Source organism: Pseudopipra pipra, chromosome W, assembly GCF_036250125.1.
Source record: "Pseudopipra pipra isolate bDixPip1 chromosome W, bDixPip1.hap1, whole genome shotgun sequence".
Classification (NCBI taxonomy): Eukaryota; Metazoa; Chordata; class Aves; order Passeriformes; family Pipridae; genus Pseudopipra; species Pseudopipra pipra.
This window is the reverse complement of record NC_087580.1, coordinates 7,470,854-7,540,711: the sequence shown is the minus strand read 5'-3', so window position 1 is coordinate 7,540,711 and position 69,858 is coordinate 7,470,854. Positions and strand designations below refer to the sequence as shown.

Sequence of the window (69,858 nt, the reverse complement as noted above, 5' to 3'; positions counted from 1 at the left end):
CCCCTCTCTCCAGGCTGACAGGGGTCCTGCGGTGCCGGGATCGCCCCTCTCCGCTCTCCCCACTCCGGGGGTCTCAGCAGCCCCCACCGCCTCTTCCTCCTCCTCTTCCTGCTCCTCTGGGCCTGGGGCCCCCCTGCCTGCCCAGTCCCAGTTTTCCAGACCCCACACCCCTCTTTCTTTGACTCCAGGACCCTCCTGCTCCCACTTTCCTCACCATCCCACCTCTCCCTGATGCCGAATTTGTGCCCCAAAAGGCACAAAGGAACTGCTCAGAGACAAGGTTTAGTCTTTAAGCAGCGAGGTAATTATTTTATGCAACACTGGGGAACTCCCTGCTCGCGCTGGACAAAGAGTTTCAAAGCACTCAGTGAAAAGCCAGACTATTTATACAATTTGTGCGAGAGATTACATCATCATTTTATGCATGTTCATATTATTGCAACATCTAGTTATAATATTCATAGCAGGAGGAGTTAAGGTGGAGGCAGGAGCGCGGTCATCATTTTGGGGAGAATTTCGGGGGTACATCCTGTTACTTCAGCTTCAGGGGTCGTCGCTTTACTCCTCTTTCTTGGGTAAACTTTTGAACTTTCCTTAATTTGGCTGACTCCAACATGTATTTGGCAGGAGTTTCTGATATTTGGCAGGAGATTCTGGACTCTGGCCCTTCTCTTTCCCCTTATCTCCCTGTGTTCCTTCCATACGTCTATTTATGTGTGTGCTAGCATCTCTGAAGCTCTTACTTTCTGTTCTTTTGTGTCAGTGTGTCAGATTTATGTATGTGTTATCTTCCACTAGTCCTTGAAACTTAGTTCTTTGTTTCTTGGCTCAGAGCATGCATTCTAAGTTAACTCTTCAGGCCTTGCTTTGTTTCATCCCAGTCCCTCGATCCCCCTGTTTCCTTCACCCTGGAGAGCCCTGGCCCCCCATTCCTGGCTATCCCACCTCATCTCATCCTCAGACCCTCTTTTCCTTGACCCTGGGACCCCCTGGAGCCCCTTCCCAGTTCTCACAGCTCTCCCCGTTTCTCCCTTTCCTTGACCCTGGGACCACTCTGACCCCCAAATCTCCCTGTCTCCTCAGTTCCCCACTCCTGGCATATCCTGTAGAGTGGTCCTGGAGTGTCCCAGGGACCCCCTGAACACCTCATTCCTGGACAACAGATCCCCCCTGCACCCCCTTATCCAGAACACCACCCCCTGCACCCCCTTTCCCGGCCATCCCACCTCTCCCAGACTCCCTTTTCCTTTACCCTGGCACTCCCTGGACCTCCATTCCTGCCCATCAGGATCCCCCTGCACCTCCTCTCCACCACTGGGACTTTCACCCCCTTCCTCAGCTCCAGGACCCCCCTGCACCCCCTTTCCCAGCCATCCCACCTCTCCAAGTCCCCACACCCTCCCTTTTCCCTCACCCTGCCACCCCCTCCACCCCCACTCCTGCCTTTCCCACTCCCCAACCCCTCCTTTCCTCAACACCCGGCACCCCCTGAACTGCCCTTCCTGCACATCCCGGCTCTCCCCACCCACTGAACCCCCTTTCCCTCACACTGGAGGCCCCTGCACCCTCCTTTCCTGGACACAAGGACCCGAGAGACCCCCTGGGCCTCCTCTCCCAATCCCTACATCCCCCCTTTTGCCTTCCCTCTGGGACACCCCAAACCCCCATTCCTGGCCACAGGAACCCCCTGGCACCCCCTTATTCTGCACTAAGACCCCCCTGCAACCCCCTTTCCCGCCCAGCCCGCCTCTCCCAGCCCCCAGGCCCTGCTTTCCCTTCACGCTGCTACCCCCTGCACCCCCAGGCCTGCCTTTTCCACAACCCACAGGACCCTTTTCTTTGGAACACGGGGGGACCCCCTGAACCCCGGTTTCTGCCCATTCTCCCGACCCCCAGGACCTCCCTTTCCCCCACACCGCCGACCCCTGGCCAGGGGATCTCCCTGGACCCCCCATCCCACCTCTCCAGAGCCCCGCACTCCCCTTTCCTCGGCCCTGGCATCCCCCAAAACCCCCTTCCCCAGCACTCTGCCCCCCGACAGCCCCAACACTCACCCCAAAAACACTCCCAGCCTTCCCCCTCTCCCATCTCCCCACTTTGGGGGGCGGGAATTGGGGAACTCCCGCCACTGTTGGGGACAATCAAAGAGTTCCCGACGCGTGGCCGGGGCCTTTGTTCGGCCTGCCGGGAATTCCCAACAAACATCCCGGCCCCCATCAGCCGCTGGGGCCCGGGGGTCCCTCCTCTCCAGGGATCGAGCTGTGGGGACACGAAGGGACCCCCACGGGAACCCCTTTGCCGCTCTCCCACCTCCCCTTCTTCCCCTCTCCCACCCTTTGCCCGTCGCCCCCCGCTGCTTTGGCAGTGACCCACCCCCTCTCTCGCTCACTTTGGGGCTCCCAGCCCCTCTTCTCCTTCCCCTCTGCCCCTTTGCCATCGGGGCCCCCAACTCACCTCGAGCTCCCGGCTCGGGGGATGGAGCGGGGGGAGGAGGAGCGGGCAGAGGCAAAGGAGGAGGAAGAGGAGGAGCATCGCCCCCCTGAGTGGGCGGGGAGGGGGAGGTCGGTGCGATGGGTTGGGGGTGTGCGGGGGGTTTTGGGGGAGATGTTTGGGGCTGAGCCGCAAATGGCCCTCGGGGGGACCTCGGGGGGTCCCCGGGAGGTGGTTTGGTTTTGTTGGGGGGATCCCGGGGTGGGTTCCCGGCAGAGACGGGAGGTGGGCGGGGGGATGCGGGGACCCCCCCGCGGTGGGGGTCGGTGTTGCGGGGTCAGGCCCCGCCGCCCCCATTGTCAGCCCGGTGCCGGCGGGGGGGGACGCGACGAGCCCCTTTTTTAGGGCCCCCGGAGTGGGGAGAGCAGAGAGGGGCGACAGCGGAGTTGGGGGACCCCCGGCAGCCTGGGGGGCGGGAGGGGAAGCGCGGAGAGGGGGAGCCCAGAGGGGTGGGGGGGCCGGGGACCCCCGGCCCCTGAAAGAGGGGGCTCCGAGAGGGGGGACCCCTGGGATTCCCGGCATCTGCAGCAGCCCGGAAAAGGCAGAACCCCGGAGAGGGGGCCCCCAAAACACGAGGGACCTGCAACAGCCTGAACGGGGGGACCCCCAGAACCCCAAAGTGCAGAGAGCAGAGGGAGTGAACTTCGGGGAGGGTTTTTTAGAGCCTTTTCCACGGGCCTGCCTCCCCTGGCTGTGGTCTCCCTGTTTGTCAGCACTGTCAGGTTTGCCCACCTGAAGCCCCCCTCCATCTCCTCCCCGCTGCTGGAACTGCTGAGGTCAGTTCTGGACTTGCTGGTGCCTCCAGCACTGAACCCCCCCAGGAGGAACTAGGACCTCAAGGGTGCCTGGAGGAAAATGACTGGATGCTTTTCAGAAGCAATGAAGTGCCTTTTTTCTTCTTCATAGCATCCAGGATGTCAGACTGCTTTGTGCCACGTGTCTATTTTGTTCTTGTATTGGTGTATTTTATATTTGCATTCCTTTTTTTTTAACTTGTGTTACTGTTTTCCATAAAGGACTGTCATTAGTCATTCTATTGCTACACCAGTACCTACCATTGCTGTGCACAGACACACTGAGGTGCCACGATCACTGTGAATTTCAAGAAAATCAAGTGCCCTGCACTGACTTGTGTGTCCAAGATGCTTCCTCAGCCCTTCTGTGGAGCTGCAGGGGCAGTGCCTTTGTGCAGAGGAGGAGGGAAGAGATTCCCAGCCCAGCAGCAGGGCCAGGGCCAAGGGCTCCTGCTCTTTCCACAGCTGCTCTTTGCAGCTCCACACTCCCCTTGCCAGCCCTGCTGTGGGTGCAAGGCCTGAGTGCTCCGGCAGCTTGGTCACAGTCCTGCTGCGTGTCCGTGCTGGGATCACAGGCAGGGACAGGCCCTGGCACTGCTGGCACAGTTTGGGGGCACAGCGGGAAACAGGGTCAGACTGGGGCTGTCCAAGCACCGTCCCCAAGGAGCACAGCTTGGTGTCGGGGCAGGGTTAGGGTTAGGGTCAGGGACAATCAGCCAAGGCCCCTCAGTCCTTCCCTGTGCTCTGGGAGGGATGGGAAAGGGGATCAAAGGAGCCAGCGGGTGTCAAATGCCCCCAGATCTCAAGGGCCAGGCTCGGGGCTGAAGGGATGGAGAGCAGCCCTGCATCCAAGGCCATGGGATAGTGGGGGATGAAAAGCAGGATGGGAGCCAGCTATGGGAGCTCACAGCCCACAACCCCCCCGTGTCCTGGGCTCATCCCACAGCGTGGGCAGCAGGGGAGGGGGGTTCTGCCCCCTCTGCTCCGCTCAGCTGAGACCCCTCCTGCAGTGCTGCCTCCAGCTCTGGGGCTGTCTCAGGGTGTGGTTTTCTCTTGAGGAGGAAAAGGCAGGACTGAGTCAGGTCAGACTCTATTGGCAAAATGTGTCTCTCTTTTTAGGAAGACCTCTCTGCATCCTCCTCCCCTGAGCTCTGGGTTTTGCTGGCTGATGGGGGCTTTGAGAGCAGGGATTCTGTGACGGGGTCCTGAGGAATCCTTCTTGCTGTGAGAGGCAACTCGGAACACGGGGTGATCCGAGATTAAATGTGACACATCAAAGCCTGTGACACATCAAAGCATCTCCAGCCCTGCTGTTCACAGTTTGCCCAACTGCAGAGCAGAGCTGAGGGGATTTGCTGTAGTTTTTTACAGTTTCACTTGGCACATTTAGGATTGAATTTGGATGGCTGAAATCCCTGACATTTCTAATGTTCTCCAAGTGAAATCTCGTGGGTCCTGGGAGGCAAAGGGATGGTCTCTCAGTGCAGAGAGAAGAACTACGCTGGCCATCACTCCTGTTCTCAGCCGCCCCTCGCTGGCAGCTTGGAGCTGAGGGAGGATCACGCTAAGGAGCTCCTTTAAAAAGAGACAGGGCCTTTCTGGGAGCAGAGGAATCTGGGCTCAAAGGGCAGATTGACAGACTGCTTGTCTTTTCTCAGGGTGCCTGATTAGGATCTCCTCTTTCTTCTCCCAGACTGCTACACAGAGGGATCATTGCAGCTGTCCAGAGCATTTCTATGGCTCTACCATCGAGGTGTCCTCTCCATGGGGATCCCAGGCAGCACAGAGATACTATGGCAGAGCTGTGCCCTTCTGGAGGACACCCTGCAGGACACCCGGGGAAGCAGCTGAATGTCCTGAAGTTGCCTGGAGGGCACTTGGGCATTTTGCTCCCACAGACACATCCCCACAGCAGCACCCAAAGGGTTTGTGTCTGGACAGGAACCTACCACCCCAAAGCCCCTGCACTGCCTGAGAAAAGCCAATGGTGAGAAGAAGAACAGCCCAGACAACAGGGGATGGCAGGGAAATGCCACAATGCGGCTGCCAAGGGAGGAGGGACACACAGAGAGAGATGGCAATGGGGGCCTTGTCCTTGCCTGGGCTCTGGCTGCTGCAGGGCAATGCACAGCCCAGGGGCCATGGCCTGAGGGCACAGGCTCTGCTTAGGCTGGGAAAGGAGCCCAGGCAGGAGCTGCTCAGGGAAGGGGTCTGTGCCACAGGGACAGCAGGGAGGGCCCACATCCCCCTGCCCAGCACTTCTGGCAGCAGCTCCCTCTTCCTGCCTGCCTGTCTCTGGGTGAGGAGCTGTTCCTGCCAGCAGCCCCTCCCTGTGCCCAGCTCAGCTCCCTGCCAGTGCTGCCAGAGCCATCCCCAGCCCAGTGCCCAGGGGCAGCTCTGCCTGGGCAGGGGCTGCAGAGCAGATCCCAGACCCCTGCGGTGGCTGGGAAGGGGGGGTGTTCTGGGGGGATGTGCTTCCTGAGAAGGGCCCCTGGAAATGGCAGGAGGTGGAGCTGAAGCTGTGAGGAGCCCTGAGCCTGCAGCTGAAGGGCCCTGCCCAGCCCTGCCCTGCCCTGAGGGGTCACTCCTTCCACCCACCCCTTCTCCCCCAGCCCCGTGGCAGCTCCTTGGCCGGGCTGAGAGCTGACCCTGGCAGGCAGCAGAGTCCCTGCCCCAGCACACAGAGCCCTGGGGGCAGGACCCTGCTCTGCACCACAGCCCTGGGCACCCCTGGCTGCACCCCCACCTTCCCACCCCACAGCCAGCCCTGCCACAGGGAACCTTATTGCCCTGGGCCTCTGAGGGGGCAGCAGCAAGTCCTGCTCTGCAGCAGCTTCTCCTGCTGCACCCCAGCAAATCCAGCAGAGCCATCCTGGCAGCTCCTGGCACTGCTGCCATTTGGCAGCTGGGAGAGGCACTTGCAGGAACTCACCTGCACTGCTCTGCAGCCAGAGCCTGACTGTGGCAAAGGGCTGGCAAGGTTCCTCCCCTGAGCAGCTCTGCCCTGTCCTCCCACCCCAGAATCCCTTGAACCTCCTGCTCATTTCTCCTCTCTGCCCTTGCTGCCTGCAGCTCCTGCCCTGCTCTGCCATATGGCCACTTCCCCTGCACTGCAGCAACTGAGAGAGTCCTGCTGAAAGATCCTAGAAGCTGATAGTAACATTTCCTGGGAAATCCCTTAGTGCAGCATTGGGATGTGCTTCTGTGCACAGAGCTCCCTGTGTCAATCCCTCAGGCCATGGGGCATCTCAGACAGGGCAGAGCAGGTGACACCCCGCAGGGCTGAGGTGACTCCAGCCCTTGGGAGCAGCAGGAGCCAGGGAGACCCTGCCCCTGCTGCAATGAACTGTCTGTGTGTGCAAGGGAAGGACTTGTGCCTTTAACCCCCCCGGCATGTGGGCAGGGCATGAGCCCAGCTCAGGTGTGGACACCTCACAGAGCCCTGATACACACACACACTGCTGCTCTTCCTCACCCCCCTCCCCAGTCCCAATGGGAGTTCTCTCATCTGCCTTGGAAGCAACCACTGCAAAGGCCTCTCTGCTGGATCCCCTTCCTTGGCTCTCTGGCTGGTGCCTGCCGATGCACAGCCTTTGGGGAGGCACACGTGGGGAGCTTCTCACCTGTGCACTCAGAAGAGTTCTGCGGGCACAAGTGACATTGGCCTTCAGAAAAATACTTGTCTTCCCTTTCCTCAAGACCCCACTGAACACGCTCATCTACAGCCCGTGGAACAGAGAATTCATGACTCTGAGAAAAACACTCAGAAAAGCTGAGCTGGAGTTGTGATCCTGTGGGAAGAAATCTCTTCTGATTGTCTTCTAATCAGGCCCAGAGGACCTGCACTCTTTGCCAGGCATTGCCCTGGAAGTGTGCCATGTGGGGAGGGACTGGTCAGCTCCACCTCAGTCCTCGGGAAGGTGACAGGACAAGCCCTCCCACAGTCATCCCCGGGCACTTGAAGGCAAAGAAAAACACAGCACAAAGTGTTTGGGAGGGCAAAGGAGGAAACGGGGTACACTTGGACTTTGGGAAGGCCTTGGCCATGGTCTCCCATCATCTCACAGCCAGACTGAAGCAGTGGATGATGAGGGGATGGAAGTTTGGCTGGATGACCAGGCCCAGAAGTCACCAGTGGTCTGGAGCTGTCCTGGCAGCCAGTCACTGTTGTCATTCCTCTGTGCCCAGCACTGGGACACTACTGTGATGCACATGAACAATTGTCTATGTCCATTGACCACAGACCTTCTCTTCTGGACGGGAGGAAAACCACTCAGGTTCCCAGTGACCTTTGAAGTCAACGAGAAAGTTTGCTCAGGTGACCTGTGAGTTTCTTGTCCCACTGCAGACATTGCTGCTCAGATCCAGGGCTGCCTGGCAGCTCCCCCCAAACAGCCCTGAGCATTTCCTTTGCTTCATATTGTCTTTTTCCTTTTTCTCTGCTCACAACTTGCTGCCATTGACCATCCCTGTATCTCCCCCTGCAAACAGCCCGTTTCTGTTTGCCCTTCCCTCCTGGCCCCACTTGGCATCACAGGAACATGCACCCTGGGGAGCAAGATCATCCAACAAGCGCTTCATTAATAGTCTGTAGCACCCTGCAGTGCCTCGGGCTGTTCCCTTGCCAGAGGCACCCCAGGCCACACACATTGACAGCATGTGGATTATTCCTGGCAATCCCAGTCTTTGGGCACTGCACTCCATGCACATCCCCCGTTCATTAGAGGCTCCACGGGAGGGCAGCTCTGCCAGAAAGAAGGACACATTGACAGAAGGCCTTGGGGTCAGAGGGATGGCTTGGTGTGGCTGTAGAAACCCAATACTCACAGGACAAACACCCAAAGCACAGAAGCTGCTGGACAGTAGCTGGGAATCACTTGGGAAGAGAGATGGGTGCCTCAGCCCTGCTGGAACGTGACCAAGTGAATCAGCTGCCTCAGGGAGTCCTTGAGCTCCTGGTTCCTCAGGCTGGAGATGAGGCCCCTCAAGCACCCCTGTCCCTGGGGCACCACCCCCGTCCCTGGGGCACCACCCCAGTGCCCTTCAAGAACCCTGAGCCCCCAAGTCCTCCAAGCACCTCTCCTGATCATGGGGTGCCCCCCAAATTCCCCCCAGTCATTCCCCCCACCCCCAGCATCGCTTATTTATTGCCAATAAAGAGAATTTTCCCTCCCCCACCCCAAACCTTTGGGTGGGGGGTGGGGACCCCGGGACAGCCAATCACAGCAAAGGGGGAGGGTCTTTGGGCGGGGCTGGGCACGCCCCCACAGGTAAGAACTCCCCTGACCCCCCTCCAGTTCCGCTCAGTTGCCCCCTAAGTCGTGACAGGTCAGTGAGGTGCCCATCCCCCACTTGGGCGCGGGGGGAGGGGGGGGGGGGGATGTGGCCAATCAGGGCCAGACTTTGGACCCCCCTGAGCTGGGGAGGAGGGGCAGGTGGGAGACCCACATCTGGGGGGGTTGGGGGGTGCGAGATTTGGGGGTGTTTCTGGGGGGGTTTGGACCCATATGTGGAGGGGGTGGATTTGGGGGTGGGAAGGTCATTTTTGGGGGGAAACTCACATTTAAAGGGGGTCCGGGTGGAGTGGGACCCACATTTGGGGGTTTCCTGTGGGGCAAGACCCACATTTGCCCTACCCCCAGGGCCCCAAATGCCCCCCAGGACCCTAATAACCCCCCAAAATCCCCTCCAGGACCCCAATATCCCCCCTCCCAACTTCCCTCAGGATCCCAAAATTCCCCCCTCGGACACAAAAAAACTCCCCAAAATCCCACCAGTAACCCCCAAAGCCCCCACATCCTTCCCTCTACCACTCTAAGGACCACAACCCCCCACCAAATCCCTCTCGGACCCCTGAAGACCCAAATAACCAACCGAAATCCCCCCGCGGACCCCTCAGGACTCCCCCTAAACCCCAATATCTCTCCCCAGGACCACAATAAACCCCCCAGGGCCCCCCAAAAATCCCTGTCAGAACCCCAATAAGCCCTCAAACCACCTCCAAAAGCCCCCAGACTCCTCCTCCCCACCCCCCCGAAGACCACAACTTCCCCCTGCCGGACCCAAATAACCCCCCGAAGTCCCTGCAGGACCCCAAAATCCCCTGCAAGACCCCTTCCAGAACCCCCAACCTCTCTCCCAGATGCCCCCTCAGATCCTCCCCAGAACCTTCTCGACTCCCCCAGGATGCCAAAATCACTCCAAGGACCCAATAACTCCCTAAGATCCCCCCAAGAACCCCTCAGGACCCCAATTACCTCCCAAAATCCCCCCTCCAGATCCCCCCAAAATCTGTCCAAGGACCCCAAAATCTCCTCCAGGAACTCCCTAGCACCCAATAAGCCCCCCCAAATCCCCCTCCCAAACCCCCAATATCCCCCCAAATCCCCCTTCAACGACTCCAGTAACCCTCCAAACCACCCCCCCCCCCGCGATTCCCGAGCCACCTCTCCCCGCCCTGAAGATCCCAAGATTCCTCCCTGGACCCAAATAACTCCCTCCAAATCCCCCGCGAGCACCCCAATAACGCCCTTCTCCCTCTCCCCAGGACCCCCCACCATGACCTGCGAGCCCCCCGCCCCCTCTCTGGGCCCCCCTGCCGCCCCCCCACCGCCTCGTGTCCCTCGCCCGCGCGTGGCTGGACGAGGACCTGCCCTGGCCCGACGCCACCGTGGGGGTCGCGGGGGACGCCCCGACCCGCGCCCACCTCCTCAGCAAGGGCGGGGGGCGGCCCGGGGGGCGTCCTGGCGGGGGCCCCCTTCGCCGAGGCCGTGTTCGGGGTGTCGGGGTGCCGCGTCACCTGGAGGGTCCCCGAGGGGGGGTCGCTGCCCCCCGGGCGGGCGCTGGTGGCCGAGGTGGAGGGTCCGGCCGGGGAGTCCTGACGGGGGAGAGGGTCGCCCTTAATATTTTGGGGCGCTGCAGCGGGGTCGCCTCGATGGCCGCGAGGGCCGTGGGGGTGGCTCGGGGGACAGGGGTGGGGGGGGGGTCGTGGCGGGCACCCGAAAAACCACCCCCGGCTTCCGACTGGCGGAGAAATACGCGCTGGGGTGGGGGGCGCCGACCCCCACCGGGGAGGATTGGGGGGGGGGGCTCCTCCTGCTCAAGGACAATCACCGAGCGCTGGCGGCGGCGGCGGGGGGGCTCGAGAAGGTGGGCACCCCGAATTTTTGGGGGAGTAATGGGTCGGAGGACCCTTGAATTGGGGGGGGTTCGGGGAGGGGGGCCAAAGTCTGGGAAAAGACGAGGGGGCAACTCCGATTTGGGGGAAGAGATGCATAAATTGGGGGTTTCTGGGTAGAGAGACCACGAAATTTGGTGGAGTGTCGATATTTTCGGGAGGGGAGGAGGGGGGACCCCGGTTTGGGGGGCTGGAGCAGGTGGGCACCCCGAAATTTTGTGGGGAGGGCACCCGTATTTGGGGCTTGATATGGGGTAAAAGGTAGGTGGGGGACCCCAGTTTCAGGGGGGAGAAGGAGGGGAAACATCGATTTGGGGGGGTGACCCCTAAATCGGGCATTCTGGGTGGAGGGACCCCCGAATTTGGGTAGGGACACACTGATTGGGAGACAATGGGTGGAGGGCAGACAGAAGGACCCCTGGATTAGGGGGAAATGGGTGGGGGAACCCCAATATTTGGGGGGAGGAGCCCAATTTGGGAAGGAAATGGGGGGGGGCCCTGAATTGATGGGTTCTGGGTGGGAGGAGAGATGACCCCAGTTTTGGTGGTGTTGGGTAGGGGGGACTCCTGAACTGGAGGGGTTGGAGGTGGGGGCCCGATTTTGGGGGGTTATAGCTTGGGTGACCCCAAACTTCGGGGATGGTGGGCGAACACTGATATTGGGGGGGAGGAGACCCCAATATTTGAGAGGGGCACTGAACTGGGGGGGAGATGAGTGGGAGGGACCCCCGGAGAGGGTTCTGTGTGAGGGGCGATGTGGGGGGACCCCTGAATTGGGGAGGGATGGGTGGGGGAACCTCACCCCTCCCAGTTTGGGAGGGAAATGGGGGGGGAGGTCACACCTGAATTGGGAGGTCCTGGGTTGGGAGATCCCAAATTCAGAGGACAATAGGTGGGGGAACCCTAATTTTGGGGGGAATTGGGAGACATCCTCGAATTGGGGGATTTGAGAAGCGAGGACCCCAATTTGGGGGGATCAGTGCGGGGGGGTGGGGAGAGACCCCAGTTGTGGGTCAACGAGTTGGGGGGGATGACCCCATTTGAGGGGCTCTGGGTGGGGGCACCCTCTCTTTTACCTCACCCCCAGCCCATATCGGGGCTTGGTGGGGTCCCTCTGGGATTCCTCCCCCTCATCCTCCTCTCACCCCCCCAGATGGTTTTGGGGGGTGCGCCGGGCCGGGGGATTCACCCGCCGGGTGGGGGTCGAGTGCTCCAACGCAGCCGAGGCGCTGGAGGCCGCGGGGGCGGGGGCCGACATCGTCCTCCTGGACAACCTCTCCCCCCAGGTGAGCCCCCAAAATCCGGGGAGGCAGCCCCAGGTGTGGACTGGACCCCGAAAATAGGGGAACCCCCTGTATAAAATGTGGGGAAGCCCCATAGATACGGGGGGGGTGAACCCCATTTTTAGGGTCAGTGGGTTGGAGAACGCCAGTTTTGGGGATCAGCGGGTGGGTAACTCGTGGGTTTGGTTGGGGGGACCCTAGTTTGAGAGGTTTCTGAGTGGAGGGGACCCCGATTTTGGGGGTCAGCGGGTGGGTAACTTGTAGATTTCTGCCTTGCACACCTCCAGTTTTGGGGGTGAGGGGCTCCTCGCTGACGTGGTGCCCCCCGTGTCCCCCAGGAGCTGCACTTGGCGGCAGCGCAGGTCAAGGCTGCGCACCCCAGGGTGACGGTGGAGGCCAGCGGGGGGGTCGTTTTGGGGACCCTCCCCCAGTTTTTGGGGCCCCACATCGACGTGGTGTCCATGGGGTGTCTGACTCACAGCGCCCCCGCCCTGGACTTCGCGTTGCGGGTGCTGGAACCCTAAAATCCATCCCTGGGCCCCGGAAAGCCACCCTGGGACCCCCTAAATCCCCCCCTGGGAGGGGGACCCCGAAATCCGGCAGTGGGTCTTCCCAGCCACCAGGGGGCGCCAACGGCTGAGGACCCCCCCCCGCCCCAATATCCAGGGGATCCCAAAATCCATCCTGGGGCCTCCCTAAACACATGCTTGGACCCCACATCTTCACCTTGGGGTCTCCCTTACCCAGAGAGGACCCCAATGCCCATCCTGGCGTCCCCAGGGTCCCCCCAAACTCTTCCCCCCTCCAGGGGTGACCCTGGATCTCAATCCTGGAGTCTCCTCACCCCCCTTTTCTCTCTGTACCCCCAAATAAACCCCTCCCACACCTCCCCCCCACGTCTCCCCAACATTTTTTGGGGGCATTGCTCCCCAAACCCCACCAGTGAGTGTGAAAACATCCGCTTTATACCGATCAAAAATAGAGGGGGGGGGGGGAGGGGGGGGAGGGAAGGGTGTCACGACCGCCAACCCATTTGAGTCCCCTACTCAAAATAGTGGAAATTCTGCTAATCAGGGAGTGGGATCCAGCCTTTTGTGGAAATTGGCGCTTGGGGAACAAGTCTGAGTTCAGGACAACAGTTTGAGGGGTCCAGAGCCCAGTTTGAGGGACCCAGATCTCAGTTTGAGGTGCACAGACTCCAGTTTGAGGTGCACAGACCCCAGCCTGGAGAGCCAAGATCCCAGTTTAAGGATCTTAAACCCCAGTTTCAGAGGCCCAGAGCCCAGTTTAAGGGGCTCGGACCCCAGGGGATGGGTTAGGGATGAGCAGGAAATCTGGCCATAAATTACTGCCACCAGCAAGGCACTGTCACCCCTGCACAGGACCCCATCCCATCCCAGGACCCACCCTGTGAGTGTGATCCTTTATCCTGGGATCAGCACCCATCCCATGAGTCTGGTCCCTTATCCCAGGAGCAGCACCCATGCTGTGTGATCCCTTATCCGAGGACCAGCACCCATCCCCTGAGTGTGATCCACTCTGGGACCAGTGCCCCCTGCTGCGGTCCAGCCCCAGCCCTTCCTGGTGATCCCCCTGAGTCACCACCTTCCAGGAAGGCTGCAGGCCAGGCTTCTCCTTATCTCACCACCTTGGGAAGCTTCACCCTGGCATTCCTGTTTCCAGCCACATTACCCCCCTCTGCATCTTGACCCTCTTGAACCCTCCCCATATCAGCTCATTCCTGGGTCACAGATCTCAGGAGCTTGTTCCTTACCAAAGGGTTATTGATTCTGATCTTGGAAGTCCCTGGAAATAATGTCTCAGTTCTGTCCATGCTGTCCCAAAATCCCTCCCCGCAGCAGGAACACCCTGCAGTTGCTCAGGCTCCTGAAGCAGCTGCACCTGTTTGTGACAGATGTTACCTGTGCCATTACCTTTCCATAGGGATACCAACCCCCCCTTCCTGCCTCTGGGATTGTGTGTATGGGGGGGGAAGATCCCAGTTAGTGAACTCCAGTAAAATCCACTCTGCTCATTGGAAACCCCACCTGTTAGAACCTTTCTCTTAAAAGGGATGGAGAAATGTTTCTGCATCCTGGAGCTGTGGTGATAATAAATCACCTGAGGAGCACTGAGGAATTAGGTGTGCAGGAACCATGCAAATAAGGGATGAATAATCCATGGACAGAAATTGGGCTACTCAGCAGTTAAACTCCCAGCTTCAGTCAGGAATGTGACCTGTGGAGCAGAACCTGTGGTGCACAGGACACAAGCTGGAGAGGGAGTGTTTCCCAGCCCTGAAATCACATGTCCCGTGGCCTTGAAACTGGATTTAAAACTGGAACGTGAAAATCTTCATTAAACATTGGAATAACATAAAGTTACAAATTAACTTTAACTCAGCTGCAGGGAGAAAAGTCACAGAATCATCAAATTACTAAGGTTGGAAAAGATCTCCAAGGTCATTGAGTCCAACCTGTGACCAATCCCCCCCTTGTCAACTAGGCAAGAGCACTGAGTGCCACGTCCAGTCGTTCCTTGGGCACCTCCAGGGATGGGGACTCCACCACCTCCCTGGACAGCCCCTCCCAATGCCTGACACCCTTTCCATGAAGAAACTCCTCTTGATGTCCAACTTGAACCTCCCCTAGCACAACTTGAGGTCGTTTCCCCTTGTCCTGTCCCTTGTTCCCTGGGAGCAGAGCCCGACCACCCCCCCCGGCTCCTCCCTCCTGTCAGAGGGAGTTGCAGAGCCAGAAGGTCCCCCCTGAGTCTCCTTTTCTCCAGGCTGAGCCCCCCCAGCTCCCTCAGCCGCTTCTCACAGGACTCACGTTCCAGCCCCTTCCCCAACTCCCGTCCCTATTCCACCCGTACCGGAGTGAAAAACCAGCCGCGGTCTGAACAAAGCCCGTGCGAGACCACGATCGGCTGCTTTTAACGAGGTGCCTTCACCCGATCCGCGTCTACCCAAGCCCACCTCCGCCCTGGGCAGGGGCCCGGGGCTCTCCCGGCCGCATCCACCCAACCCAGCTCCCGGGGAGCCCCGAGCCCAGCGCGGCTCCGAGGGCGTGGGGTAAATTTCCCGCCGAAAAAGGCTTTTCCCAGGGAAATCAAAGCAGCTCTTTCCCTAAAGTGTCATCCCGATGAAACGGGGCAGCGGCGGGGGAGGGGCGCGGAGGGGAACCCGGGCCGCTCTGTTCGGGGGGAGCACGGGGTTGTTCGGGGGGGGAACAGGGACGTTCGGGGGGCGAGGATGTTCGAGAGGGCAAGGGGATATTCGGGGGGGAAAGGATGTTCGGGGGGGGGGGCACGGGGCTGGTTCGGTGGGACACGGGGCTGTTCGGGGGAAGCACGGGGCTGTTCGGGGATGTGGGGGGGCACCGTCCTATTCCGTGGGCGGGAGGGGGCCGGGACCGTCCCACTCTGCTCCGCCCCCCCCCAAGCCGGACACTGCCGTAGCCGCCGCCGCGATGTCCGCGCTCAGCGTCAGCCGGGTGAGGGGGCTCGGGGGGCTCGGAGGGGACGGAGAGGGCCAGGCTCGTGCTGGGGCAGGGGCGCCGCTGCCAGCCCCGACCCCGGGGGTCTCGTCCCAGGGGCGGCCTCAGAGCTGCTGCCCCCGCTGCCCCCGGGATCAGTGCCCGCTGCCCCTCCCAGGGGTCGGTGCCCTCTGCTCCCCGAGGGCTGCCCGTGCCGTTGGTAACTGGGAACATTCCTTACGTTGGGATCCACCGGGCCCCCTCCCCAGGAACTGCGCCGGCGCTTCCAATTCTCCCCGTGATTCCTGAACTGGGGGAAAGGTGAAGGGCGCCGGCCCGGCCGTGTCCCTGCGCTGTCCCTCCGGTGCCGCTCCAGTGTCCCCATGGCCACCTGCCCCAAGCGTCACGGTGACCGGGGGGGGGGAGAGGGGGGGGGGTCCGTCCGGGAGCGGCGGGGGCTGCGGTTCTCACAGGGGATGCTCCAGGCACCGGGATTTGGGGTTCAGGCCCCGGCAGCGGGGCCAGAGAGGGCGGAAGGCACGAGGAGCTGGGGTTAGGCTCAGGGCACAGAGAGGTGACCGAGCGGGCAGGTGCTCGCCCAAATCCATACACGGAATCACAGACTGGTTTGGGTGGGAAGGGACCTTAGAGACCACTCAGTTCCACCAGTTCCTGCCACAGGCAGGGACACCTTCTGCTAGACCACATTGCTCCAAGCCCTGTCTGACCTGCCTGGGAACACTTGCAGGGATGGGGCACATAAACTGCTCCAGCATCTCATCCTCTGTGTGTGACCTTTGGTCCTTTGTCCCTCCTCTGTGTGCCTCCTGCTGTGACCCTCTGCCCAACCCTCACCTCCACCTGTCTGAGGGTGTTGGTGTTTCCAGAGTCACCTCAGCGATGTCCTTGATCTTGCACAGCCCTGGGACAGGAGAACCACGAGACCGAACGTCTCTAACACAAACTTGACAGCTCCTTTCCACAGGGTGTCACCTTCAGCCTTGTTAGGAATTCAGGGCTTTTCCTAGTTTCGTCTAAACTTTTTGGTGGACAAGCTGCATAGGACTGGATCATCCTTAAGGAAAAAAACCCAGCAAATCCCAAAGGAAAACAAAAACCAACCAAACAAAGCTCCCACAATTGCAATTCCCTGGTTTTTTTCTACCTCATCTTTCTGTCAGTTCTAGCTTAAACAACGTGTAAAATGTTTGGGAGGGTTGAGGTTTGTCTGGAGGTTTCCTGGTATTATTTGTTTTATTTTCCTGTGGCAGCAGTTTGGCAAGAAAGCTCAGGCAAGAAGGGAAAACCTGGATGAGAAGGGAAAATATCATTTTACAACATCTGTGGCTTGTGAAAACCCCACGGATAACACTTCACCTTCTGGAAGCTGCCCCCCCCATTCCCTGAGCTGTGCATCACTGACTCCACAGCTCTGCCTTCCAGGCTCTATCCCAGTTCTTCCCACAGTTCTTCACCTTTTGGTTTTACAGGTATTTTCAGTATTCTCTGAAAATACCTTTTTTGCCTGTGTGACACCTGTCACAGCCTGTGTCCCTCACCAGCACCTTTGGGATGTGCCCCTCGCTTCAGCCCGGGACATTCCCTCATTCTCACACTCCTTTTCCTGCAGCAGCTGCTTCGGACCGTGGTCTGGCATGGCTGGAGGTCGAGCTCCAGCAAACCTGCCCCAAATGTGCACCTGAGCAAACCTGGGGCCGGGTTCAGCTTCGGTGAGTGTGGCAGGGCTGGGGAGGGAGGGAACAGGGAGGGACAAATGGCAGCAAACGAGACAAAAAACCAGAGACCCTCTCCCAAAAAAACCCCAACCAACCCCAAAAAAGCCAAACAACGGCATTGGAGTTCAGGAGGAATTTCAAGGTAGGTGTTTATTTGGAATAGATTTCTATTCTTTTTATAAAAACTATTTGAAATCCGAAATCCCTTTTCCTTTCCAGCTCAGGACTGCTGGGGGGACGTGTGTGATATTTCTGAGACCTTCTTTTACCTGTCTTGAGCTCTTTTCATTGCCAAAGTTACCTCAGCATTGAACGATGATCCTGCATTGGCTTTTAAACTGTTAAAAGAACCCTGTGTAGCATCAGGGGAACGCAGTGGGTCCAGGGATGTGACACACAGATTCCTCCTCACTTGAGCTATTACAGCAAATTCTGTGGGGCAGCAGCAGATGTTTGACAGGTGTTTTTACTAAAACATTTTGTTACCTGGCACTTCCTGCTCTATTTTCAGTATTTTTTGAATAATTTGGTAAGTAATGCTGTTGTGGGCATTGCTCAAAGCTCAGGAGAGTTTCAAAGGGAAGGAGAAAATTGAAAATCTTTGTGATTTTTTTACCTCTTATTTTCCACTAGAACTGACAGATGAACAGAAGGAATTCCAAGCCACTGCCCGGAAATTTGCTCTGGAGGAGATTATTCCTGTTGCTGCTCAGTATGACAAGACTGGCGAGGTAAATCCACCACACAGCAGGGGAAAAACAGACTTTTCTCTTAATGTGAATTTTGAAATGTTACCTGTGATAATCAGTCGTGATTTTTCCTGTTCCAGTATCCTGTGCCACTCATCAAACGGGCCTGGGAGCTTGGGCTGATGAATTCCCACATCCCAGAGAGCTGTGGTGAGTGATGATCCATTTTAATCCCTAAAATAAACCAAAGAAAAGGCCTTGGAGGGGATTTATGTGTGAAATTGTGGCTTATGTGTAAAATTACCAGTTGCACCCTGGAGTAATCCCAAAAGGATCCATGGGCAGGTGGGCACACACAGGTGGGCCAGGTGGGTGTTAAACACTCGAAATTCAGGAATGGATTTGAAAAATCATGTTTCATGGTGAGAAAATCATCAGCACAGTCTGGCTGGGATACCCACAAATAACCTGGAAAAGGAGGTCACTGGTGAGACTGACTTAGTGGGTGTGGAAAAATAGAGACTGATGCCTCCCAAGATCTGTGGGAGAAGGTCATGGAACAGGGTGTTAAAATGAAATTAAAAATGGGAAAAGAGATTGACACAGGAAAGGGGAAAAGTGATCCAGACTTCCCAGGTAAAATGGTGTCTGCTGCACCAGTCCCTGCCTCTGAAAAAAGGGAGTTGGGGGTTCTAATAGGTAGTTTTGTGAGGTGTCAGAGCCCTCATGGCCCTGCCTCTGCTTCCCAAGAGCTTCTGGGGGAATGCTTGGATGTAAAGCAGTGACAGATCCTAGTGTCACCTCCTGGCCATTTTGTGCCACTTGTTCCACCTTGAGCGCAAAACTCCCCCAGAACCGTAAAATGGGATTTTTAAATCATCTGACTGAAATGAAAATAAAGAAATAAAATAACAAAAATATAAATCTGACAGCACATTCTTTCCCGAGCCTGTGGGGGGATGTCCAATGGAATGCAGTGCACATGGGGGATGTTTGGATAATAAAAGCTTGTAAATCACTAATATTTTCCGCTTGAGACTCCACTGAGCTCTGACCTGTCCCCTACAGGGGGATTGGGGCTGGGCTCCTTCGAGGCATGTTTGATCACGGAGGAGCTGGCCTACGGATGCACCGGGGTGCAGACAGCCATCGAGGCCAATTCCCTGGGGGTGAGTCCTGCTCAGCCCCAAACTGCACTCTGGGACCCTCAAACTCATCTTTGCGTCCTTTAAACTGGGGTTTCAGCCCTCAGAACTGGGATCTAGGCCCTCCAAACCGGGCTCGGTCCTCCAAACCGGGTTTGGGGCCCTTGAAGTGACGGATTAATGCTCTGAACGTTGCCTTGCAGCAAATGCCGGTGATCATCGCTGGGAATGAGCAGCAGCAGAAGAAATACTTGGGAAGGATGACAGAGGAGCCCCTCATGTGTGTGAGTGTGACCAGGCAGTGACAATAATTAGTTAATTAATTAGCTGATGACAGAGGAGTCCCTGACGTGTGTGAGCGTGACCGGGGATCCATCGGTGCCCACAATTCCACAGTAATTTCATGGCTGCCCAAACTCAGGCCGTTGATTCCTCGGGATGCTGGCGTTTGTTTCCTCCAGGCCTACTGTGTGACGGAGCCTGGCGCGGGCTCGGACGTGGCCGGAATCAAGACCCGGGCGGAGCGGAAGGGAGACGAGTACGTCATCAACGGGCAGAAGATGTGGATCACCAACGGCGGGAAGGCCAACTGGTGCGTTGGCTGGAACCGGTGTGGCTTCGCAGTCCCACTGGGCTCTGCTGGTGTTCCTGGAAGGGGCTGTCACCAACCTGAGTGCTCCGCTCTGTCACCAGCTCATCGGGACGAGGCACCAGCAGCCCCTGTGGGTGCCCAAACAGGGAATGGGGTGATGACGTCACAGCTCGGTGACGTCATGGCTCGATGATGTCAAAGCCCCAGTCAGGAATGCAGCTTGATTTGGGCTGAAACCAAACCAAATCCGCTCTGCTTTCCCCTTGGGACAGGGAGTTACTCAGCGTTCATTCACAGAGAGCTCAGGTTACCCAGCCCTGCCCTGGCTCTGGGACAGGGATCAGCTGCTTCTGACTCAGCCACGAACCTCTCCAGGGAAAACAGGAAAACTCTGGAACTGGGGAGTTACATTGAATTTCCTTAAGGGAAGGCATTTCCAAGGAGTCCCAGAGCCTGCCCAGCACAGCAGGGCAGCACAGACCCTTCCCCAGGGCTCAGCACGCCATCCCTCCCCACCCCAACACACCAAGGCTTTACAGTTCAAGAGGAAAAACTTTATACAAAAAGTATCTACAAAAATTGGAGTTTCTCACTGTTTAACTCCTTGCTTGAAGCAGAACCATCACAGAGACTCTCCCAGCACGTTCCTGACCCCCAGCAATGGGATTTCAGCAATTACTAACAGAAAAAAATGCATTTACAAGTGATACTGAGTAAAATTGAGATATTGGCAATTGAAAGGATAAGGCTTTGCACACAATACTGTATTCCCTGAGCAATAATCCTTACGGATGTTCTGAGAATTGGTTTATTTGGGGCTACTTGTGAGGCTGAGTGTGATATTGAGACACAACTCATGGAGAAGGCAGAGAAGCTTTGCAGGTAGATCTGAGGGAATTTCATTAAGTCTTGATGTTTGCAGGAAGAGAGGCCCTGAGAACACTGACATTTCTTACACTGCTCCCTCCTCGTTGGTTGGGGGTTTTTTTGGAAGGGCTCATTAAAAAGGTTTCCTGTATGGTACACAGATAAAAACTGGGGACACTTATGCCCAGCAGTGTCTGCTTGCTGAGGATGAGCCGAGCCCCCGTCTCTGTTCCCCCACAGGTATTTCCTGCTTGCCCGCACTGACCCCGACCCCCGAGCCCCGGCCAGCAAAGCCTTCACGGGGTTTATTGTGGAGGCCAACAGCCCCGGCATCCAGATCGGCAGGAAGGTGAATTGGCAAGAGCTGATTAATGTTCAGGGGGGTGAAGGTGTCAGCAGCCAGGTGGAGAACTTCCCCCAAAACTTCACGGTTCGCTGGAATTTCGCCTGCTCCTGCCCCAGGAAGGCGCTGTGGAGTTCTCTTTGGGGGGGGGGAAACAAAAACAAAACAAAGAAACTGCCATTTTTAGTAGCAGCAAAACTAGAGATTGAACATTTGGAACTTGAAAACCTCATTTATTTAGGAATTTGTCTGTTGGCAGCACAGCTGGGTCTCACAGCTGCCTTCACTGAGGTTCTTGGCTGTTTCCTATCCCATGTCAGAGGGTAGAATTGAATTACACATGTAACTGAATCCTCCAAAGGATAAACTGAACCAGAAAAAGCCAAAGGAGAGATTCTAGCCCCAGGATTGATATCCCACACAGTGGGACAGGTCAGGGCCTTGCTGGGCTGGGAAGGCAAAGTTGGTATTTCTTGTCTCTATGATTGGTTTTAGCTAAAATTGAAGTGGTTTGGGGGGAAAAGAAAGCTGCTTTGAGTAAACTAAATCTCAGAAGAATCTGATTTAGTGGCACCTCTGTAAATTCCCTTTTCCAGGAGCTGAACATGGGCCAGCGCTGCTCGGACACGCGCGGGATCGTCTTCGAGGACGTCCGAGTCCCCAAGGAGAACATGCTGATCGCGGAGGGTGCTGGCTTCAAGATCGCCATGGGCGCCTTTGACAAGACCAGGCCCCCCGTGAGTGCCAGAAATGGGCTGTTTCTAACCTAAGCTGGGGATTTCTGCCGCTCATCCTGCACTGTGCCTGCCCCAGGTGGCAGCGGGGGCCGTGGGGCTGGCGAAACGAGCGCTCGACGAGGCCACAAGGTACGCGCTGGAGAGGAAAACCTTCGGGAAACCCATCGTAGAGGTGGGTCCGAGGGATTGGGCGTCAAAAATGGCAGTCTAATTCAACATGGAGTTGAGGGATGGATCCCAGTTCTGTAGAACTCCTCAAGCACAACTTCCCAAGCGTATTGAATTTGCAAATTAGGAAATGAAGATATAAAATCAGATTATGGGGAAAAAATTTATTCCCAGAAAGATTTCTCCAGCCCTGGCACAGGGCTATGGGGGACTCCCCGTCCCTGGAGGGTTTCACCATGTGGATGTAGCACTTGGGGACACAGTTTAGTGGTGAGGACGAGGGTTGGGCTCGGTGATCTTGACACTCTTGTCCAGCCTCAACGATTCCATGACTCCTTGAGTCCCTGAAGAAGAGTCCCTGCCCTTTGAAGCTCACCCGGTGGGTCTCCCCGCTCCCAGCACCAGGCCGTGGCGTTCCTGCTGGCAGAGATGGCCATGAAGGTGGAGCTGGCCCGGCTGGCGTACCAGCGCGCGGCCTGGGAGGTGGATGCCGGCCGCCGCAACACCTTCTATGCCTCCGTCGCCAAGGCCTTTGCCGGGGACGTCGCCAACCAGGTGGCCACCGATGCCGTGCAGATCTTTGGGGGGAACGGGTTCAACACAGAATATCCCGTGGAGAAGCTCATGAGGGATGCCAAAATCTACCAGGTGAGTGGGACAGAGCGTGGGGCCTCCACAGCGACACAGGTGTTCTATAGAGAATAATTAACAGCTGAGTAATTGCAATCAGGATGGACACGGGATGAAAAGATTTGGAGGCTGAGAGCAACAATCCTTCCATTGGCAGAAAGGCCTTAAATTTGAGATCCTCAAATACACACCGGGCAGGTGCTTCAGCTGAGCTCTCACGAGCACTAAGGAACACAGATTAATTAATCAGCATTAATTACCCTGTGTGGGCTGCAGGAACAGCTGTGGGGCTCAGCCTGTGGTGATTCACTTCTTTAGGTATTTATTTATTGGGTTTTTTTCCAAAAGAACAAACACGGTCATATTTCCTCATTTTTGGCCCACAGACACCCCTAATCCCCAGCGGTTTTTCTGCAGTATTATTGCCAAGAAATTATTCCAGGCCAGAATTTCTCTCTTGACTCCAGTTCGTTATTCAGCAGGAAAGATTGAATTCCATTTAGCAAACCCAGGGATCTTCACCTTTCCCCTCTTTCTGGCATTACCCATGACTGGATGGAAGAGATCCAAACAGGTCTCAGAGAACACGCATCACAGCTGCTGTTGTTACTGTTGATTCTGGGTAGTTGACATTCCTTTTACAGCTGACTTTAAAATTCCAACTGTTCTCACCAGCTAGGAATTTTTCCCTCCCCAAGGACAGAAAGCAGCTGTTTGCAATCTAAAAATTATCAGTCCTGATTTCAGTCCTGCCAGGGAGGAACTGAATGAGACGCAGGCCTTTGTCAAGATCAGGCTCTTTTCCTCTTCTGGGATTTTTGTTCCCCGGGATCCCAGTTATCCAATTCTCCATCACACAGATCAATCCTCAATGCAGAGCCAGGGAAGCTGGGACCTTGAAATTGTTCCAATTACTCTGATTTAGTATGAATTTTGGGGTGTGTTTCCTGCTCCCTCCATCCCTGCAAGAACTCAGAAAAGGCACTGGGCCTTACAATTCAGGCAGCTTCACCTGGAAAAGGTTCGTGTGGTTTGGGGAAGATTATTTGATTTTGAGACTGCAGAGAAAGTGGATTTGCAGGAGTGGGAGCAATTTGCCAATCCTACTTCTGGTAGAACTGGGAGCGGAAACACTGAAACCCCCAAATTCTGCTGAACTGGAGCTGCCACAGGCTGTGCCTGGGGGATCCCTGGATCCCTCCTGCGCTGCACACACAGGTGTTTGTGTACCTGGGATCCCTGGATCCCTCCTGCACTGGGCAAACACACCTGTACGCGGTTATTGCCTGTTGTGGGTCATGGTCACACTCATTTTTCCTCCTTTTCTCTCTTCCTGCCCCCGGGCTCGGCGCTGGGAGGGTCCCGGGTGGGCAGAGCTCTGGTTGAGCCCCCTTCCCAGCACTCGGCTCCCCCAGCCATGGCTCTCCCTGCAGATCTACGAGGGCACGGCGCAGATCCAGCGGGTGATCATCGCCCGCGAGCACCTGGGCAGGTACAGGGCCTGAGGGACGTGGCAGCTCTGGGTCCTGCCTTCCGGGGAAGGAGATTTTGCTGCATTTCTCCGTTAGAAACATCTGGGAAAATCCCTTTTCCTCCAAACTCCTCTTCTTGTGCCTGATCCAGCACAGGCTCTAGGACCCTATCCGTCCCTTCACCATCCCCCCCAGCTGACCATCTCAAACATCCCTGAATCCCACAGGGATCGGTGTCTCCCTTGCCCACTCTCCTTTTGGCAGCAGAGGAAGAAAAAACCTTCTCTGGCAAACCTGCGTGATCAAAAAGTGAACAAAATTTGGATTTTTTTATTTATTTCTGACTTCTTGTTGATTTGTTCCCGTGAAGGCAAAAAATCCAGCACATCCCAGGGGGCGGATTTGGGGGGTTTCCACGTGTGTAACGGCACTGATCGGCTCCCAGTGTTTACTCCTGGAGCTTGAGCAAACAGATCAGTCTCAGGGAACCTAAAAAACTGGCTTTGCCTCCTGAGGAAGGGCCCAGCTGGCTCTGGCACAGGGAACGCAGGGCCCCAGTTCTCCAGATCCATAGGAAGCACTGTGGGTTTGGGGCCTTTCATCAGCCAATTTGAGAGGAAAACAAAAGTGAATCCGTTTCTTGTGCCTTGAGCTGGATTTCCTTGTTACAGGCAAGCGGCAATGATGGTGCCTGACAGGGGCCGCGTGTCCGGGGGCCAAAGGAGCGGGATGGGGCAATGGGAATGTGGATTAACTGATCCCATGGGAAAAGCCTGCAGGAAAGGGGCTCGGTTTGGGCATCGCAGCGTGGGCTGAGCTGGGGTGACCCCAACACAGGCTGGAGATGGGGCCTGCCCAGCACAGCGGGTTTCCCTGGAAAAGGGCTGTTTGGGAGTCGCTGCTGCATCCCAATAAAAGCTGTCGTGCAGGCGGGACAGGGGTGGCTGTTCCCACACTCGTTGCACGCTCCGGTGGGATCCGGTGCAGTGTGTGGGTCCCAGCATGGGATGGGCCCCAGGTGGGGCTGGCAGGTGGGAGTGGACAGGGGATGGATGGGCTGGGGATGGAGGCAGATGGGATGGGGATGGAGGCAGATGGGACTGGGGATGGAGGTAGATGGGATGGAGGTAGATGGGATGGGGATGGAGGTAGATGGGATGGGGATGGAGGTGGATGGAGGTGGGTGGGATGGGGATTGGGCGGATAGGATGGGGATGGATGCGGATGGAGGTGGATGAGATGGGGATGGATACGGATGGAGGTGGAAGGAGACGGATGGGGGCGGGCAGATGGGGATGGGATTTGGGACGGATGGGGATTAAGGCGGATGAAGGAAAATGGAGGCGTGTGGATGGGGATGGATGCGGATGGGGGAGGATGGGATGGGGGTTGGGCGAACTGGATGGGGATGGAGGCGGATGGGGGAGGATGGGATGGGGACTGGACGGACTGGAGAGCGGTGGGTGAGCACGCAGCCAGACGGGGGAGGATCCCGCCGGCAGCTCCTCCTGCCCCACCCGCGCTCGGGCGTCACTTCCAGCGGAACCGAGGGTAGGAGCGGCCGCGTGGTGCGGGACGGGGTGGGGGTGCAGAGGTGCCGGCGGGTTTGGGGGTCCCGGGGGGGGCTGCTGGGCGGCTCGTTCCCCGCAGGCGGCGGATGCCGCGGGCACGAAACCCCCCGGCCCTGGAGCTGCCCCACGGGCTGGGGGTGTCGAAGGTGCCGCCCCAAGGCCGCGGGGCCGGAGCCGCTGCCCCGAGCCCGGCGGGCCCAGGACGGAGCGTCCGGGCCGGGCGAGGCGGCCGCGGGAGGATCCTGAGCCCGATGCCGGCCCAGCCGAGCGGCTCCTGCGGGAACAGCCCTGCCGGCTCCGGGAAGCAGCTGCGGGCGGGTTTCTCTTGCCCGCAGCGGCGATGGCTCCAGCCCCGGGCTGTGCTCCGGGGTCCCGGCTGAAGGCGGGAGCGTCCTGCTTTGGGGACAGGGTGTGTGGGCTGGGCCGGGCCGGGCCGGAGGAGGCACCGCCTGGGCCGGGGATGAGTGCTGGCATGTATTAGCTGAGCTGAGCTGATGTCTCTCACCGCTTTAGCTCTAGAATTACTCTGAGGCCCGGCAAGCTCCCGGTCCCTTGGGAGGTTAGTGCGGAGCTTTTCCAAACTGTGGGATCAAGTTCCCATCGTCCCAAACTGTGACGCAGCGAGAGGGGGAGGGGGGCACAGGTTGTGTTTTGCTCGGTTCCCACGTTGGGCAGGAGCAGTTCTGGGCTCAGTCCTGGCTGTTGTGCGTGGGGGGGCTCTCCCCTGGCCTGAATTCCATTGTTTGGGGCTTTGTGGCCATATCCAGGGGGGAATGTTGACTCGGGGTGTCCCTGAGTGCCACGTGCGCTGCAGTGCCACGTGTGCAGCCGGGCTGGTGCAGCTCTGGGTGGGAGTGGGCAGGAGGGAACTGGCACCTCCCATCAGCTTTGCCCTAAAACCAGAATGTTTTCTGTCCCGCCCAGGTCTTTGGGACAGCCCAGGGCTGTGCCATTTTGGCTGGCCCAGAGCTGTGCGCCAGCATTTTGGAGAGTCTGCAGCGCTGCAGCTTCCGGTGGGGCACGACAGGTGAGGTTTGGGGTGACCCAGCTGCTGGCAAGGTCCCTCTTCCAGGGCGTTTGGATCTCCAGACGGGTCTCCAGCCAGCTGGAAAGGTGTGGGTGCATGTGTGCAGCTCCCTGGTGCTTCCTGGGCACCTGTCAGCTCCCGAGAGACTGATCCGTGGGGTGAGAAAGAAAACACGCCAGGGGCACTTGTTAGATTGGGTCTTTTTGTGTCTGTAAAATGCAGGTTTGGCAGTTGGTTTCATATTTATAAAGAGGATTTGAACATTCTTTTGTTGTTATCACAGCCTGTGATTTGTTCCATCTGCATCCTGGGAGACACACTGCTCATCATCCAGGCTCGGACGGGGAAAAGCCCCCGAGCCCCAGGTTGCTCCTGGGAGGAGGTGGTGCAGCAGGGCGGGGGTCACAGGGATATTATGGGGCTTTATCCAAGGGGAGGGTGCTGCCCATCCCTCTGCCCATGGTGCAGGTCCTGTGTCACATGGTGGGTGCTGGTCCCCAGCCCCTCAGTGATGGGTGGTGCTGGTCATCAGCCACTTGAGCCACCATCCATGTTTCCCACCTGCCCCTTCCCTACACTCAGGGAACAAACAGGCAGAGAGACCTGAGCAGCTGGGGGAGCTCAGGGGGGGAAACCAAACCCATGTGATGGATATTCAGTAATCCAAAGGAGGCAGCCTTCCCTCTTCCTACCCTGGAAAGGTCTGGAAGGCCCTGTAATTTGGAAGCTGGCAAAGCCCTTCCCTGTCAGAGGTGACAAGGAGGTCCCACAGCACCGTGTGGAAAGGGGCCCACGTTGGAGCAGTTTGTGGAGAACTGTTGCCTATGGGATGGACTCCTGTTGGAGAAGAACTGTCTCCCTCCCTCCCGGGAGGGACCCATGTTGGAGCAGGGACTGCCACTCCTCTCCCTGAGCAGCACCACAAACAACATGAGATGACCATGACCCGATTGTGACCAGGAGATGACAATGACCATGACTGTGACACAACTGTGACCTGACTCCATCTCTGAGTCCTGGGAGGATGCCCAGGGCATTCCAGTTCCAAGGAGTTGTTTTACCCAACTCCACAACCTCTATTTTTGGCTTCAGGGGATGGATCATCCCATCCCACCCTACCCCACCTCTGCCCACTGCTGATGACAACACGTGTTTGTGTTGCCCAGGTTGGGACATCTCAGCATCTCCAGGGCCAGTGGGGGGTTGAGTCCAGCATTTCAATGGATAGAGAGACCAGACTTGAACCCCTGGGTGCCCCCTGCCCCCACTCCCAGCCTGACCCTTGCTCCCCCTGGATGCCAGGATCACCGCGGGACAGGAGGGTCACCGTCAGCTTTTATTAACCCTCAATGAAAGTTTCACCGTCGACCCCCCACCCTCTCCCCAAGTCCCACCTGGGGCCCCCCAGCACCCAGGGAGGCCCCCTTGCCCCCCTAAACTCCCCCCACACACAGGGGGCTGCCCCAGCCCCCTCAGTCACGTTGCGGCCGCAGCTTCATCTCGGTGAAGGGGATGGAGACGTTGAAGCCTTTCCAGGGGAACCAGTGGATGCCCTGTGGGGAGGGGGGGTCAGGACCTCCAGAGACCCCCACAGAACCCCACAGACCATATTGACCCCTACAGGTTCCATAGACCCTGTGGATCCCTTTAGAACCCCCTAGACCCTATAGAATCCCCACAGACCCTATAGACACCTCTAGATCCCCACAGGCCCTGTAGTACCCAACAGAGACTTAAAAACCCCCATAAACCCTGTAGACTCCTATAGACCCCCACAAACCCTTATAGATAGATCCCTATAGACCACCACGGGTTGCCATAGACCCCACAGACCCTAGAGACCCCCAGAGATGCCTACAGACTCCCACAGAGCCCTGTAGGCCTTGACCGTCTAGACCCTCACAGACTCCCACAGAATGCCCACAGACCCCTATAGACCCCAGGGATTCCCCCCCCCATGCCCCCAAATCTCCCCGTACGCCCCAGCCCCCTGTACCTGGTGGTCCCGGGTGGCCCCGTAGCGCCCGTTCAGGTTGGCATAGTGGCAGTTCCGGTACCACCAGGCCCCTCCATAGGCCACAGCACAGTGGGGAGGCCGGGGGTGCCCCGGGGGCTCTCGGGGGCCCCGAGGGTCCCGGGGGTCCCGGTCCCGTGTCGAGAAGGGGCTGCCCGAGTGGTAGGAGAGGGCGTCCCCTGCAGGAGGGGGTGTCAGCACCCCCAGGGACCCCAAAACCCCACAGAGAACCCCCCCCCAGGGACCCCTTGGAACACCAAAACTTGTCAGGGATCAAAACCCACCAGGCACCCCTAAAAGCCCCAGCAAAAATCCACCAGGGACCCCCAAAACCCGTCAGGGACCCCGAGGAATCCCGAATCCCATCAGGGACGCAAAAAATCCACCAGGGACCCCCAAAACCCATCAGGGACCCCGAGGAACCCCAAATCCCATCAGGGACACAAAAATTCCACCAGGGACCCCCAAAACATCCAGGAACACCAAAACATCCCAGAGACCCACCAAAGCCCAGCAGGGACCCCCCCAAACCCCAGCAGGGACCCCCCGAAAGCCCACCAGGGATCCCCCAAACCCACGGCCCCCCCGCCCCGCACCGGCGGTGCCGCTGAAGGTCCCGACTCGGAGCCGATATCGCTCCTCGGCGCCGCCGACGGCGAAGTCGCGATAGTGCGCGAAGGCGGAGTCGCGAGGGGTCCGCAGGTCCACGCGCAGCTCCGTGGGGGTCCCGGCCGTCAGCGCGTGCAGCGCTTCGTTCCCTGCGCCCCAAAACCGTCCGGCACCCCCCGAACCCCTGGGGACCCCCCGAATTCCTCCCCCAGATCCCCCCCTCCATTCTCAAGTCAGCACCTCATTCTCCGTGCCCCGAAGACCATCCAAGACACCCCCTCAACTCCTGGGGACCACCCGGACCACCCTTAGATCCCCCGAGTCCTCCCTGGACACCCCGCAGCTGCTGGAGCCCACCCGAGTTCCCCCTGTGCCCCCTCAGGTGCTGGGTCTCCTCAAAGTCTTCCCCCCACATCCCGGGGTGCCCCTGTGGGTTGCTTTCTTCCGTGTCCCCTGGAATTTCCGGGTCCCCTCAAAGCCCCCCCGGACCCTCAAACCCTCCCAGGCCTCACCAAACCCCCCCAGGACCCCCCAGACCCCTGCCCCCCCTCACCGAGCCAGAACTCGCCACTGATGTTGCCGAAGCCGCGGGCGTACGACTCCCACCCCCGCCAGAAATCGGTGCCCCCGTCCTGGCGGCGCTGGAACACCTGGGGGGGGGGTGGTCAGGGGCACCCCAAAATCCACCCAGGGGCCCCCAGTTCCACCCCAGACCCCCCAGTGGCACTAGTAATACTCTTGTAAGTGACTCTTGTAATACTCCCCAGAAACCCCTGGAGAAGCTTCCCAGCCCCTCCCAGTGCCCCCTAGTCTCTCTTCCTGTGTCCCCCAGTTCCTCACCAAAACCTCTCAGTCCCCTCCCACTGCCCTCCAAGCCCCCCTAATCCTGCTTCAGAACTCTCTGTTGTCCCCGAGGACCCTGATTTCCTCCCATAAACATCCGTGAAGCGCTCTATGGAAGACCCCCCAGCCCCTTTCCAGTGCCCCTGTGCTCCTCTGTCACCCCCAAACGCCCCCATTGCCCCCAAAGACCCTCATTGCTCCCACAGAACTCCCTACATCCCCCCCCCCAGCCCCCTGTAGAAGTCTCCCAGTCCCTCCCGGTGCCCCAGTCCCACCAGCCAGCCGCCGCCGTCCGTCTCCATGTCACAGAAGACCCTGAGGGGCCGGGCCGGGTCCCCTCCGAGGAACACGAGGGTCTCCCGCGAGGGGCCCGGCCCATTCCGCTGCTCCTCGGCACAGTCCCGGGGGTGGGGGTGCGGGAGAGGGGCTGGGGGGCACGGGGGGGTCCCTCAGGCACCACAGGGGCTTCTGGGGACACAGGGGTGCGGGTGCCCCCTCCCCAGAAGGACCCAGACCCTCCCTGCCCAATAAACACCTCCCCACCGGGGACCCAGTGTTCCAGGTGCCCTCCCCAGAGATCCACTTCCCCCTCCCAAGGGACACAACCCCCCCCAATAAAGTACCCAGCTACCCCTTCAATGAACCCCCCACCCCGGGCATCCATTTGACCCCGCAAAGACCCAGAGCCCCCAAAAGGACCCAGGGGTCCAGGTGCCCCCCCAGGGAGCCTCCCCATCCCCCCATGCCCCCACTCACGGGTGTCAAAGGTGGCCTCGAGGGGAGCGGTTTGGGCGTCCCCTCCCCGGCCCCACAGCTGCACCCCATAATGTCCCGCCGGCTCAAGCCCCCACAGCTGCTGCGACGTGGCCTCAGGAGGCAACTGCAGGGTCTGGGGGGCACAGAGGGGGATTGGGGTTCCAGGGGTGTATTGGAGGCCCGCAGGGGGGTTACTAAGGTGCCCAAAGGGTTATTGGTGTCCCCCGGGGGGTGTAATGGGGTTCCCCAGGGTATTGAGGTGCCCAAAGGGGGCTAAAAGGGAACCCCTGAGGTGTTATTGGGATCGCCTAGTGTTGTACTGAGATCACCAGGAGTGTTACTGGGATCCTGCAAGGCATTATTTGGGTTCTCAGGGAGGCATTGGGGTCCCCACGGGGTTATTGGGGTCCTCCAAGGGATACTGGGGTCTCCTGAGGTCATGTTGGGGTCCCCCAAGGGGTTATTGAGAGGGCCACAGCAGTGTCCCACAGGGGTTTTGGGGGTCAGGGGGACCAGTACCTGCTGGGGCCCCCCGGGGGGTTCCTGGGGATTTTTGGGGTGCCCCTGAGGGGTCTCCTGGGGATTTTGGGGGGGGGGGCCTGTTACCTGGTGGGGTCCCCCTGGGAGGTCCCTGAGGGAGGTTGGGGTGCTTGGGGGGGTCCATTACCTGCTGGGGCCCCCCGGGGGGGCCATACACCAGCTCGTAGCCATCGGGGGGGATGAGGGGGGGGTCCCAGTGCAGTTGGGCACTGCGGGGCCACACGGAGCCCACCCAGAGGGTCCCCGGGGCACCTGTGGGGGGGCGAACTGCTGACACCCCAAAACCTTCATGGCCCCACCCCACCCACACACTGCACTCCAGTAGAGAGGCCCCAGTGCCCCTCAGTTTCCCTCAGGCCCCAGTTCCCCCAGTTCCATCAAGTCCCCTCTTCCCTCCAGTTTCCCACACCCCTCAGTTGTCCCAAGTCTCCACATCTTCTCCCAGTCTCTCCCAGTGCTGCATTCCCCTTAATCTCCAGTCCCCCCCAGTCCCTTGTTCCCCCCAGTTCCCCTCAGTCCCCCCAGGTCTCCTTTTTGCTCCAGGTCCCCCCTGTACTCCAGTTCTCCCAGTCTCCCCCAGCCCTCTGGTTCCCCCTACCCCCCAGATCCACCCAGTTTCTCCCAGCCCCCCAATTCTCCCCAGTATCCAGTTTCCTCCAGTCTCCCCAGTCTCCAGCTCCACTTTAGTCCCCAATTCCCCCAGCCTGTTTGCCCCAGCTCCCCCCGGTACCCAGTTTTCCCAGTTCCCCCTAGTCCCCAGTTCCCACCAGTTCCCCCACTCCTCAGTTCACACCAGTTCTCCACAGCTCCCAGTCTTTCCGAGGCACCAGTTCCTCTCCCATTCCCCCTGAATCCCCAGTTCCCCCAAGTCCCCCAGTTCCCATCAGTTTCCCCCAGGCCCCAGTTCTACCCAGTTCCCGCCAGCCCCCCAGGGCCCAGAACCCCCAGTTCCTTCCAGCTGTCCCCAGTTTGCCCAATCCCCAATTGCCCCCAGTCCCTCCAAGTGCTGTGCTCCCCTCAGTCTCCAGTATTCTCCAGTCCCTGGTTGCCCCCGGTTGCCCCCAGTTGCCCCCAGTTGCCCCCAGTTGCCCCTACATCACCCAGTTGCCAGTCCTCCCCAGTGCCCTGGATCCTCCCAGTTGCCCCCAGTTCTCTGGTTCCCTCCAGTACAGCCCAGCCCCGTAGGTCCTCCAGGCTACCCCTGGGCCCCACTCCAGCACCGCTCCCTGAGAGGCCCGGGGGGGGACCTGCAGCCCCTCACTTGTGGCGACATCAGTGGAGACACGATCGATCCTCTTCCCACCCCGCAGCCCGTAGAGGTGGAAGCGGTACCGGTGGGATGGGGACAGCCCCATCACCTTCACCGAGCGGGACCCGCCATCGATGGGCAGGGCCTGGGGCTGGCCCTGGGCATCCCGGTACTGCAGCGTGAAGGAGTCAAAGGGGCCCTCGGGGACACTCCATTGCAGCCCCACAGAGCTGGGGGTGATGCTGGAGACCCTCAGCTCCCCCAGCACTGCCCGTGCTGGTAGGGCCTCAGATGGGGGAGGCTCAGTTTGGGGGTGCTCAGGTTGGGGCTCCTCTGAGGACAGGAGCGGCTCCTCTGGCTCGGCTGCAGGTGCAACAGAGGGGATGGTGATGGCCATGGCCATCCATGTGTCCATCAATGTGTCCATCCATCAATTACCCAGTTATCCATCATTCATCATCCATTCAGCCATGTCTTCCTCCATCCAGAAACAACCATCCATCCATCCATCCATCCTATCTACCACCCAACACTCAACCCAACTCCCCACCTAATCCCACATCCATATCTCTGGCTCTTCCTCCTCACATCCCCCAAGGCCTCCACCCCTGCCATCCCATAACCCATGGAAATTCTTCCACACATAAGAAATCGTAATATGGCCACCAGGAATCCTCTGTCCATCTCAGCTGCCCCACCTCAATCCAACTGCTCATCCACCCATCCAGCTTCTTCCATCCATCTGGGCAGGGACCCACTCACCATCCAGTCTGGAATCCATTCAGCCATTCAGTTCTTGATCCGTCATGGATGGATGATGATGATGATGATGATGATGATGGAAGCTGATGATGACGGATGAATGATGATGATAATGGATGGTGGAAAATAATGATGATGGATGACAGATGATGAAGATGATGGTGGATGATGGAGGATGTTGGTCAATAGGGGGTGGAAGGGTCGATGGTTGACTGGATGGTGCCAGGGTCAGTGGTGGCTCAATGCCCGGTTGGGATGGGATGGGGATGGGAACCCTTGATCCCTCCATCACTTGATTCATCCATCCCTCTGACCTTCCCCCTCACCTGTGATGGCCTCATTGGAGACGTGGTCGATCCTCTTCCCACCCTGCAGCCCGTAGAGGTGGAAGCGGTACCGGCGGGATGGGGACAGCCCCGGCACCGTCACCGAGCGGGACCCGCCATCGATGGGCAGGGCCTGGGGCTGGCCCTGGGCATCCCGGTACTGCAGCATGAAGGAGTCAAAGGGGCCCTTGGGGACGCTCCACTGCAGCCCCACAGAGCTGGGGGTGACGCTGGAGACCCTCAGCTCGCCCAGCACTGCCCGTGCTGGGAGGTCCTCAGTTTGTTGGTGTTCATGTTCGTGGTCCTCAGCTGGGGAGTCCTCAGTTGGGGGAGCCTCTGAGGGCAAGGCTGGTGCTGTGCAGAGATGGGACAAGGCAAGACGTGGAGATCCACCACCTGCCTGACCTTTGTTTCCATCCATCATCTGTCCAGCCACAGGCAGCCCCCATGTCTTGTCCTTCCACTCTCACCCCCCTGCCTCACTCATCCAGGGCACAAATCAGCCACAGACTCATCCCAACCTGCACTCATCCAAAAACATGTCCACCCATCCATCCATTGACCCATCCATTTCATCCATCTCACCCTGGAGATCCACATCCACCCACCCACCCATCTATCTATTCTCCAAGCACACATCACTCCATCCCTCTCCTTCTTCCATTGTTCCATCCATCCTTTCTGCCTTTTGTTATTCTGTTCATCCCATCTGTCCATCCATCCATCAATCACCCATCCATCTGGCCACCCATTGACCAAACCTGAGAGCCCCATTCCACCCATCCACCCATCCAATCCAGGAGCCCCGATCTGTTCTCCATCCATCTTACTTCCCTCCCTACATCCCCTCTCCATGATCCTTCTCCCTCACACCAGCCAATGGATCCATGAACCCCAGGATCCACTTAGGCTCCAAACACACATTAAGTCATTAAATGTCCAATTAGTCACCTGACCACCCACCCATCCATCCCTGCTTCCAGTCATCCATCCGTCTATCCATCCATCCATGCATCCACACTTCCATCCATTATACATTCATCACTCCATCCCAAATCTCTTTCTACTGTTCCATCAATCTGTCCTTCCTCTTGTATTTCTGACCACCCCTTTTCTTTATCCTACCACCATTCACCCATCATTTGGAGATTTATCGAACCATCATTCACCCATCATCACCCTCAACCATCACCCCCTTCATCTCTCCATCCAATCCTTCACCCATCTTCCATCTCTCCAAGCCTTCGTCCCACTCTCCATCCCTCTCATAAACGCTACACGCATCCATCCCTCCATCCATCCATCGATCATTTCACCCTAAATCCCGCTGACCTTCCCCCTCACCTGTGACAGCCTCAGTGGAGACACGATCGATCCTCTTCCCAGCCCGCAGGCCATAGAGGTGGAAGCGGTACCGGCGGGATGGGGACAGCCCCGGCACCGTCACCGAGCGGGACCCGCCATTGATGGGCAGGGCCTGGGGCTGGTCCTGGGCATCCCGGTACTGCAGCATGAAGGAGTCAAAGGGGCCCTCGGGGACACTCCACTGCAGCCCCACGGTGCTGGGGGTGATGCTGGAGACCCTCAGCTCCCCCAGCACTGCCCGTGCCGGGGGGGCCTCAGGTGGAGGAGGTTCAGTTTGGGGGTGCTCAGGTCGGGGCTCCTCTGAGGACAGGAGCGGCTCCTCTGGCTCAGCTGTGGTTGTGACAGAGGGGATGGTGATGGTTGTGGCCATCCATGTGCCCATCAATGTGTCCATCCATCATTTACCCAACTATCTATCATTCATCATCCATTCAGCCATGTCTTCCTCCATCCATAAACAACCATCATTTACCCAACTATCTATCATTCATCATCCATTCAGCCATGTCTTCCTCCATCCATAAACAACCATCCATCTATCCATCCTTCCATCCATCCATCCAGTCTAGCACCAAGCATGCAACCCAACTCCCCACCTAATCCCACATCCATATTTCTGGCTATTTTTGCCCGCATTCCCCCCAGACCTCCATCTCTATTATCCCTATTTTCCATGGACAATCTTCCATGCATAAGGACATTCATACGGTCACCTGGAACCCTTCATCCATCCCAGGCGCCCCACATCCACCCAACCACTCATCCATCCATTAAATTTCTTTCGTCCATCTGGGCAGGAACACGCCCATCATCCAATGCGGAATCAGTTCAGCCAGTCGGTTCTTGATCCATCATGGATGGATGATGATGGAAGGTGAACGATGATGATGATGGTTGATGATGATTATGATGATGAGGAATGATGAAGATGGTGGATGATGGCAGGTCTTCGACAGTAGGTTGGTGGAAAGGTCAATGGTTGATTGGATAGTATCGAGGTCAGTGGGTGCGTGACAATGAGTGGGGATGAGATGGGGATGGGATGAGACGGATGATCCCTCCATCACTTGAACAATTCATCTCTCTCATTTTCCCCCTCACCTGTGACAGCCTCAGTGGAGACGTGGTCGATCCTCTTCCCACCCCGCAGGCCATAGAGGTGGAAGCGGTACCGGCGGGATGGGGACAGCCCCATCACCTTCACCGAGCGGGACCCGCCATGGATGGGCAGGGCCTGGGGCTGGCCCTGGGCATCCCGGTACTGCAGCGTGAAGGAGTCAAAGGGGCCCTTGGGGACACTCCACTGCAGCCCCACGGAGCTGGGGGTGATGGTGGAGACCCTCAGCTCCCCCAGCACTGCCTGTGCTGGTAGGGCCTCAGATGGGGGAGGCTCAGTTTGGGGGTGCTCAGGTTGGGGCTCCTCTGAGGACAGGAGCGGCTCCTCTGGCTTGGCTGCAGGTGCAACAGAGGGGATGGTGATGGCCGTGGCCATCCATGTGTCCATCAATGTGTCCATCCATCAATTACCCAGTTATCCATCATTCATCATCCATTCAGCCATGTCTTCCTCCATCCAGAAACAACCATCCATCCATCCATCCATCCTATCTGCCACCCAACACTCAACCCAACTCCCCACCTAATCCCACATCCATATCTCTGGCTCTTCCTCCTCACATCCCCCCAGGCCTCCACCCCTGCCATCCCATTACCCATGGAAATTCTTCCACACATAAGAAATCATGTAATGCCACCAGGAACACTCCATCCATCCTAGCTTCCTCACATCCATCCAAATATGCATCCATCCATCCAGCTTCTTCCATCCATCTGGGCAGTAACCCACCCACCATTCTGTCTGGAATCCATTCAGCCATTCAGTTCTTGACACATCATGGATGGGCGATGATGATGATGATGATGATGATTACAAATGGAAGATGGATGATGGATGAAGAGGGATGATAATGATTATGTTGATGGATGATGAAGGAGAATAATGCTGATGGATGATGATTATTATGGTGACGGGGAATAATGAAGATGATGGTGGATGAGGGCAGGTGTTTGTCATTAGGTGGTTGAAAGGTCAATGGTTGATTGGATGGTACTGAGATCACTGGGTTCTCGATGGTGGGTGGGAATGAGATGGGATGGGTTTCCCATGATCCCTCCATGGCTTGATCAATCCATCCCTCTCACTTTCCCCCTTACCTGTGACGATATCAGTGGAGACACGGTCGATCCTCTTCCCTCCCCGCAGCCCGTAGAGGTGGAAGCGGTACCGGCGGGATGGGGACAGCCCCAGCACCGTCACCGAGTGGGACCCGCCATCGATGGGCAGGGCCTGGGGCTGGCCCTGGGCATCCCGGTACTGCAGCGTGAAGGAGTCAAAGGGGCCCTCGGGGACACTCCACTGCAGCCCCACAGAGCTGGGGGTGATGCTGGAGACCCTCAGCTCTCCCAGCACTGCCCGTGCTGGGGGGGCCTCAGTTTGTTCATGTTCATGTTCGTGGTCCTCAGCTGGGGAGTCCTCAGTTGGGGGAGCCTCCGAGAGTGAGGCTGGTGCTGTGCAGAGATGGGACAAGGCAGGACATGGAGATAACCACCTGCCTGTCCTTTTGTCCAACTGTCATCTGATCAGCCACACACAGGCCCCCTGTCTGTTCTTCTATCTTCAACCCCACTCCCCTGCTTCACTCATCCAGGGCACAAACCAGCCATAGACTCATCTCAACCTGCACCCATCCATAAACATGTCCACCCCTCCATGAACGTGTCCACCCATCCATCCATTGACCCATCCATCTCATCCCTCCAACCCATGAGACCCCTATCCATCCACACACCCAACTATCTATCCGTTCTCCAACCACCCATCCATCGCTCCATCCCACACTTTCTTCCATTGTTCCATCCATACTTCCTTCCTCTTGTTATTTTGTTCATCCCATCCATCCATTCATCCGTCCATCCATCCACCAATCACCCATCCACACAGCCACCCATTGACCCATTCCAGGAACCCCACTACCCATCCACCCATCCAATTCAGGATTTCCCATCCATTCTCCATCCATCTTACTTCCCACCCCACAGGACCCATCCCCTCTCCATGACCTTTCTCCCTTACACCCATTCATTGATCCATGAAGTTTAGGATCCACTTTGGGTCCAACCACACAATAAGTCATTAAATGTCCAGATAGTCACCTGAGCATCCACACATCCATTCCAGCTTCCATCCGTCCATCCATCCATCCATTCCCTGCTTCATCCCTCCATTCATCCATCTGCCCATCCTCAACTCTTTGACCTTCCCCCTCACCTGTGACAGCCTCAGTGGAGACACGATCGATCCTCTTCCCGCCCCGCAGGCCATAGAGGTGGAAGCGGTACTGGTGGGATGGGGACAGCCCCGGCACTGTCACCGAGCGGGACCTGCCATCGACGGGTAGGGCCTGGGGCTGGCCTTGGGCATCCCGGTACTGCAGCGTGAAGGAGTCAAAGGGGCCCTCGGGGACGCTCCACTGCAGCCCCACGGTACTGGGGGTGATGCTGGAGACCCTCAGCTCCCCCAGCACTGCCCGTGCTGGTAGGGCCTCAGATGGGGGAGGCTCAGTTTGGGGGTGCTCAGGTTGGGGCTCCTCTGAGGACAGGAGCGGCTCCTCTGGCTCGGCTGCATGTGCAATAGAGGGGATGGTGATGGCCATGGCCATCCATGTGTCCATCAATGTGTCCATCCATCAATTACCCAATTATCCATCATTCATCATCCATTCAGCCATGTCTTCCTCCATCCAAAAACAACCATCCATCCATCCATCCATCCATCCATCCATCCATCCATCCATCCATCCAATCTACCACCCAACACTCAACCCAACTCCCTACCTAATCCCACATCCATATGTCTGGATTTTCCTCCTCACATCCCCCCAGGCCTCCACCCCTGCCATCCCATTACCCATGGAAATTCTTCCACACATAAGAAATCGTAATATGGCCACCAGGAATCCTCTGTCCATCTCAGCTGCCCCACCTCAATCCAACTACTCATCCACCCATCCAGCTTCTTCCATCCATCTGGGCAGGAACCCACTCACCATCCAGTCTGGAATCCATTCAGCCATTCAGTTCTTGATACATCATGGATGGGCGATGATGATGATGTCAATTATGGATTGAAGGTGGATGATGGATGAAGATGGATGATGATGATTATGTTGATGGATGATGAATGAGAATAATGCTGATGGGTGAGGATCATTATGGTGATGGGGAATGATGAAGATGATGGTGGATGATGGCAGATGTTGGTCAACGGGTTGGTGGAAGGGTCGATGATTGATTGGATGGTACCAAGTTCAGTGGGTTCTCTGTGGTGGGTGGGAATGGCATTGGGATGGGATCCCATGATCCCTCCATGGCTTGATCAATCCATCCCTCTCACTTTCCCCCTCACCTGTGACGACATCAGTGGAGACACGGTCGATCCTCTTCCCTCCCCGCAGCCCGTAGAGGTGGAAGCGGTACCGGCGGGATGGGGACAGCCCCAGCACCGTCACCGAGCGGGACCCGCCATCGATGGGCAGGGCCTGGGGCTGGCCCTGGGCATCCCGGTACTGCAGCGTGAAGGAGTCAAAGGGGCCCTCGGGGACACTCCACTGCAGCCCCACAGAGCTGGGGGTGATGCTGGAGACCCTCAGTTCCCCCAGCACTGCCCGTGCTGGGGGGGCCTCAGTTTGTTGGTGTTCATGTTCGTGGTCCTCAGCTGGGGAGTCCTCAGTTGGGGGAGCCTCTGAGGGTGAGGCTGGTGCTGTGTGGAGATGGGACAAGGCAAGATGTGGAGATCTACCACACGCCTCTCCTTCTGTGCACCCATCCACTCTCCAGCCACATTCAGCCCCGAGTCTGTCCTTGCACAACCCTTTCACCCTTCCCCTCACTCACCCAGGGCACAAACCAGCCATGGGCTCATCCCAACCTGAAACCATCCATAAACATGTCCACCCATCCATCCATCGATCCATACATTTCATCCATCCCACCCACAAGACCCCCATCCATCCATCCATCCATCTATCCATTCTTCACCCACTCATCCATCACTCCATCCCCCCTTCTTGCATTTCTCCATCAGTCCTTTCTTCCTCTTGTTTTTCTGTCCATTCCATCCATCCATACACCCATCCAAGAAATCCATAAGGGCCTATGCATGCATCCATCCATCAATCAATCCATCATCCATCCACCCATCCCAAGAGCACCACATTCATCCATCCAATCCAGAAGCCCCCAGCCGTCCTCCATCCACCTCTCTTCCCACCCCACAGGACCCATTCCCTCTCCATGACCATTCTCCCTCACACCAGTTCATGGATCCATGAACTCCAGGATCTACTTAGGCTCCAAACACACATTAAGTCGGTAATGTCCAGTTAGTCACCTGACCATCCACCCTTCCATTCCTGCTTGCATCCATTCATCCATCCACCCATCCATCCCCATTTCCATCCATTATACATTCATCACTCTATCCCACATCTCTTTCTACTGTTCCATCAAACAGTCCTTCCTCTTGTATTTATGTCCATCCTTGCTCTTTGTCCTGCCACTCATCCACCAATCATCTGGGCATTCCTCCAACCATCATGAACCCATTATCCATCACCCTCTTGGTTCCTCCATCCCTCCATCCAATCCCTCACCCATCTTCCATCTCTCAAACCCTTTGTCCCAACCTCCATCCCTATCATCAACACTCCACGCATCCCTCCATCCACCCACCCACCCTCAACTCTCTAACCTTCCTCCTCACCTGTGACAGCCTCAGTGGAGACACGGTCGATCCTCTTCCCACCCCAAAGGCCATAGAGGTGGAAGCGGTACCGGTGGGATGGGGACAGCCCCGGCACCGTCACCGAGCGGGACCCGCCATCGATGGGCAGGGCCTGGGGCTGGCCCTGGGCATCCCGGTACTGCAGCGTGAAGGAGTCAAAGGGGCCCTCGGGGACACTCCACTGCAGCCCCACAGAGCTGGGGGTGATGCTGGAGACCCTCAGTTCCCCCAGCACTGCCCGTGCTGGGGGGGCCTCAGTTTGTTGGTGTTCATGTTCGTGGTCCTCAGCTGGGGAGTCCTCAGTTGGGGGAGCCTCCGAGAGTGAGGTTGGTGCTGTGCAGAGATGGGACAAGGCAGGACATGGAGATCAACCACCGGCCTGTCCTTTTGTCCAACTGTCATCTGTCCAGCCACACACAGGCCCCCTGTCTGTTCTTCCATCCTCAGCCCTCCCCCCTGCTTCACTCATCCAGGGCACAAACCAGCCATAGACTCATCTCAACCTGCACCCATCCATAAACATGTCCACCCCTCCATAAACGTGTTCACCCATCCATCCATTGACCCATCCATCTCATCCCTCCAACCCATGAGACCCCTGTCCATCCACACACCCAACTATCTATCCGTTCTCCAACCACTCATCCATTGCTCCATCCCACACTTTCTTCCATTGTTCCATCCATACTTCCTTCCTCTTGTTATTTTGTTCATCCCATCCATCCATTCATCCGTCCATCCATCCACCAATCACCCATCCACACAGCCACCCATTGACCCATTCCAGGAACCCCACTACCCATCCACCCATCCAATTCAGGATTTCCCATCCATTCTCCATCCATCTTACTTCCCACTCCACAGGACCCATCCCCTCTCCATGACCTTTCTCCCTTACACCCATTCATTGATCCATGAAGTTTAGGATCCACTTTGGGTCCAACCACACAATAAGTCATTAAATGTCCAGATAGTCACCTGAGCATCCACGCATCCATTCCTGCTTCCATCCATTCATCCATCCATCCACCCATTCATCCCTCCCCTCCCACTTCCATCCATTGTGTATCCATCACTCGATCCCACATCTCTTTCCACTGCTCCATAAATCTGTCCTTCCCCTTGTATTTATGTCCACCCCTGCTCTTTATCCTGCCACTCATCCACCCATCATCTGGACATTCATCCAACCATCATCCACCCATGATCCATCACCCTCTTGGTTCCTCCATCCCTCCATCCAATCCCTCAACCATCTTCCATCTCTCCAACCCTTCATCGCACTCTCTATCCCTTTCACTAATGCTACACACATCCATCATTCATCCATCCATCCACCCACCCACCCTCAACTCTTTGACCTTCCCCCTCACCTGTGACAGCCTCAGTGGAGACGTGGTCGATCCTCTTCCCACCCCGCAGGCCATAGAGGTGGAAGCGGTACCGGCGGGATGGGGACAGCCCCGGCACCGTCACCGAGCGGGACCCGCCATCGATGGGCAGGGCCTGGGGCTGGCCCTGGGCATCCCGGTACTGCAGCGTGAAGGAGTCAAAGGGGCCCTTGGGGACACTCCACTGCAGCCCCACAGAGCTGGGGGTGACACTGGAGACCCTCAGCTCGCCCAGCACTGCCCGTGCTGGGGGGGCCTCAGTTTGTTGGTGTTCATGTTCGTGGTCCTCAGCTGGGGAGTCCTCAGTTGGGGGAGCCTCCGAGAGTGAGGCTGTGTGGAGATAGGATAAGGCATGATGTGGAGATTCACCACCTGCCTGTCCTTCTGTCCATCCATCATCTCTCCGGCCATATTCAGTCCTCTGTCTGTCCTTCCATCTTCAACCCCACTCCCCTGCTTCACTCATCCAGGGCACAAACCAGCCATGGGCTCATCCCAATCTGCACTCATCCATAAACGTTCTCCACCCACCCATCCATCAACCAATCCATTTCATCTATCCTATCCAGGAGACCTCCAGCCAGCCAGCCACCCATCTATACATTCTCCACACATCCATTCATCACTCCATCTGACCTTCTTCCATTGCTTCATCCATCTTTCCTTCCTCTTGTTATTCTGTCCATCCATCATCCATCATCCCATCCAAAGAGCCACACATCCTTCTATCCAATCCAGGAGCTCCCATCCATTCTCCATCCATCTTACTTCCCACCCCACAGGACCCATCCCCTCTCCATGACCCTTCTCCCTCACACCCATTCATTGATCCATGAATTCCAGGATCCACTTAGGGTCCAACCACACATTAAGCCATTAATTCTCCAATTAGTCACTTGAGCACCCACCCATCCATCCCTGCTTCTAGTCATCCATCCATCCATCCATCCATCCATCACAACTTCCATCCATGATACATCCATTGCTCCATCCCACATCTCTTTGCACTGCTCCTCTGTCCTTCCCCTTGAATTTCTGACCACCAGAACTCTTTATCCTGTCACCCATCCACCCATCATCTGGACACTGATCGAACCATCATCCACCCATGATCCATCACCCTCTTGATCCCTCCATCCCCACCGCCAACTCATAACCAATCACCCATCTCGCCAACCTGTCATCCCACTCTCCATCCCTCCCACCAACACTCCATGTATCCATCCATCCATCCATCCATCCATCCTTCCCCAACCTAATCCCTCCATCCATCCACCCAACTACTCTCCACTCTCTGACCTTCCCCCTCACCTGTGATAGTTTCAGTGGAGACGTGATCGATCCTCTTCCCACCCCGCAGGCCATAGAGGTGGAAGCGGGTACCGGCGGGATGGGGACAGCCCCGGCACTGTCACCGAGCGGGACCCGCCATCGACGGGTAGGGCCTGGGGCTGGCCCTGGGCATCCCAGTACTGCAGCGTGAAGGAGTCAAAGGGGCCCTTGGGGACACTCCACTGCAGCCCCACGGAGCTGGGGGTGATGCTGGAAACCCTCAGCTCCCCCAGCACTGCCCGTGCTGGTAGGGCCTCATATGGGGGAGGCTCAGTTTGGGGGTGCTCAGGTTGGGGCTCCTCTGAGGACAGGAGCGGCTCCTCTGGCTCGGCTGCAGGTGCAACAGAGGGGATGGTGATGGCCATGGCCATCCATGTGTCCATCAATGTGTCCATCCATCAATTACCCAGTTATCCATCATTCATCATCCATTCAGCCATGTCTTCCTCCATCCAGAAACAACCATCCATCCATCCATCCATCCTATCTACCACCCAACACTCAACCCAACTCCCCACCTAATCCCACATCCATATCTCTGGCTCTTCCTCCTCACATCCCCCCAGGCCTCCACCCCTGCCATCACATAACCCATGGAAATTCTTCCACACATAAGAAATTGTAATATGGCCACCAGGAATCCTCCGTCCATCTCAACTGCCCCACCTCAATCCAACTACTCATCCATCCATCCAGCTTCTTCCATCCATCTGGGCAGGAACCCACCCATCATTCTGTCTGGAATCCATTCAGCCATTCAGTTCTTGATACATCATGGATACAGACGATGATGATGATGTCAATTATGGATTGAAGATGGATGATGGATGAAGATGGATGATGATGATTATGTTGATGGATGATGAATGAGAATAATGCTGATGGGTGAGGATCATTATGGTGAGGGGGAATGATGAAGATGATGGTGGATGATGACAGGTGTTGGTCAATAAGTGGCGGAAGGGTCGATGATTGATTGGATGGTACCAAGTTCAGTGGGTTCTCTGTGGTGGGTGGGAATGGCATTGGGATGGGATCCTATGATCCCCTCATGTCTTGATCAATCCATGCCTCTGACCTGTGGTGGCCTCAGTGGAGACGTGGTCGATCCTCTTCCCACCCTGCAGGCCATAGAGGTGGAAGCGGTACCGGCGGGATGGGGACAGCCCCGGCACCGTCACCGAGCGGGACCCGCCATCGATGGGCAGGGCCTGGGGCTGGCCCTGGGCATCCCGGTACTGCAGCGTGAAGGAGTCAAAGGGGCCCTCGGGGACGCTCCACTGCAGCCCCACGGTGCTGGGGGTGATGCTGGAGACCCTCAGTTCCCCCAGCACTGCCTGTGCTGGTAGGGCCTCAGATGGAGGAGGCTCAGTTTGGGGGTGCTCAGGTTGGGGCTCCTCTGAGGACAGGAGCGGCTCCTCTGGCTCGGCTGCAGGTGCAACAGAGGGGATGGTGATGGCCATGGCCATCCATGTGTCCGTCAATGTGTCCATCCATCAATTACCCAGTTATCCATCATTCATCATCCATTCAGCCATGTCTTCCTCCATCCAGAAACAACCATCCATCCATCCATCCATCCTATCTACCACCCAACACTCAACCCAACTCCCCACCTAATCCCACATCCATATCTCTGGCTCTTCCTCCTCACATCCCCCCAGGCCTCCACCCCTGCCATCCCATTACCCATGGAAATTCTTCCACACATAAGAAATTGTAATATGGCCACCAGGAATCCTCCGTCCATCTCAACTGCCCCACCTCAATCCAACTACTCATCCATCCATCCAGCTTCTTCCATCCATCTGGGCAGGAACCCACTCACCATCCAGTCTGGAATCCATTCAGCCATTCAGTTCTTGATACATCATGGATGGGCGATGATGATGATGTCAATTATGGATTAAAGGTGGATGATGGATGAAGATGGATGATGATGATTATGTTGATGGATGATGAATGAGAATAATGCTGATGGGTGAGGATCATTATGGTGATGGGGAATGATGAAGATGATGGTGGATGATGGCAGATGTTGGTCAACGGGTTGGTGGAAGGGTCGATGATTGATTGGATGGTACCAAGTTCAGTGGGTTCTCTGTGGTGGGTGGGAATGGCATTGGGATGGGATCCCATGATCCCTCCATGGCTTGATCAATCCATCCCTCTCACTTTCCCCCTCACCTGTGACGACATCAGTGGAGACACGGTCGATCCTCTTCCCTCCCCGCAGCCCGTAGAGGTGGAAGCGGTACCGGCGGGATGGGGACAGCCCCGTCACCGTCACCGAGCGGGACCCGCCATCGATGGGCAGGGCCTGGGGCTGGCCCTGGGCATCCCGGTACTGCAGCATGAAGGAGTCAAAGGGGCCCTTGGGGACACTCCACTGCAGCCCCGCGGTGCTGGGGGTGATGCTGGAGACCCTCAGCTCCCCCAGTACCACCCGCGCTGCGGGGGCCTCAGATGGGGAAGGCTCAGTTTGGGGATGCTCAGGTTGGAGCTCCTCTGGGGGCGGGAGCGGCTCCTCTGGCTCAGCTGTGGCTGTGACAGAGGGGGTGGTGATGGTGGTTGCCATCTGCTTGTCCATCCACCTGTCCATCCCACCATCCATCCATCCATCGAATCATGTTTCTTTCCATGCACTCTTTTCTTTCAACGGTTTTTTTAACCTCTCCCTCCAAAGGATTATCAAACCACCACCAAGTTGCTCCAACACACATCATCAATCCATAATCCATCCAGCATCCATTATTTTCCTTCTTTCAATCCTTGAATCCATTCCACCATCACTCTTCACTCCCTACCTCAACCCATACCCCCACACTGACCCCCTCCTTCTTTCAGGGCACAAGCCAACCATGGGCTCAGTCTCACATATGCCCGTCCAACCATGTGTCCATCTGTCATCCATCCATCCATCCAAAACACCCAGGAGACCCCCATCTGTCCATTCATCCATCACCCATCACCATCCATACCTCATCCATCATCCATCCCTCCATCAGTCCATCCATCCATCCCATCACCCATCCAACACCCAAGCCAACTCCCCACCCAGTCCCACAGCTATCTCTCCGGCTCTTTCTCCACAAATCCCTGCAGGCCTCCACCCCTACCATCCCCCATTTTCCATAGAAAATTTTCCATCCAAGAGGACATGTGTCAGGCTACTAGGAACCCTCCATCCATCCCAGCTGCCCCACATCCATCCAACCACTCATCCATCCATCCATGTTCTTCCATCCATCCACGTTCTTCCATCCATCTGGGCAGGAACCCACCCACCATCCAGTCTGGAATCCATTCAGCTGCTCCATTCTTGATTCATCATGGATGGATGATGATGAGGATGATGATGACGATGATGGAAGGTGATGATGATGGATGGATGATGATGATGGAAGGTGGATAATGATGATGATGGATGACAGATGATGAGATGATGGTGGATGATGGCGGGTGTTAGTCAATAGGTCGAAATAAGGGTCGATGGTTGATTGGATGGCGCAGGGGTTGGTGGGGGCTCAATGTCAGGTTGGGATAGGATGAGGTGGGATCCCTTGATCCCTCCATCACTTGGTACATCCATCCATTCCTGTCACTTTCCCCCTCACCTGTGGTAATGTCAATGGAGACGCGATCGATCCTCTTCCCGCCCCGCAGCCCGTAGAGGTGGAAGCGGTATCGGCGGGATGGGGACAGCCCCAGCACCGTCACCGAGCGGGACCCGCCATCGATGGGCAGGGCCTGGGGCTGGCCCTGGGCATCCCGGTACTGCAGCATGAAGGAGTCAAAGGGGCCCTTGGGGACACTCCACTGCAGCCCCACGGTGCTGGGGGTGATGCTGGAGACCCTCAGCTCCCCCAGCACCGGCCGCACCAGGGGGGCCTCAGATGGGGGAGGCTCAGTTTGGGAGTGCTCAGGCTGAGGTTCCTCTGAGGGTGGGAGTGACTCCTCTGGCTCAGCTGCAGCTGCAACAGAGAAGATGATGATGGTTGTGGTCATCCATGTGGCCATCCATCATTTAACCAACTATCATTCATCATCCATACATCCATGTCTCTCTCCATTCATAAACAACCATCCATCCATCCATCTATCCTATCTACCACTCAACCCAACTACCCACCTAATCTCACATCCATATCTCTGGCTCTTTGTCCTCACATCAGCACTGGCCTCCAACCCTGCCATCCCCGTTTCCCGTGAATAATCTTGTAGCATAAGAACATGCATACAGCCACCAGGAACCCTCCATCCATCCTAGCTTCTCCACATCCATCCAACAATTCATCCACCCATCCAGCTTCTTCCATCCATCTGGGTAGGAACCCACCCACCATCCTGTCCAGAATCCATTCAGCCATTCAGTTCTTGATCCATCATGGATACATGATGATGGATTCAAGATGGGTAATGGATGAAGATGGATGATGATGAGGATGTACGGTGAATGATGATGATGGAGGTTGATGAAGATGATAGCAGATGATAGCGGGTGTTGGTCAACAGGTTGGTGGAAGGGTCGATCTTTGATCGGATGATGCTGCGATCAGTGGATGCTCAATGGTGGGTGGAGATGTCATCGGGATGGGATCCCATGATCCCCTCATGTCTTGATCAATCCAGCCCTTCATTCCTCTCACTTTCCCCCTCACCTGTGATGTCAATGGAGACGTGATCGATCCTCTTCCCGCCCTGCAGCCCGTAGAGGTGGAAGCGGTACCGGTGGGATGGGGACAGCCCCGGCACCGTCACCGAGCGGGACCCGCCATCGATGGACAGGGTCTGGGGCTGGCCCTGGGCATCCCGGTACTGCAGCATGAAGGAGTCAAAGGGGCCCTCGGGGATGCTCCACTGCAGCCCCACGGAGCTGGAGGTGACACTGGAGACCCTCAGCTCTCCCAGCACCGCCTGTGCCGGTGAGGCCTCAGATGGGGAAGGCACAGTTTGGGTGTGCTCAGGTTGGGGCTCCTCTGGGGGTGGTGGTGGCTTCTCTTGCTCAGCTGTGGCTGTGACAGATGGGATAGGGATGGGTGTGGCCATCCAGGTGTCCGTCCATCACTCACCCAATTATCCATCATTTATCACCCATCCATCCATTTGCCAATCCATCCATAAACAGCCATTTGACCATTCATCCATCCATCCATCCATCCCATCTACCACCCAACACCCACCCAAAGCCTACACTCAGTCCCACATCTGTCTCTCCAGACCTTTCTCCCCACATCTTCCCAAGCTTCCAACACTCCCATCACCTATATCCCGTGGACGATCTTCCACACACCATGACATGCATTGGGCTGCCAGGAACTCTCCAGCCATCCCAGCTTCCCAAATCCATCCAAACACTCATCCATCCATTGAATTTCTTCCCTCCATCTGGGCAGGAACCCACCCACCATCCCGTCCAGAAACCATTTAATTCTTCCTCCATCAGGGATTGGCAGTGATGATGGAAGATGATGATGGTGATGGATTGTTATGACAGTGGATGGATGATGGAAGGTGATTGAGGAATGATGATGATGACAGGTGCTGGGTAATAATGATGGAGGGTAGATAATGATAATGATGGAGGGTAGATAATGACAATGATGGTGGATGACAGATTATGAAGATGATGATGGATAATGGCAGGTGGGGATGTCATCATGATAGGATCCCTTGATCCTTCCATCCTTTGATTCCTCCATCCTCTCATTTTCCCCCTCACCTGTGATGACATCAACGGAGACGTGGTCGATCTTCTTCCCACCCTGCAGCCCGTAGAGGTGGAAGCGGTATCGGTGGGATGGGGACAACCCCGGCACTGTCACCAAGCGGGACCCGCCATCGATGGGCAGGGCCTGGGGCTGGCCCTGGGCATCCCGGTACTGCAGCTTGAAGGAGTCAAAGGGGCCCTTGGGGACGCTCCACTGCAGCCCCACGGAGCTGGAGGTGACGCTGGAGACTCTCAGCTCCCCCAGCACTTCCCGTTTTGGGGGGACCTCATATGGGGGAGGCTCAGTTTGGGGGTGCTCAGGTTGGGGCTCCTCTGAGGGCAGGAGCATCTCCTCTTGCTCAACTGTGGCTGTGATGGAGAGGGGATGATCCTGGTCATGACCATCCGTGTCTCATCCACATGTCCATCCCTCATTTACCAAACTATCAATCATTTGTTATCCATCCATCCATGTTTCCATCAGCAATTTCCAAGCTATCAATCATTAAACATCCACTTATTCATCCACGTCTCCATCCATCCCTAAGCATCAATTCATCCATCCGTCCAATCAACCACCCAACACCAAACCCCACCCAATCCCACATTCATCACTCTGGTTCTTTCTCTCCACATGGCCCCAGGCCTCCCCCCTTACCATCCCCCACTTCCAATGGACAATCTTCTATTCACCAGGACATGCATCTGGCCACTAGGAACCCTCTAGCTGTCCCAGCTTCCCCACATCCATCCAACCATTCATCCACCCATTGGATTTCTTCCATCACTCTTGGCAGGAACGCACCCACCATTTAGTCCAGAATCCATCCAGAGTTCATCATCCATCATGATGGACGATGATGATAGTGGATGGACAATGATGATGAAGATGGATGATGATGATGATGAAGATGATGGTGGATAAGAGCAGGTGTTGGACAATAGGTCAGTGGAAGGGTTGATGGTTAATCGGATCATGCTGAGTCAGTGGATGCTCAATGGTGGGTAGGGACATCATTGGGATAGGATCCCATGATCCCCTCATGTCTTGATCAATCCAGCCCTCCATCCCGCTGACCTTCCTCCTCACCTGTGGTGACATCAGTGGAGACACGATCGATCCTCTTCCCACCCTGCAGGCCATAGAGGTGGAAGCGGTACCGGCGGGATGGGGACAGCCCCGGCACTGTCACCGAGCGGGACCCGCCATCGATGGGCAGGGCCTGGGGCTGGCCCTGGGCATCCCGGTACTGCAGCGTGAAGGAGTCAAAGGGGCCCTCGGGGACACTCCACTGCAGCCCCACGGTGCTGGGGGTGATGCTGGAGACCCTCAGCTCTCCCAGCACTGCCCGTGCCATGGGGGCCTCATATGGGGGAGGCTCAGTTTGGGGGTGCTCAGGTTGGGGCTCCTCTGAGGGCGGAAGTGGCTCCTCTGGTTCACCCGTGCCTGTAATGGAGAGTGGTTGGTGATGGGCATGGCCATCCATCTCTCCATCCATATGTCCTTTCATCATCCACTGAACTATCCATCATTCATCATCCATCCATCCATCTAGATGTCCATCCACTCATCAATCCATGTGCCAATCCATCCATAAATATCTATTCATCCATCCATCCCATCCATCATTCAACACCCAACCCAACTTTCCACCCAATGCAACCTCCATTTTTCTGGCTCTTTCCCCCCACATCCCTCCAGACCTCCACCTCAACACCAGACCTGCATCCCATTACCTATGGAAAATTTTCCATGCATAAGTACACGCATTGGGCCGCCAGGAACCCTCCAGTCATCCTGGCTTCCCCACATCCATCCAACTATTCATCTGCTCATCCACATTCTTCCATCCATCTGGGCAGGAACCCACCCACCATCCAGTCAGGAATCAGTTTAGACATTCAATTCTTCATCCATTATGATGGATGATGATGATAGTGGATGGACAATGATGATGACGATGGATAGAAGATGGATGATTGATGAAGATGATGGTGGAAAACAACAGGTGTTGGTCAATAGATAAGCGGAAGGGTTGAGGGTTGATCAGATGGTGCTGGGGTCAGTGGGTTCTCAGTGGTATGTGGGGATGGGATGGGGATTGGATCCCATCAACCTTCCATTCCTTGATCAATCCATCCCTCTGATCTCCCTCCTCACCTGTGGCAACATCAATGGAGACACGATCGATCCTCTTCCCGTGGCGCAGCCCGTAGAGGTGGAAGCGGTACCGGCGGGATGGGGACAGCCCTGACACCGTCACCGAGCAGGACCCGCCATCGATGGACAGGGCCTGGGGCTGGCCCTGGGCATCTCGGTACTGCAGCATGAAGGAGTCAAAGGGGCCCTCGGGGATGCTCCACTGCAGCCCCACGGAGCTGGGGGTGACGCTGGAAACCCTCAGCTCTCCCAGCACCGCCTGTGCCGGTGAGGCCTCAGATGGGGGAGGCACAGTTTGGGTGTGCTCAGGTTGGGGCTCCTCTGGGGGTGGTGGTGGCTTCTCTTGCTCAGCTGTGGCTGTGACAGATGGGATAGGGATGGGTGTGGCCATCTGCTTGTCCATCCATCATTCACCCAATTATCCATCATTTATCACCCATCTATCCATTTGCCAATCCATCCATAAACAGCCATTTGACCATTCATCCATCCATCCATCCATCCCATCTACCACCCAACACCCATCCAAAGCCTACACTCAGTCCCACATCTGTCTCTCCAGATCTTTCTCCCCACATCTTCCCAAGCTTCCAACACTCCCATCACCTATATCCCGTGGACGATCTTCCACACACCATGACATGCATTGGGCTGCCAGGAACTCTCCAGCCATCCCAGCTTCCCAAATCCATCCAAACACTCATCCACCCATCCACCTTCCACCATCCATCTGGGCAGGAACCCACCCACCATCCAGTCCGGAATCCATTCAGCCATTCAATTCTTCATCCATAATGGATGGGCAGTGATAAAGGAAGATGATGATGATGGTGATGGATTGTGATGACAGTGGATGGATGATGGAAGGTCATTGAGGAATGATGATAATGATGGATGCTGGATGATGATGATAATGATGGAGGGTAGATAATGACAATGATGGTGGATGACAGATGATGAAGATGATGGTGGATAATGGCAGGTGGGGATGTCATCATGATAGGATCCCTTGATCCTTCCATGGCTTGATCAATCCATCCCTCTCATTTTCCCCCTCACCTGTGACGACATCGGTGGAGACACGATCGATCCTCTTCCCACCCCGCAGCCCGTAGAGGTGGAAGCGGTACCGGCGGGATGGGGACAGCCCCGGCACTGTCACCGAGCGGGACCCGCCATCGATGGGCAGGGCCTGGGGCTGGCCCTGGGCATCCCGGTACTGCAGCGTGAAGGAGTCAAAGGGGCCCTTGGGGACGCTCCACTGCAGCCCCACAGAGCTGGGGGTGACACTGGAGACCTTCAGCTCCCCCAGCACTGCCCGCGCTGGGGGAGCCTCAGTTTGGGAGCTCTCAGGTTGGTGGTCCTCAGCTGGGGGTGTCTCAGTTGAGGGGGCCTCAGCTGAGGGCTCCACCAAGGGTGGGGGCAGATCATCTGTGGCAGCTGTGGCAGCAACAGAGAGGGGAAGGTGATGAACATCTGCAGCCACATGTCCATCCACATGCCCATCCAACATCCACTCACCTATCTTTTATCCATCATCCACCGTCTGCCCCCACCCTCTCCCCACCATCCCATCCCCACCCACCATCGAGCATCCACTGACCCCAGCACCATCTAATCAACCTTCGACCCTTCCACCAACCTACTGCCCATCGCATCCACCATCACCATCACCACTATCATCATCCATTCACTATACATCATCATCTTCAGCATCATCCACCATCAGCATCCATCATCTAGTCATCCAACCAACCACCAATCCCTCCATCTCTCTACCCTCCCAAGGTCCCAGCCATCTCCCCATCCTCAACCTGTCACCAGTTTCCCAGCCCAGTTCCACTCATCGCTCCTTGTCCCCAACCACATCATCATCCACCATCAAGTGCCCACCAATCCCAGGAAGCATCTGTTCAATGATTGATACTTCCCACCTTCCTATTGACCAACAGTCACAATCATCCATCATCTATCATCCATCCATCCTTCCCAACATAACTCCATCTCCTGGACCATCTTCTGGCTACCTCCATCCATCCATGCATCCATCCAACCAGGCTTCTTCCTGGTGGTGGGGGAAAAAAAAGAAGTTTTTCCCTTAGAGTTAAAAAAATGGTAACCCCCCAGGGGGTGGTGACCCTTGGGGTTGAGCCAATGAGCGCTCCTGCGAAATATAAACATATCAACAACCAGACTGGAAAAGTAGGGTAGTAGTTGTTGTTGGAGGAGAGTGGTCATGTTGTAAGCCACAAGGAAGGGACTGGGAGCCCTGCTGGGGGTTAGGCTCCCCCCAGCCCCCAGCTGAGGGGCTGCAGGAACCTGGAATGGTGTTAGACTGGGCCAGGCATCTGTAGCTAAGAGTTGGGGGAAGTTTCTCCACTGTGAGCAGCAGCAGAAGCAGCAGCAGAAACAGCACTGACCAGAGAACAGTGGTAGAGAGCCAGAAGAGATAAGAACTGAAGAAGCAGCTAAACAAGCATGCAGCAGCAGAGAGAGAACTAAACTCTACAGAGAGAGTTGGGGTAAGAACTGAAACCAAAACCCCCCAAAACCCTTTTGTGACCTCTCCTAAGTGGAGGGGGTGGACTCCCACTTGAGGGAAGTCCTAAAGTGCAGCATGCACTGAAGAGAGGAGCTAAGAAGCTCAAGGCGTCCCAGAGCTGGACTGGGATGGCCAGATGGAATGCAGAGGGGGCTGACCTTGGCCCCCCTGCTGTTGCTGCTAAGCTAGCAGCCTGAGACAGAGCATGGGAGCTCTGAGAGAACTCTTGAGGCAAAGGTTTTCAACTGAAAGCTGCCCGAGACGTTCTGACTTGAGGGAACTTGACCCCTCGAGGAAGGGACCTTCATGGGATGTCTTACACCCCATGATATGATGTGGTGAGGCGAGCCTTGTCCCTGCTATGCAGTCCACGGAAGAGAAAGACCCTCGCTTGGAGTCAAAGGGTCGAGAGGGGCTTAGAGACCCCCCTCGTGTGTATCTGGAAAGAGATCCAGCTACAGCTGCTGCATGGAAGAAGAGAGACTGCTGCTCTGAGAGTGGAAAGGATCCTTCCTTTTCCCTTCTGGACTTTTTTTGGAGGGAGAAGAGATTGATCCATTGTAAATACTGATTTATCATAGGAGAAATAGTTGAAGATTATGTATATGAGGTATTGTAATATTTATTTGTAGAGTGCATTGTAATATAATTCCCTTTCCCCCCATATTTATTCTTGTGTAGTGTCTGGAAAACCCATCTCACACTGGGTTGAGATGTGGGAGGGGGCTTGAACTCGAGAATTGGATTTTAGGGGGTCTCAAACCACCACACACCCACCTACTGGTGAGTTCATTCAGTCACCATCCATCCACTCAACTCTCCATCCATCCTATCATTGTCCAGTTCTCCTGGCATCCAATGATCCTTGTGATAATCTGCCCATCCTTCTACTCACGAATCCATCCAACTCTCCACTCATCCATCCATCATCCATCTCTGTGTCTATCTCTCCGTCCCTCCCTCTGTCTCTAAATTTATTTCTCCAATCCTTCCTCCCTCTGATGTTCCCCATCACCTGTGGTGACGTCAATGGAGACGTGGTCGATCCTCTTCCCGCCCCGCAGGCCATAGAGGTGGAAGCGGTACCGGCGGGAGGGGGACAGCCCCAGCACCTTCACCGAGCGGGACCCCCCATCGATGGGCAGGGCCTGGGGCTGGCCCTGGGCATCCCGGTACTGCAGCGTGAAGGAGTCGAAGGGGCCCTCGAGGATGCTCCACTGCAGCCCCACAGAGCTGGGGGTTACACTGGTGACAGTGAGGTCACCCAGGACTGGCTTGGATGGGGGCAGCTCTTCTGCCTCGGTTGCAACTGCAATGGAGTGGGGACGGTGTGGGCATGGACATCTGTGTGTCCATCCACATATCCATCCATCATCCATCAATCATCCATCTCTCCAGCCCTCCCATCACCTTTCCCCCCCTTATCCTTCCCTCTCTCCATCCATCCCCTCTTCCTTTCATGTCTCCATCCATCATCCAACTCTCCATCCTTCTATCCATCCATCCTTCAGCCAACATCCACCCATGCCTCCATCCCATCTCCCACCCTCCATTGGTACCTGTTTTCTCCACGTCCCTCCATGGCTGCATCAGCTCTATCCCATCCATGTCCCCCCACTGCAGCACCAGCTCCTGATTCCCACCCTCCCCTGCCCCCAGAACAGGCGTTACATGACTTCTCTTCTGCCCCATCTCCTTCATCTCCCTCCCCAGGATGTTCCTCCCCCATCCCCCTCATTCTCTTTTCAGATGTCCCTTCCTCCCTGATCCCCCCATCCCCCCTGTGCCACTCCCCTGTGATGTCCCCTTCCCCCATCCCCTTCATCCCTCAACCGCCCTCCTCCCTGGAACTTCCCTTCCCCCATTCCCCTCCTTTTCCCCCTTCCCCTCCCCTGGACATCTCTCCTGCCATCCCTTGACCGCTCACTGGGATGTCCCTTTCTCCCCATCCCCCCTGTTCTGCCCCTGTCCCATCCCTGTCCCCCCCACCCCTGAGATGTCCCTTCCCCCCATCCCCTTCCCCAGGACATTCCTTCCCAATGTCCCCCCGTCCTGTTCCCAGCATGTCACCCACCTGTGGTCCCCAGGAGTGTTCCGTCCCATTGGGGTTTGGAGGAGGGTCCCTGTCCCTTCCCGAGGGCCACGTGCCGGCGCAGGACATATTCCAGGATGGCGCGGGCCACTGCCGGCACTGTCTGGTTGCCCCGTAGTGGGAAGTTGGTGGCCCGAAGGTGGCTCTCAAGGCGCTGGAGCAGGGACCCACTGTACGGGGACAGCCGAGCCACCAGTTCCTGCAGGGAGGGGATACCCGGGGACAGCGGGGACCATGGGGACAGCTGGGACCACGGGGATTCTGGGAACTCTGAAGATAATGGGGACTTTGGGGGCACTGGAGACCCCAGGGACTGTGGGGTTGGAGGTGACCTTGGGGACACTGGGGTCACTGGTGACTCTGGGAAGCTCGGGCGTTCTGGGGATGCTGGCCACACTGGGAAATCTGGTGACACTGGGGACCTTGGGAATTCTGGAGACACTGGAGATTCTGGGGATTCTGGTGACACTGGTGATTCTGGTGACACTGGTGACCTTGGGGGTGCCGGGGATCCCAGGGATCCTCGACCTACGGGGGATGCCGGAACCCGGGGGGATGCTGGTGACCCCAAAGACCCATGTGAACCCAAGGACACATGTGGTGATGCAGGCGATGCTGGTGACCCTGGGGACCCCAGTGACCCTGGGGACCCTCGGGCTGATGGTGCCACTGCTGGGGACCGCAGGGAGCCCTGAGGGGACCCTGGGGACCCCTCATGGGAGGGCACAGCCAGGACAAGTGCTGTGGAGCAAAGGGGACTGGGGTCACTGACCTGTCCCAAGAGTCCCCACTGGGGACACTCCTGCCCCAGCTCTGTCCAAGTCCCCAGTCCCAACGCTGTCCCCATCCCTGGGCCATCCCCCTCCCTGTCCCCATCTCCATGCTCTCCCTATGTGTATCCCTAACCCTGTCCCCATCCCTGTCCCCATGTTCATGCTATCCCACACTGTCCCCAAACCCATGATTATTCCATCACTGTCCCCCTTCCTGTGCCATCCCTATGCCACTATTGTCCCCAACCCTGTGTTATCCCTGTCCCTGTGCCATTCCCATCCCTGTCCCCATCACTGTGCCACCCCTATCCCCATGTCTCTGTCACTGCTGTCTCCATACCCATGCCACCCCCTTCCTTGTCCCCCTGCCATCCCTGTCTCTATCCCTGTCCCCATCCCCATGGCCATGCCATCGCTATCCCCAACCCCATTCTTGTGCCATCCCTCTCTCTATCCCTGTCCCCATCCCCATGGCCATGCCATCGCTATCCCCAACCCCATTCTTGTGCCATCCCATCCCTGTCCCATGCCACTGTCCTCACTGCTGTCCCATCCCCAGCCCTGTGCCATCCCTGACCACACGTCTGGGCTGTTCCCATCCCTGTCCCCTTGACTGTGACACCGTGCCATCCCTGTCCCCACCTCGTCCCCATACCAGCCTCTGTCCCCACCTCTGTCCCTCCATCCCCACTCCCATCTCTGTCCCCACAGTGTCCCCAACCCCTTGTCCCTGCAGTGTCCCAGTTGTCCCAGGTGTCTCCACTCGCGTGCAGGCGCAGGACCCCAGGCCCTCCCCATCCTTGTCCCCGTGCCACCCCCATCCCCACCCCCCTGTCCCCACCTGTGCGCAGGCGCAGCACTCCTGCTGCCCCCAGGTGAGGCCCCCGCCGGGCCTGGACCAGCAGCTCGAAGGGGCGGCCTGGGGACAGCCCTGTCACTGAGAAGGCCACAGCAGAGCCAGGCAGCTCATGCGTTGTCATGGCCATGGGGTCATCCTGGGGATGGGGACAGTGTTAGGGGACAAGGCGGACACCTTGGGGGGGATACTGGGGACACGCTAGGGGTCACACTGGGGACATGTGTGGGACATGCAGGGGACACCACGGGGGGGGACACATTGCAGGGACACTGCAGACATGGGGACACATTGGGGAGGTGTTGGGGACACACTGGGGACACCACGGGGACACACTGATGTCATGTTGGAGACACGCTGGGGGGATGTCTTGGGCACATGTTTGGAACACACTGGGGACACCAGGAGGGGACACACCAGAGGGACTCATTTGGGATATGTTGGGGACATGCAGGGAACAGCATGGGGGGACACATTGGGGACATCATGGGTACATGTAGGGGACATGTAGGGGACACATTTGGGCCAGCCCACTGCAGTCACACAGGTGGTGTGGGGGTCTCACCCTTCCAATGTCCCTGTCCCCCTTCCCCACATCCCTGGCCCCCATGTCCACCTCATGTCCCCTGCCGTGTCCTCCCTGTGTCCCCACTCACCAGGGGAACAAGTGTCACCCGGTAGCCGTCGGGAGGGGGGGAGGGCCGGGGCCAGGTGACACGCAGGGATGTCGAGGTGCGGGTGGCCAACCGTGGTGTCACTGCGGGCACCTCTGCAGGGACAGCATGGGGACACCATGAGGACACCAGGGGGACATCACAGGGACATCTATGGGATGGGGGTGCCCTGGGGACACCCTGGGACACCTTGGGGATACCATGGGGACACCAAAGGGACACCACGGGATGGGGACACCAGGGATGGGGCACTGGAGGGTCCTGGGAGGGGCACGGGGGCACCCTTGGGGACACACTGAGGTGGCACAAGAACCCCCCATGGATGGGAAAAGAAGTGAGGGAGCACTGCAGATACTGGGATGGGGGCACTGGGATGATATTGAGGGGCACTGGGGAGCTCTGGAGGGGCATTGGGACCCACTGATGTTGCAGTGGACCACCCCCCCAGGCCGGGCGAACAGCCGGGGATGTTGCAGTCAGGTCACTGGGGAGCACTGGGGGGCTCTGGGAGCACTGGGGGGCAGCTCTGGGAGCACTGAGGGGCCACTGGGAGCACTGGGGGGGGGGCTCTGGGAGCACTGGGAGCACTGGGAGGGGCTCTGGGAGCAGTGGGGGGGTTCTGAGAGCACTGGGAGGGTGGCTTTGGGAGCACTGGGGGGCTCTGGGAGCACGGGGGAGGCTCTGGGAGCACGGGGGAGGCTCTGGAAGCACTGTACAGGCTCTGGAGACGCACCGATGTCGCAGTGGACGCCCCCCCAGCCGGGGGCACAGGCGGGGGTGCCGCAGTCGGGGCCGCTGAAGCCCGGGAAGCAGCGGCACCGGCCCCGCTCGCACCGGCCCTGGTCGCTGCAGCCCCGCGGGCACGGCGGGGGCGGGGCGGGGGGCGGGGCCTCGGCCGTGGGGGCGGGGCAGGCGCAGCCTCCCCCGGCGGGGGGGGCACAGAGCTGAACCGACCGGCCTGGGGAACACGGGGGGACACGAGGTCATGACCCCGCGACTCCCCAGCGACCCCCCAGTGACCCTTCGTGATTCCCCCAATGAAGCCTCATGATTCCCAGGACCCCCCAGTGAGTCCCCCAGTGACCTCCCGTGACACCCCTGTGAACCCCTGTGACTCCCTCAATGATCCCTGTGACCCTCTAAAGACCTCCCTCGGACCTCCCAATGAATCCCCTGTGACCCCTCAAAGACCCCCTGTGACCCTCCCCCGACTTCCCCAATGACCCCCTCTGACCCCCAAATGACCCCCCCTGGACTCCCCAGTGACCCCCCGAGACCCCTCAATGACCCCAGTGTTCCCCCATGTCCCTCCAATGATCCTTCAGTGACCTCCCAGTGATCCCCAATGTCCAAAATGACTCTCGATGGCCCCCCATGTACCCTGTTACCTGTCCCGGCCTGGGGCCCCCCCGTGTCCCCACAGTGTCCCCTCAGTGCCCGCACGTGTCCCTCGAGCTCCCGCAGCCGCGCCAGCACAGCCGCCAGCGCCGCCGCACATGACTCGGGGGGGACCTCGGGAGGGGCCACCGGGGGGGACATCTGAGGGGACACAGGGGGGGTGCCCACCCCCCCCCGTAGTGCCAGCGTCAGAAGCAGCAGCCGCAGCTCCAGGGTCACCGGCATCGTCCTGGGGGGACATAGGGGGACAGGGGGTGGGAAACACTGGGGGGGACAACTGGGAGAACCGGGGGGCACCCACGGGGGGAGATGGGGACACACTGGGGACATTGGGGACACTCGGGGAGAAGTGGGGACATGGGGGTACACCCGGGGGGGACAGGGGCATTCGTGGGGACACAGGGACACTCACGGGGGGACATGGGGACACTAGAGGGACACCCAGAGGGACACAGGGGATACGGGTGGTGGGGACACTGGGGAAACAAGAGGATATGAGGACACCGGAGTGAAACCTAGGGACATAAGGGGACACCTGGGGAGGACTCACAGGGGACAAAGGAACACCACAGGGATACCCAGGGGACACCCATGGGGGGACATGACAGGGGGACATGGGGCATGGGGACACTGGAGGACACCTGGGGAACACCCACTGGGACACCACAGGGGAATGGGGACAAGTGTGGGGGCACTGGGGGGACATAGGGGGACACATAGTGGGGACAGGGACATCCATGGGACAGCCATAGGGGCACCCAGGGGACACAGGCAGACACGGGGACACTTGGAGGACACCCGGGGACACCCACAGTGGGGGGGCCATGGACATTGTGGGGTGACACGGGAAACACCCAGGGCACACAGGGACATGGCGAGGGGATGCAGGGGACACTTCTGGGGACACCTAGACATCAGTAAGGGACACAGGGACAGCTGTGGGGCCACCCAAGGGACACAGGGACCCCCCCGGGGACATTCACAGGGACACTTGGACACCAGAAGGGGACACCCAGGAGACACAGGGACACCTGGGGGACCATCACAAGGGGACACGGACATCGTGGGGAGGACACCCCTAGGGACACCGAGGGGGACACAGGGACAGCTATTGGGACATGGGGGACACAGGGACACCTGTGGGGGGACATCCACCTAGGGACATCGAGGGACACCCACAGGGACACAGAAACACACGGACACTTCAACCCACAGTGCCTCCCAGTAACCCCAGTTACTGCCAGTAACCCCCCCAGTGACCCCCAATAACACCAAGGAAACCCCAGTGACCCCTTAGTGACCTCCTAGTAACACCCAGTAACCCCCCAGAAAACCCAGTCACACCAGTGACACCAGAAACACCAGTAACCCCCTGTCACAACAGCACCTCCAGCCATTGCCAGCAGTCATCCCAGTCACACCAGTGACACCAGTAACAGCAGTAGCTCAAGTAACTAGCAATCCCAGTAATCCCAGTAACACACCCCAGTAACCACAGCAATCTGTTACACATTCCAGTAATAACAGTAACACCTCCCAGTAACTCCAGTAACACCTCCAGTAAGACCAGTAATACATCCCAGTAACACCTGTGCTTCTGAGCATCAGTAGCAATCCCAGTAACACATCCCAGTAACATCAGTAACACCAGTAGCCTCTCCCAGTAACACCAGTTATACATCCCAGTAAGATCAGTAACTGCTTCCAGTAATACCAGTTGCCCCAGCAAGACCAGTTACCCCATTCACTCCCACTACCCCCAGTCCCCTCACAATCCCCCCAGTCCTCCACAATCCCCCACTGTGTCCACCAGTGCCCCCAGTCCCCCCGCTGTGTCCACCAGTGCCCCCCAGTCTCCACCAGTGCTCCCCATTCCCCCCCAGTGCCCCCAGTCCCTGCAGTCCTCCACAATCCCCCGCTGTGTCCACCAGCCCCCCAGTCCTCCCCAGTGCGCCCCAATCCCCTCCAGTAACTCCCACTGTCCTTCAGAGCCCCCCAAAAGCTCCCAGAGACCCCAGTCCCCCAGTCCCCCCCAGTTCCCCCAGTCCCCTCCATGCCACCCCAGTCTTCCCCAGTGCCCTTCAGTGCCCCCTAGTCCCTCCCAGTTCTCCCAGTCCTCCCAATCTCCCCCCAGTGCCCCCCAGATCCCCATTCCTCCTCAGGTCCCCCCAGTGCCCCCCAGTTCCCCTAGTCCCTCCCAGTGTTTCCCAGTGCCCCCAGTCACTCCCAGTAGCTGCCAGCGACCCCCTATGCCCCCTCAGTTTCCCCAGTACCTCCAGTTTCTCCCCATTCCTCCCAGTTCTCCCCAGTCCCTGCCAGTTCCCCCAGTGCCCCCCAGTCGCTCCCAGTTCCCCCAGTCTCTCCCTGTCCCTCCCAGTCCCCCCCTAGTTGCTGCCACTCCCTCCCCAGTGCCTCCAGTACCCCACACTGCCCCTGATCCCCCCAGTCTCCCCGAGTTCCCCCAGTTGCCTCTCGTCCCTCCAAGTCCCTTGCAGTCCCTTCCAGATCCCCCCAGTCTCTCCCAGTTCCCCCGTCTCTCCCAGTGCCCCCAGTACCTCCGGCTGATCCCGCTGGGTTCTCGCTCTGGGGCGGGCGGGGTCGCGGGGGGGGCGGGGCCGGGGCCACACCTGCCCCGCCCCTCCCGGGGGAGCCGCCCCCGCCCGTGTTTGGGACGTCTCCATGGAAACCAAACAGTTGCTGAGGGGGCTTGTCCTCCCAGTGCTCCCAGTAACCCCAGTAACGTGTCTCAGGCTGACCCACAGCTCCCAGGAACCCCCGTATAGTCAGTCCCAGTGCTCCCAGTAATACCAGTGACACCAATAACACAGTACAGCCTAACCCAGTGCTCCCAGTATTGCAGGACAGCCCATCCCAGTTCTCCCAATAACACCAGTAACAAAGCCCAGTCAATCCCAGTGCTCCCAACAGCAGCAGTAACGCCAGTGACACCTGCCTCACAGCCCCCAGTGCTCCCAGTGCTCCCAGTAACTCGGCACATGTCCCCCAGTAACACCAGTATGGCCCATTCCAATGCACCAGTGATGTGGCACAGCCCATCCCCGTGCTCCCAGTAACCCCAGTATAGTCTGTCCCAGTGGTCCCAGAAACATGAGTAAGCCCAGTATGGGCTGTCCCAGTGCTCCCAGTAACACCAGTAACCCCAGTGCCACCTGCCCCACAGCTCCCAATGCTCCCAGTCAACCCAGTATAGACTGTCCCAGTGCTCCCAGTACCACCAGTAACCCCAGTGCCACCTGCCCCACAGCTCCCAATGCTCCCAGTCAACCCAGTATAGTCTGTCCCAGTGCTCCCAGTGACAGTAGCAATGTGGCACAGCCCATCCCAGCCCTCCCAGTAACACCATTATGGCCCATCCCACTGACACCAGTAACCTCAGTGACACCAGTAACACTGGACAGCCATCTCAGTGCTCTCAGCAACCCCAGTATAGTCTGTCCCAGTGCTCTCAGAAACACCAGCAATCCCAGTATAGCCAGGCCTAGTCCTCCCAGTAAAGCCAGTAAAGTTTGTCTCAGTGCTCCCAGTAACTCGGGTAACGTAGCACAGCCCACCCCAGTGCTCCCAGTGACCCCAATATAGTCTGTCCCAGTGCTCCCAGTAACACCAATAATGCGGCACAGCCTGAGCCATGGCCCCCAGTAACACCAGTGACATGGGACAGCCCATCCCAGTGCTCCCAGTAACCCCAGTATAGTCTGTCCCAATGCTCCCAGAAACAGCACTAACCCCTGTACAGCCTGGCCAAGTGCTCCCAATAACCCCAGTGCCACCTGCCCTACGGCTTCCAGTGCTCCCAGTCATCCCAGTGCTCCCAGTGACACCAGTAACATGGCACAGCCCATGTCAGTCCTCCCAGTAACACCAGTATGGCCCATCCCAGTGCTCCCAGTAACACAGCACAGGCTCCCCCAGGGCTCCCAGTGCCCCGGCACGGCCCCTCCCAGTGCTCCCAGTGCCCCCAGTCCGGGTGTGGCCGTGACTCACCGCCCCAGCAACAACAACAACAGCAGGGAGGGTGCAGGGGGGGCCCCTGGGCCCCCCCGAAAGCCGGGGGGAGGAGGGGGCAGGGCAGCGCTGGGGGAGCCCCTCGCGGCCCCCCCGTGTCCTCCCCCGCATCCCCTCCCACGTCCTTCCCGTGTCCCCCTGTGTCTCCCACCTTCCCTCCCCCCCGTGTCCCTCCCGTTTCCACCCGTGTCCGCCCCGTTTTCCTCTCCGTGCGTCCCTCCCGTGTCTCCTCTTTCCCCCCCGTAACCCCCCCTGTGTCCCCCCACCGTGTCCTCCCCATGTCCCCCCCTCCACCCCACCCCGTGACCCCCCGCCCCCGCCAAGGAATTTTCTCCATCAACACGATGAGCTCATGGGGGGGGAAGGGCGGGGGGGCCCAGCTGGCGATGGGGGAGGGAGGGGGAGGGGCCCCATTGTGGGGGGAGGAACGGTGTCCCGGCTCCGCCCCCCTCCAGCCGCGTTTATTGATTGATCCATCGATTTATTTGTAGGGGCGGGCCAGAGGTGGCACAGAGGATGTGCCAGGTACAGAGCCCAAGGAGCATGCCCCAGAGTTAGTAAACTGGTTGGTTAAGAAAGTCACATGATCTGTAAGGATAAAAGGGCGCGCGAGTTTGAATTAAACCTCTTTGTCTCACCACCGCACGAGGAGCATCACTTATTCCTTGTTATACAAGGGTCTCATGCTACATATGGCGCTCGAACGGGACAATTTTAGCTTATATTAAGCGAGATATTCATCCTGAATCAGGAGATTAGCCGGTGACTCCGGGATCGTCTCGATTTTTCGGAGATGGGAGTCTTTACCGCAAAAAACTTTGACGTCAGTAAACCCCGTGGTCTTAGTGGCATCTAAGAGACGGATAGTTAGTTAGCGAGCTCAAAAAAGATTAGGTAGTGCACGGAAGAAGAGAAGAAAGAGTTAAGGAAGAAGCCGAGAGGTCAGAGCAGGCAGCCGGAGAGAGCGGAGTGGGTCAACGCAACATCAAAGCCGGTGAGTCTGTCTGCAGCGAAACCGCACGTCTAAGACTGTTCTCTGGGCGAGACGTGGCTGCAGCTCGGAGCCCCGAGCTGCGGAGCACCTTAAGATCGTCAGGGAAAAGCCTGTTGATTCCCTAAGTGTCGGTCGTTTGGTAAATGCGGTATTCCGCTACCGACTGCTGCTGGATCACGTGCGAGAAGCTTTCGCTGCCGCCCGTACCATCCCAGCCCCACCGCGCGACCCCCGCATTGCCTTTCTGCCCAGCGGAAAGCGCAGAGCTCCGTGCCGCTGCACCGCCGGCCCAGCACCTAGTGCCTGTTGCCTAGCAACTACTAAACCCGTAGTTTGAAAGTACCCAAAAAGCGGCCGAGCCAAGCACGTGTGCTGGCTGGCCCTGCGCGTCTTGCGCACCGGAGGAGACTTGGCCAAACTCCTGCCGGCCCCTGCCTGTTAGTGAAGATAGTGTAGACCCTTCAAGTTGAGGAAAAACCTTTCAGAAACCGCGGAAACCCCAAAAGAACTTTCCGCCGCTTTTCGCCGTTTTTCGCCGCCGGCCCGGGCGCTAGGACCGCGCGGCCCCGAGCACGCCGCCGGAGCCGCCCCCGCGGGTCCTAGCCCCCCCGCCGCCGCCGCCGCCGCCGCTGTCCCGAGCTTGCAGTCTGCGCCGGGACACCAGCCGCCAGCGCCGGAGCCCCACGGTCTGCCATCGCCGAACCAGCATCTGCCGAGCCTGCCCCCGCGCCGGGACCTGCCCCGAGCTGCAGCTGCCCCCAGCCGTGTGCAGAACCGCCCACGCCGCCGGAGCAGCACCCCCCTCGCCGCAGCCGACACAGCCCGGACCTCCCGAAAGCCGCAGAAAAAAGACTGCCGATAGCCCAAACTGCTTCAAAGGGACTCAAAACGTGTGCTCCCAGCCGCTCGAAATGAGGTAACATAAGACACCTGTTTCCATAGAAACCTCTGATACATTGAAACAAAACTCAGACTCTGGGGTTTTGCTAAACTTTGCAACATAAAGCAGTTTTACTCTGATAAACTCTGCCTGCACGAGGCACACAGAGAAAGACAAACAACCCACACCACACCCCCCCGCACACACTGCTGAAAGCAAGCACAGCACAACATGATAACACAAACTCAGGGATCATACCGGGAGACACGTGAGCCACGTAAAACAAGTCGCTGGGAAGAGACAGACACTGCCATGCGAACTTCTGACCCCCGGGTCCACACAAGGCAGTCCTGTTACAGTGATGGGGAGAGTAATTTAATGTATTCATCCCCTTTCGCTGCAAATGATCAGCGACCGCATGGCCAGCCATGGCCGCAGCCATTTTCCCCCCCCACACAAACTGTACTCCAACCTTTCTTTTCCGGCCGAGAGCCCAGCCCCGCCCCCCACTCGCCACCTGCACTGACCACCATCCTCCCACAAAGAACCGGTTTTGCCGAAACCAAAAGGGGGGAGGGATGGGAGAAATGGGGGGAGGGGGAGAAGGAAGGGGAGAAGGAGGAGGAGAAAGAGCTAAACATAGTTCCAACGGGAGGGATCAATAGGGCACAGGAGAAAATTTCAGCTAACATGTGGGAACAATGTCTGGACGAGGCGATACGAAAGGAAAACCTGAATATTATTCAGGCTTGCCCAGGCGATATGAGCCTAAGCCAGCCCCCTCAGAGTCGAGCCTTCTATGAGGCCGCAGAAATCCTGAGGCAATTGGTAAGTGGTTCTGGTCTGTCCTTAACCAATATATTTAAATATTTGGAGGCATTGAGTTACACCTACCCACTCACTACATCTGACTGGAAAGAACTGATAAAACTAGTTCTCAGTGACACCCAATATACAGTCTGGTTAGCTGATTTCCAGGAAAATTGTTCTATTCATAAGAAATACCTACAGGCAGACACCACGGCACACCAGTCAAGCGGGAAAGCAAATTATAATTTAGATTCACAATCAAAATACCATAAAGAGATAGCCAGGCAAGCCCTAAAGGCTATGGAAAACATTATCACTGCAGATCAAAATGATTATCTATCCAACAGTGAAGGGTTACAAAGTTATACTGAGTTGAATTTAAGATGTTTGGACCAGCTACAGTCGACTTTAAACAAGCAAATTGAATACAATGAAGCCAGAGAGATGCTGTACAAGCAATTGGCTTTTGAAAGAGAAAATGCAAGAGCCTTGCAGAGCTCTCCTGCAAGGGAGAACTGTGACTTTACTGAGCTAGTGCAACCCTATCAAAAGGCTAGCTCTGAGAAGCAGCTACCTACCTCTCTAGCTGCAGCTTTAGATGCCCAGATGAGAACACACAAAGAAGTCAGACACACAACTAGTTGTTTGAGTTGTGGAGAAATGAATCACTATCAGGAGAGTTGTCCCTGGAAACCCCTAATTGCAACATTCCATAAACACCCTAGCAGCAGAGAAATGACTCAGATGTACCAAGGGTGCCATATGCAAAACAAAAGATGTGCTACAAGTATTGTATTGCTTGTAATAGCATTGCTAGCTGTACTCTTTTTTAGCACTACTGTTCATGTGCAAAAGAGAAAACTACTTAAGGCAAGCCACACACCAATAACCAGCCCCCAAAAATAACCATGTACCCTGTACCCCAAAGAAAGGTGACAGGTGGAAAACATTACAGATGCTAACAGCGGAACACGCAGTCAAAACACATGCAGAAGCCTTGCAGATTGGACTGCCTCTATTTAAAGGGTTTCTAGCAAATTTGTCACAAGTGGTAACTGATTCAAAAAACAATTCCTTTACCATTCTCTGTCACCCTGAGGATGCCCAGAAACCCCTCTTTCCCATCATGGTTTTAAGCAGTGCACAAACTATTCAAACTCACTGCTGGGCTGTACCTCCTCAGGAGATGCAAAATACCTCGATGAAGTATCAGACAGCCATAATACATCATTATGCAGAAGACACAGTAATAACCAATGCCACGAGAAATGAACTGCTAATTGTTCCTGCTGTTTTAACCAAAACTGCCCAAGGTGCAGATCTTCAGTTTGTTTCAGGAAGAATCCAACGACCACAATTCTGGACTTGCCATGGAAAAGATAACACAGCAAAAAAGCTCTACACAGGTGACACAGCTCGAGGTAAAAAACATTTGTATTTACAGGAGTTGCAGAAACCTCAAAGGGCTACCAGTTGCTTAAAACCGGTTTTAGCCATAAACAGAGGGGACCTACAACCTCTCTTTGTGTTGCTAGGGGAGAACTCCAACTTAAAGTCTGACAAATTGTTGATTACAGAGGCAAACCAAAAATTAGAGAATTATACCAAGGTAACAAAGAGCAAACAAAACAGGGGAGATCCTGAAAAGCAAATCTGCCTAGTTTTTGTTTCCAGCAGGTATGAAGCATTGCAGCTTTGTTTCAGTGGGATCAAACTGAGAGAAGCCGCTGTTAGTTCTAAAACAGCTCTTTCAGTCATACCCCACCACCTAAATCTGTGTAAGTTGCTATTGAGTTTGTAAGCTTGTCATTTAGGGCAAAACACAACTGAGGATCTGGACAGAAGAAATCCTGCCTTTACCAACATTCCAGCCTTGAAAGGACAATTTGGATAGGATGACAGCTGAGGACGCTGGATTTCAAGATGCCCTGGCAAGTTTTGGTGGTAATATTTTAATCCATCTCCTTAAGCACAGATTGTGGCAGAAATCAACAGTTTACCTTTAGAGGCCACACCAGATGCAATACTGAACCAATGAAAGGCCTCAGGGCCTTCACACATGCATCTAGGAAAACACAATATGCTGCAATAGACTTAAAATAAATCCTGCCACGGAACAGTGAGAAAACTACAAGCCATGAACTAAGCTCCTGTGTAGTTCTGGACTGATTGTCATTACCTTGGGAAAATTTTAAAACAATCCTTTGATGTTATAATTGTGCTTATTATGCTATGAGGTTGATAATCTGTTTTGAAAGTTAATTTCCTTGAGATATTGTTAACCCTTACCTGTTTTTTGAAATGCGTTCTGATTGGTTCCTGTGAGTTACAAAAGGTATGATTGGTACACAAATGCACGCAAAATCACATCCTGACCTGCCACAGCCAATGACTGACAGAAACTAGAAAGCTGCTAAAGCAGCAATGTTTAACACTATACCCAGAGTTTTAAAGCAAGCAATTGCTTCATTCATTCTCCATCAGAATACAGGTTCTCTAAGAGACCATTCAAATAACAATCAATAAAGCTACATCATCAAAGTATGCCACACTGTCAGGAAACCACCCTAGAGAGTTAAATGCAAATGAGGCTTGGCGATCAGAGATATACATTTTGAATTGGACATATTGAAATTGTACATGCAAATAGATATACATTCACAAAACATAACTGCCACTACATTCACTAGACAAAACACAAAGGTGTAAAACACATGAGTTAGTTGCTTAGCAAACCTTTGGTACTCTAAAATGGATTAACATTAAAATTAAGCAGTTACTTCCTATGAAATAGGAAAATTCTCACATCAAGCATTTCACACTAATCCATAAAACAGTAAAGACACATATTGAAACACGTGCTAAGTTTAAACAAAAGGGGGGAGAACTGGTGTAACCTGTAAGAACATCTGTATAAAGCCATGTATGTTATAAATTTTTGAGTTGTGACAGTGCTGAAAGAAGCAGGTCTGATAAGCAGCACGCACCTCAGGCGTTTGTTTCTCCAAAGTTGCTAATCATAGTAAGATTTGATTTCAGGACGATGGATGAGATACCTAGGTTTGTGACATGGAGAGAAAGCTATGCCTAAAAGTTATAGAAAAGAACTCAAGCAAGTTTCTTCCAGGTGTGTAAAACCCTATTCAAATATGTGACCACAGCAACAGGAACCAGAGCAACGCAGAAGTTTGGAAAAGAGTTATGTTATGTTTTCAAGTTTACATTAGGAAATGACCAATGTGGTGAAAAGCAATCTCTGGAATGTGTGTGTATGTGTGTGTGTTCATGTGTGTGTTCAGTGCGGTGGCCACCGATGTATGATATGAGTGTGTGAATGAAAATAGTTGTGTGATTGGTCAAATAATAAAAAACCAAACACCTCACAAATAACATTACCTCAGCCACAGGTCGCTTTTGAGAAATTGTAGTTTGCTAAGATTACCCTGTTCTTAAATAAAGTTTGAAATCCCCAGTTATAAAAACCCTCAGATTAAAAAGTTATAAGTTTATAGACAGTTAAGATAAGCCCCAAGTTAATAAAGTAATTATCCAAGTTGCACTACCCTATAGGAATATAAGAAGGTTTTAAAAAGGTTTACATTAGAGTTAAGAAACTGAGCAAGCAATGTGCCGGATCACTGCGAAGCTTGGTAGTTTTATAATGTTTTGATTGTTAAAATTGTTGTTTGCATTGTTGTTTGCATTTTTGTTCATAC

The 69,858-nt window shown here is 56.7% G+C and overlaps 3 protein-coding genes and 1 non-coding gene across 7 annotated transcripts; 3 read left to right on the top strand and 1 right to left on the bottom strand.

Moving 5' to 3' along the window:
- Window positions 1-2,475: 2,475 nt before the first annotated feature.
- LOC135404825 (nicotinate-nucleotide pyrophosphorylase [carboxylating]-like) lies at window positions 2,476-12,634 on the top strand. Its single transcript, XM_064639556.1, is given in 10 exon segments — window positions 2,476-2,543; window positions 3,204-3,266; window positions 9,855-10,002; window positions 10,004-10,151; window positions 10,154-10,251; window positions 10,254-10,323; window positions 10,326-10,366; window positions 10,368-10,437; window positions 11,620-11,747; window positions 12,083-12,634. Coding segments are annotated over 10 exon segments (1,020 nt in total). The 3' UTR covers window positions 12,269-12,634.
- A 2,498-nt stretch (window positions 12,635-15,132) lies between these two features.
- On the top strand, window positions 15,133-26,463 carry LOC135406489 (medium-chain specific acyl-CoA dehydrogenase, mitochondrial-like). Of its 4 annotated transcripts, XM_064640835.1 has the most exons (13): window positions 15,186-15,238; window positions 16,492-16,710; window positions 16,851-16,950; window positions 17,590-17,687; window positions 17,786-17,855; window positions 18,714-18,814; window positions 18,994-19,074; window positions 19,252-19,382; window positions 20,490-20,598; window positions 21,189-21,329; window positions 21,406-21,501; window positions 21,897-22,145; window positions 23,561-23,936. In XM_064640835.1, exons 1-13 carry the CDS (start codon window positions 15,215-15,217, stop codon window positions 23,630-23,632), a joined length of 1,491 nt encoding a protein of 496 aa, XP_064496905.1. In that variant the 5' UTR covers window positions 15,186-15,214; the 3' UTR covers window positions 23,633-23,936. The 4 variants fall into 4 exon arrangements, with proteins under 4 accessions (XP_064496906.1, XP_064496907.1, XP_064496905.1 ...); XM_064640836.1 differs by lacking the exon at window positions 16,492-16,710 and having other exon boundaries at window positions 15,133-15,238; XM_064640837.1 differs by lacking the exon at window positions 16,492-16,710 and having other exon boundaries at window positions 15,138-15,238; window positions 16,854-16,950.
- Window positions 25,623-25,706, top strand: LOC135406516 (small nucleolar RNA SNORD45). Its single transcript, XR_010426314.1, has one exon. It is a non-coding gene; the product is annotated as a small nucleolar RNA SNORD45 (small nucleolar RNA).
- A 1,094-nt stretch (window positions 26,464-27,557) lies between the features above and the next one.
- On the bottom strand, window positions 27,558-63,303 carry LOC135406453 (tenascin-X-like). Its single transcript, XM_064640827.1, is given in 33 exon segments — window positions 27,558-27,750; window positions 28,194-28,390; window positions 28,808-28,969; window positions 29,374-29,470; window positions 29,939-30,090; window positions 30,420-30,552; window positions 31,087-31,211; window positions 32,221-32,571; window positions 33,297-33,650; window positions 34,641-34,991; window positions 35,763-36,113; window positions 36,876-37,229; window positions 37,990-38,340; window positions 39,127-39,480; window positions 40,483-40,836; window positions 41,877-42,224; window positions 43,206-43,272; window positions 43,274-43,563; window positions 44,305-44,655; window positions 45,414-45,770; window positions 46,844-47,200; window positions 48,949-49,305; window positions 50,027-50,383; window positions 51,098-51,454; window positions 52,157-52,537; window positions 54,655-54,948; window positions 55,199-55,288; window positions 55,714-56,472; window positions 57,346-57,499; window positions 58,017-58,129; window positions 58,768-58,992; window positions 59,423-59,661; window positions 61,988-63,303. Coding segments are annotated over 32 exon segments (8,859 nt in total). The 5' UTR covers window positions 59,658-59,661; window positions 61,988-63,303; the 3' UTR covers window positions 27,558-27,669.
- Window positions 63,304-69,858: the final 6,555 nt, after the last annotated feature.

Excerpts from the sequence above, each read along its gene's own strand:
- LOC135406489 (XM_064640835.1), top strand. The coding sequence starts at position 15,215 with ATGTCCGCGCTCAGCGTCAGCCGG. Across the intron at positions 18,815-18,993 it reads TCGAGGCCAATTCCCTGGGG|CAAATGCCGGTGATCATCGC; the intron begins GTGAGTCCTGCT and ends GTTGCCTTGCAG. Across the intron at positions 19,075-19,251 it reads CAGAGGAGCCCCTCATGTGT|GCCTACTGTGTGACGGAGCC; the intron begins GTGAGTGTGACC and ends TGTTTCCTCCAG.